Genomic DNA, 72,089 nt, shown 5'->3' on the forward strand with positions numbered 1-72,089 from the left:
GCCTGAAGCAACACACATGTACCAACTTTTAACGCAGTACCCCATGCACCCCTGCTATGTCGACGAAGGGATGTCCCTCAGCTCCTTCATCGCATTTTCTTTGATCTCCTCTATCGACTGAGAGCTCCTTCCACGAAGTGGTCACTTCAGCTTGGGAAACAAAAAGAAGTCGCATGGGACAATATCAGGTGAATACGGTGCTTGCAGGATGTTATTTACTTGGTGTACGGTCAAATAATCCAGCACAATTTGGGCTTGGTGCGATGGTGCGTTATCATCATGCTAAATCCAAGATTTCTTTGCCGTCATTTCCGGCCGTACAAAACAAAAATTCTTTCTTTTCATTGCTATTTATCATTTAACATGTAGGTATTATTTTTGCTTAAACCTAATTTTCCAAACAGATGGCAACCATCTCAAAACTTTTTTTTTCATTTAAAACCTATACTAAACTATTTAATTATTTGTTAGTAATTATTGATTTACATTTTACATATGCCATTACAAAGTATTAGCAAAGTAGAAAACAAAGAATGAATTCGTCTCGTTTCATTCTGGGCTGACCGCTACATGGACACGGCGAAAGAAAAATAAACAAATCAGCTGATATACCGATACCATCTTTTCTAGATTCACCTTGACTTATTCATTCTAAAAATTCAATTCAACAGCTGACAAATTTCAAATATTGACACTATACACACATAAAGAAACAATTTAAACTAAAATTCTTGTAAAGAAATGAAAATTTTAAACAAATTTTGCAGTTGAGGTACTAATATATTCGATATTATTTCGCTGACACTTGCGCTTTTGGCAAACGAAAAGGTTCTATAAATATTTAATGAATGGTTTATCAAAAACTTTCTAAAATAAATTAAAAAATGTTTGTGCAGTGCGTGGTAATGCCAATGGATTGCTACGACACCTCAGCTGCCTCTTTATTATTTTTCTTAGCTAGCACCTGATGCATTCACGGATTTGACGACTCGAGGCCTTGGCTATAAACTATCTGTGGGCAAAACTTAGTGCGAATCCGTTTAGTCGATTTCGCGCGATTGAGTCAAAAATATCTAAACTTACAAATACACGAACTTACAACTTTTCTCATATGTAATGTCAGTAGATTTTTGAGCGTATTTCAGTATGAATTTGTCTCTTCATATTTTCGTTTGTGAGATAGTTATCTGATTTACAAAATGGTCTATCATTTGAGGCTAAACATAAATTTTATGAAACTCACAATCGTTTTTATTATTCAATCCCATAAAAAGTCGAACAAACGTAAGTACTTCCAACACTGTAGAAAAGAACTTGAAAATAGTTCACTCAATTGCAAACTCTTTATCTTGTGATTATCTTGATACCTGGTAGGATACGCGGACGATATAGTGGCGATCATATCAGTGCGAGATACCGAGGATGCCAGGAGGAAGCTGAAGGACCCAATTTTGGCTTGAGGACCATGGCCTGGAGCTCGCCAAACATAAGACGGAAGTAATTCTGATGACACGATTCCACATGCCACTCGAGGTCAGCATGCAACTAGGCGACACATCCCTAGTTACTCAAAAAGCAGTGAAATACATAGATATTAAATTAGATTGTAGGCTTACGTTGTTGGCCAAGACACGGCACGCGGCTGCGAAAGCAGCGAAGATCACAGAAATGTTGAGCAGACTAATGGCGAGCATCGGTGGATCAACCCAGAGTGAAAAAAGGTTGATCATAGCCACCACAAACGCAATACTTCCGTACGGCAGCGAAATATGGGGGGGAGCGCTACATTGCAAAATCAAGCGCAAAGCACTAGAGGCTGCACAACGAACAGCGGCACCTAGAGCTGCTTCAGCCTACCGCACTGTCGCAGGAGCAGCTAAAAGTTTTGTGATCAGTAGGGAGATACCTATCGACCTCATGGAGATAAAGAAAGATACGTCGAATGCATATTACGGAGAAAAACGATAGTCCGCGACATAGTATAACAAAAGTACAGTACAGTACAAGTGAAGCCTCACAGACCGACACATAAGAGAACGAGTCTATAACATGAAGCTGGCTAGAAGCATGGTGGACCCAACCGTGAGTGAATAGAATTAGTCCATTTAATGGCCGTAGTTCTGGGCCCTTCCGAAGTAATGCAGAAAGTGGTTCCAGGAAGGGAGTCTGCTCAGAATAGGAGGAGGGATTGGTTCAGTAGCCACACAACACGACGCAGTAGACGACGGTCGTTATAAGTGCGAAGGCATTTTGAACCCTACCTCACCCACCAAAAAAAAAAAAAAACAATCGTAGTAGAAAATATGTGACTTGGAGCCTTTTCCAAATACAAGATGGGGCAAAATCAATCACCCTATCGGAAGAATTATATCATATATATTTGACAATTGTTCAGTAGACGGCTGCTGTATATAACCAGACAAGTAATGCAAGCTAGACAAGTATGCAAAATAAAGGCTTTCATCACTGAAAAACTCTTTTTTCGTTGAGTAAAAAGTTATTCAAAAACAAAATGGGATCATCAATTTTGCGCCATATGTATATAAACAATTTTCCATTTTCCAGTTTTTCCATTTCAGAGTAAATTTCACTACTCATAATTCCCGCATTATTTCGCATTGGGAAAGTTTATCCATTGGAAAAGCTTAGTCAACTGAAAGTAGTTAGAAAGCAAGCAAATTTTGTGAATGAAATCAATATCTTACATATGGCATTCTTGATCGGCTAGCACGCAGCTACTCACACATTCATAAGCTTACAAAGGCAACTTTACAATTTCCAATTCGTCGAATTGTATCTTGACACACAAATTTCACTCATGCACAAACGTATGCATACATTAATGACAATAAAATAAATAACATGCATTTATGTAGGTACGTGCGGGATTTAGTATGAATTTTGAATATCCAAGAATACAAAGTAGAAGGCAACTGATACCTTAACTAGCATAATAGCAAAAACCATAGGAAAGGTAAAAAATTAAAACCGCTTGTGTTTATAATACATACAAACATATGCATAAACATACATACGTACATGAGTAACAAAGAAGGAATGACAAAAAAAGAAATCTACTATAAATAAAAAGCTTAACGCCGGATACTTATGAGTTCATTAGACAAAAGATGGACAGAACAGATAACGTCTCGTAAACGGAGGAGGTAAAGGAGTACGTAAAATGTGGCGTTAGGGAATTTTGTATGCAAAACATGTGCCGGCATCAGCTAGTCAAATACTCGTAGATTGTTTGGCAGAGCATATACGTGAACACATTTCCCCGTCCAACAAATACCTTAGGGTATATGTACATGTAGGTAATCTATACGAGTACAGCTGTTGTCAACTTACTAAAGACGTTGCGAAAATATCGAACTACTTTATAAAGTTTTGTTATGCTATGTATGCACGCTCCACATGTAACATGGGAATGTTAGATAAACGGTTGTATTAGCGATACAATTTAAAAGTTTTAATTTTTGGTAGGCGGAGTTACATGTTATATTGTATAACATGTTGGAACGTGTATACGCATATTGTACAGTCAATTTTGTCAACATTTTTCTTTTTAGTAACTTACACAAAAAAAAATGAACTTTTTAAAACATAAAAAAAAGGGGGAAAAAATTAATAAAAAATAAATGAAAAAAATAAAATAAATAATAAACAATGAATATAATAAAATTTCATCAATAACAGTGTACTCTCTCCTAACGGACGCCTCGGACGAACATAACATAACATAACATAACATAACATAACATAACATAACATAACATAACATAACATAACATAACATAACATAACATAACATAACATAACATAACATAACATAACATAACATAACATAACATAACATAACATAACATAACATAACATAACATAACATAACATAACATAACATAACATAACATAACATAACATAACATAACATAACACATACATGTATATTATTCTACCGTGGGACCACAAAAGTATAACTTCTGGGTAGAGATGCGTTTATGTCCGAAGACACAACAGGTACCTGCGTCCAGGTATTCTCAATTACTCCCACTGTGTTTATAGGTGGTCCAAAGTAAAGGAGACATCGGAAAACTTGCAGTAGTGTTATCTTAACTCACTACAGTCTTTTTTTCTGTACGACACTGTATTGAGTGTTTCATTCAAACATCTGTGCTTGATATCGGTTCGTCAGAAACAGTCCGCCTTCTCTGTTTCTGCAACTGTTGCTGAAACACACAGGCAACGAAACCATTGATCTTTTACGGGAAAAGTTTTCGGACCGTCTTATCTCTCGAAGAGGTGATCACAATTGGCCACCGAAATCTTGTGGTTTAACACCTTGTGGCTTTTTTCTTTGGGGCCACGTGAAAGAGACGGTCTACGCCAACAGCCCAGGATCGGTTGAAGACCTCAAAGATGGAATTCGTGGGGCTATCGACGACATAGGGCAACCACTTTGCAATTCGGTTATGGAAAATTTCATGAAGAGGTTATTGTCCTGTAAGCGTAGCCGTGGTGGTCATTTGCCTGATGTTATTTTCGGCTATTAACGGCATACCTTCCTCTTTATAATGAAATAAACATCCGATCGAAAATAAGACACCGAACGGCAGAAATTTTTTATGAGGAGCTTTTTCATGGCAGAAATACACTCGGAGGTTTGCCAATGCCTGACGAGGGGCGACCGCTATTAGAAACAACTTTTTCATCATTTTGGTAGTCACGCACCAACCCAGCATAACGTATTTTTAACTTTTTTAAACTTTTCTCATGAGCAGACAAATTGTTCTGTCCCTTAAGTGTGCGCTTAAGAGAGAGTACGCTGTATTATTATTGAACAAATGTCTCTTTATTCCTGCATTTTGCGAAATGTTAAACACCACTAATATGAGAATAATAAAGTTGGACAACGCAATCAACTCATTGCCCAACTTGTTGATACAACGGTTGGACCGTGTATACTCCACATTACAATGCTATTCAGTAAGCTATTTCAGTCACAAATCACTAGATTTGAGATTTTATGTTAGATACTATTTTTGTGACCGCAGATAATTTGGGTATTCAGTTACTTGCAGTTGTAAAAAGTTCACCAAATTAGCCAATAGAGACAGTCAGCTGATAGTGTGCGCTGGTTAGAGATGTATGTAAAAGGACTGCATTAAAATGTATTAATCACTTCCTTAAAATTGAAACTGAAGAAATTTGAGCAAAGGTAATTGCGCACGTCGATGATATTGTAATAGCAAATTCGGATAAACTCCTGCTAAAAAAGATCTCTCAACAGACAATCACTTAGGTGTAGAAGTCAAGGACTAGAGGTGAAATACGGAAAAAATGCGTCTGATACTGTTAAGTAGGAGACATAAATCACCAGCTCTTAAAGAAATATCGCTAGCTTGAAAACCACTTAGAGTAATATATAGAAAGAGCTAAATAGTTAGGCCTTATATTAGATAGGAAGCTAAATTGAGGGGTGAGACCTGATTGCAAATAGAGGGGACTACTGCAGGGGACTAATTGGGAAAAAATGTGGCGGTTGGAACTCAAAATAATACATTGAATTTACACAGCAGTAGTTAGGTAAATTCTCTATTTTCGTATTGTAGTATGATGGAATGCCCTAGAGAAGGGTACGAACATTAAAATTGTTGGTAAGCATTAAGGACCCACATCTGTTCTCATAACCAATGCAATGCCAACCTTTCAATCGAACGCTTTGTGTGCCACATTAAACCTTCTTCCAGTTGAGCTGTAGGCAAAAAATATCGCTCACAGTGCGCCAATAAGGTTGAACACCTCAAGTAAGTGGTCAAACACTGGCTATGGCCACGGAAAGCTACGAGCTTACCAGACTGGGACAACAATTGTCATTACAATGTTCACGACCCTCCTGCTCTCAAGAAAAGAATGGGAATGGGATGCTCTAAGACAGGGTGAGTCAATCCACGTATACAAAGATGGCTCAAAGCTCGAGAATAGGGTGAGCGGAGGTGTATATTCCGAACATCTGGGGATCTTCTTCAGTTTTCGGCTTCCCGACTACTGAAAAATAAGTTTGTATTATAAAACAATTGATTTTATAGTACTTAAGTAAATATTAAACTTCAAAGATAGTTTCTTTTAAAATGTGTGGGGCTCGAAAATGACTTCGAGCAATGCTCTATTGGATTTTTTTCTCAGAATTTCTTATAGAATTCAAAACTGCGAGGCACAAAGTTGAAAAAAAAATTACCCGCTCTAATGAACGAACTTAGTTGTGTGTCGGTGACTACTTAACCGACTCGGATATTTCAATAGCACAACTATGCGTTTGACGTTTTCCTATCACTTGCAAAAGACTGAGCTGACAGCTGGCAGTTGCTAGCTGGTGATTTCTTTTTAATTTTTCTTCAAATTTATTATTGTATATTTATTAATTTTCACATCACATACGATAAGTGTTCATTATTTTATATTATTTATTTTTGTATTATTAATTTTCATTCTTGGCGCACAAATATCAAAGTGTGTCGATTTGTGTGTATGTGAGTGCGGCATGCTAGGGATGCCACTGAAAAAAGTTTGGTAGAATTCAATACAATTTTATTTACGTTTACTCAATTTTTTTTAAATGAGGTCTTTATTTGTGAGCATTTGTGGCTTTTTTCTGCATCACTTAAAATAAAAAAGTTAATTTGTGTGTGACTAAATGCGGCCGCATGCCGAATTGTTGGTGCTTGACTACCATTCGGAAGTGCGCAGGTTCGAATCTCTGAGCATGAATCATCAAATGATAGAAAACAATTTAATAGCGGTCGCCTCTCGGTAGGCAATGGCGAACCTCTGTGTGTATTTCTTCCATGAAAAAGCTCCTCAACAAAAAAAAACAAAAAAAAACATCTGCCTTTCAGAGTCGGTTGAAAATTGTAGGTCCCTCCGTTTGTGGAACAACATCAAGCCGCGAGTCATAAATAGAAGGAGGAGCTCGGACAAACACTCAAAAAGGGTGTGAGCGCCAATTATATAAACTTGATCCCAAAGTTCACGGAATATATTTAGAAAATTCAAAATACAAGTTTTTTCTCAAAATTGATATTATCGCCTTGAAAATACTCCCCATAGGCTGCAACGCACTTATAACAGCGTTTGGTCCAACTCTCGAAACAGTTCTGAAACTCTATTTTCGGTATAGGCTTCAGAGCCGCCTTCGAATTTTCCATTACTTCCTTTCGCCTGTTAAAATACGTTAACCGTAGTGGTTTTGTTGACACGAGCAAGCAGAAAAACCACAAGGAGCCAGATATGTTGAATTCGATGGCTGTTGGATGGTATTCGTTTCGTTTTTTGTCATAAACTCACGGATAATGATGAAACTATGCGACGGTGCGTTATTATATTGCAAAATCCACAAGTTGTTTTCCCAACTTCTTTTGTTTTTTGGCGAATCGCTTCACGCAAACGTCGCAGAACGCCCAAATAATAATCCTTATTAACTATCAGATCTTCTGTAAAAAAATCGTGGTGTACAATACTGTTGTAATCCATAAAAACCGCGAGAATCGCTTTCTTTTTTGACTGAAAACGACGTTTTTGGTCTTTCTGTTTAGTTCTTTCGGAGCTCTCCATTCACTCGCTTGATGTCTGGATTGCGTCTCGTTCTCATAAAGTAGTTTCTCGTCTCCGGCAATGATGAATATTGAGTCCGATTCAGCCTTGAAAATCATGTCTTTCGCGCCAGTCGTTTCTTTCTCGTGCTAACCGGCGCTAATTGGAAGCACCTAGTGAAGCAAAGTCCATTTCACCTGATCGTTCCAACGCAGAGGAGGCCTTCTTCTTCCCTTAATAACACCAGCTGGAACTACATCGAATACTTTCAGATTGTTTCCATTCGGACGACATGTCCCAGCCAACGAAGCCGCTGGATCGCTATTGTCTATGTCGTCGTAAAGCTCATACAGCTGTCCAAAAATCTTCCGCAGAATCTTTCTCTCAAACACTCCAAGCGTCGCTTCATCGGCTGTAGGGATCAGCCAAGCTTTTGCGCCATACGTTGGGATGGGCATGATGAGAGCCTTGTGGAGTGTTAGTTTTGTTCGTCGAGAGAGGACTTTACTATTCAATTGCCTACCTAGTCCAAAGTAGCTTTTGTTGGCAAGAGAGATTCTCCGTTGGTTTATCTTATTTCTCCACCGTTATATCTTAGTAAGTAAAATTCTTCTGATAATTCGCTTTTCGCTCTGCTGTTAATTTAATTGAACATCCCTGCAATTTTTCTACCGCATGGGTAACTCTGCGCACAGCAATTATTCACCTGTTGACACTAGCACGTTGCTTCAACGCGCTTAGCGTATGCATATGTATGTGTGTATGCATGTACATGCCTAAGTTTGTAGCTATACTCACTCAATCAGTCACTCAGTCAGTCAGTCAGGTGATCGTGTTGGAAAATTAGCGTTGTTGAGACAATGCAACAGTGCTTGTTGGAGGCGTTCAATGGTTCAATAACAACTGACATTTGTCACTGACACGCTCGACGGCTTCTGCATTTCATTCTAGGAAATCGCAGCAACACTTCTGTATGTAATAAAATGCATTTATAATTACATATGTATGAGCTGTGTATGTGTGTGTGTATGTCTGTTCGTTTGTGTGGGTGATCTTGTGCAACAAGGAAGTGTACGTGACAACTACTACAGTTTCGTGTTAGCTCTCTATTGTTGTAAGTGTATTTGTGTGCATACGTACGTATGAATGTTAATGCATTTTGCATGGCTTTAATACTCGTACATCAACTTGACAATCGCGACGTTTTCGCTAATTGTTTTGAGTGCTCAGCATTGGAATTTAAATTTAATATAAATAAATATTGGTGAATTATTAAAAGCGCCAGCGTTGTGGCTTTCAACATCGCTTGCTATTTTTTATAAAATTATGCCACCTCATTAAAATACACTTGTCGTTGGTTCGGGATTTTTAAAATCATTATTTCGTATATAGAAAATATTTCGGATTATTTTTAATTATCAATTACACTGCCCAACAGTGGTTAGTCAGCATGGGCAACAACTAATAATTATGTGAGAGGCCAACTTTGCCGAAGACGGTACCAGCTCAGAGGGCGGTTTTCAAAAATTAAAGCAAGAAATATCCAATAAAGCTGACTTCCTATTCATAGATCGGCTAAAAATACGTTCCCACATGCAGTAATTAGCAATAAATCCACAAAAATAAATCTACCCGTTCACATATGGCAGTTTTTTTGCTTATTATTCATTTATTTATTGCGATCTGTATTATAACATTTATCAATATTTACAGAGTCCGGCACTCGAAGTGTAACCAATTAAAAATGCCATAAATTTAGTTTGGAAAATTACTTTTATTCAATTCATGACTTGGTTCAGCTTCCTGCTAGCGTTCTCAGTGTCCCGAGCTGGTATGATCGCCGCTATATCGTCCGCGTATCCCATTAGGTATGTATCTTCTGGGATTTCTATGCTCAATATCTCATCATAGCTCAGATTCCAGAGATCGGGACCGAGAATAGATCCTTGAGCTGCGCCAGACGGTATCGATTTTGTTTTCTGGCCATCTGGTGTGTCGTACAGCAGTTCGCGCTCACTCAGATAGCTCTGGAGAATCCTTAGCAGGTACGCAGGTGGTTTGCGTGATGATGCACGCTTTTTGATTTCTTCAGATACTGTGGGAACTTTGAGATCACGGTGAATTTGGTTATTTGTGATATATTGTGATGCATTTACGATCATTCTGAGAGTTTTCGTTTGGAATCTTTGGAGTATTTCCTAGATATTTTGTAACATTTCTTTGGGGTATGATTGCGTTATTGAGTTTAACGGGTGGGCAAGTATTTCGCTTGAGTTAAAGGTAACTTGAATAGATTTTGTCTCATTTGATTTTATTTTCCAGTCTTTGATACATTGAGTTATTCCATCAAATTCTTCTTGGAGTTTAAGAGAAGTCACATCAGGGAGGGAGTCAATTGGGAGTAAAGCGGTGTCATCTGCGAAAGTACCGACGATAGTTTCCTCAGCAACTGGTCGATTGTGAGTGTAAACCAAGTATAAGATGGGACCGATAATACTGCCTTGGTGTACCCAGCAGAACTTTCGCAGAGCTGATATTGTTCTTTATTTTATTTTGCAAAAAAACTGCCGACTTTTTAGGTAGGATTTGAAAAAGATATACAAATTTGTGGGTACAGTAGCTTTTATTTTATTCTTGCCGAATCGGACCTTTCTAAACTACACACTCTGCGGTACACTAATCACGCACCGTGGGCGGTTAGCAAAAAATCTTTTATCAACGACCTACTTAATTTACGGAAAGATAATACTCCAAACGCCGTTTACAGGGCCAAATTCTCCGAATCTATCGCAGACTATAAATTTAACGGGTGCCAATTGGTTTTTACCGACGGGTCAAAAGGATCCCACACTTCTGACGCATTGGTAAAGAAAAATCAGGAAGTTATCGCGTATCGCCTTCTATTTTCATTCTGCTCTATTTTCACCGCTGAAGCAACCGCCATATTACAAGCCGTTCAATACTGCACTAAAAGTAAGGGTAAACATATAACTTGCTCCGGCAGTTTGTCCTGCTTCCAAGCCATTAAAAACCACAAAAAATCAAGCAAAATAATCGACAGTATCAAAAGCATACTAATAACCCATCGGAGTAGCATCAAAATTATGTGGATACCTTGGCACTCCGGCATCCAGGGTAACACACTGGCAGATACAATTGCCAAAGACATGTCCATTACACCAACAGTCCCATCAAAAGTCATCCTACCTAGCGACATACACCGACTTATTCATGAATAGAGGCAAACTAAGTTACTTCGTGAATGGTCGTATTCTAAACACCATTATTCCAACATTAGCCCCAAGCGTTCAAAACCTGCCTATCCATCATCGGTACCCACCAACCACATTACCCCATATACACGATTCCGTATTGGGCACACCATAATTACTAGCATACACCTATTACAGGGTAATACATCCAACACCTGCCCCTTCTGCCAAGCAACAGTCAGTGTACATCATCTACTGGTATCCTGTCCAGAACTTGCTTCTCAAAGGCATCACCACTTCAGCAACACAGATCCTCTTCTACTTCTACAAGAAACCACTGAAGAAAACATCAAAAATATTTACAAATTTCTGAAGGACACCGACTTACTCCGTCGTATCTGATTCAACATACATCACCAGCCAGCCGAAAACCTCTGCTGCTAGCGCTGCGTTTACTTAGTTTACTTATAATTTTATTATCATGTAAGCTTTTAAAAATAAAAAACAAATAAAATAAAATATTTTACAGGCAGACATGATCGAATGCTTGAAATATGTCGAGTTGAAATGCTTTGAGAATATTATTTACGAGTTTTTGTACTTGCTCGATGGTACCATGCGTTTTTCTGAAGCCGAATTTGTGATTTGGGATTCATTTTCGGTCTTCAATTATGGGCATCATTCTTTTGAGAAACAATGACTCCAAGACTTTTGAGGTAATAGGCAACAAGCTGATGGGTCGATAAGATTCCACTGGGGAGAAACAAAACCAGTTAATATTGAGGCATTGTATATATGCGTGAGGCACGATATTCCTTCTGCTGAGAGTTGCTTGAGTACTTCTCCAGTAATGAGACCAAATTCGATGGCTTTCTCTGTTTTAAGCTGTTTTATTGCTTCTCGCACTTCGTTTTTTGAAATTTTTTTATGGGTGGGTCCATCTGATGGATGAGCTCTTTAGCTTTTTGAGCAGTACTAAGCGAGGGTTCGCTATTATATGGGCTTGATGATTGAGCTTTTTTTATCTCATTTGTTATTTTTTATTTTAATGGTTATGGCTGACCTTTTGAACTTTTTTCCTGCTTTCTAAAGAGTGCAATCTGAGAAAGAGGAGGCATCGAGGTTACTGAGATAGTTTTATAGTTGAGAGTTACGTTCATTTTAGAGAGTTCTTGTGTAAGCGAGTTCGGATTTTTTTCTTGGCTCCAGGGTGTCTGATTTGGTGCCAATGTTTTCTCGCCTGGCGTTTTTCTAATAGGACTATGAATAAGTTCGTGCGGTTTTACAACAGATGGCGTAACTTGATTATTATTCCATCGATCCACATTTCCAAACATTCATTGGAGAGCTACTGTCGTAAGGCACAAACGTCAGTATAAGTTTTTTATTTGAAGCGTAAACAACAATATTTTTACCACACTTGAAAATGTCGAATTTCGTGCCAAATAATGTGTTTTTGCGGGGAATTCTTCTTCATTATTTTAATATGAAGAAAAAAGCAGCCGAAAGTCATCGTATCTTGGTGGAAGTTTATGGTGAGCATGCTCTATCTGAGCGAACGTGCCAGAAGTGGTTTGCACGCTTTAAAAGTGGTGATTTTGGCTTGGAAGACGAAGAACGCGAGGGTGCGCCGCCAAAGTTCATGGATACCGAATTGGAGGAATTGCTCGATCAAGATCCGGCTCAAACGCAAGAAGAGGTTGCAAAAACTTTGGGAGTTGATCAATCAACCATTTCCAAACGTTTAAAAGCCATGGGAATGATCCGAAAGGTAGGCCATTGGGTGCCGTATGAATTGAAGCCAAGAGACGTTGAACGCCGTTTTATGGCATGCGAACAACTGCTTCAACGGCACAAAAGAAAGGGTTTTTTGCATCGAATTGTGACTGGCGATGAAAAGTGGGTCCATTACGACAATCCAAAACGTCGGGCAACGTATGGATACCCTGGCCATGCTTCAACATCGACGTCGGCGCAGAATATTCATGGCCTGAAGGTTATGCTGTGTATCTGGTGGGACCAGCTGGGTGTTGTGTATTATGAGCTACTGAAACCGAATGAAACGATTACGGGGGATGTCTACCGACGACAATTGATGCGTTTGAGCCGAGCACTGCGAGAAAAACGGCCGCAATACGCCGATAGACACGACAAAGTTATTTTGCAACATGACAATGCTCGGCCACATGTTGCACAAGTGGTCAAAACATACTTAGAAACGCTCAAATGGGATGTCCTACCCCACCCGCCGTATAGTCCAGACCTTGCGCCATCCGATTACTATCTCTTCCGATCGATGCAACATGGCCTGGCTGACCAGCACTTCCGTAATTACGATGAAGTCAAAAAATGGATCGATTCGTGGATTGCGGCAAAACCGACCGAATTTTTCACAAAGGGAATCCGTGAATTGCCAGAAAGATGGGAAAAAGTAGTAGTAAGCGATGGACAATATTTTGAATATTAAATTTGTAATCATTTTACGTCAATAAAGTTTCAAATTTCGAAAAAAAACCGCACGAACTTATTCATAGTCCTATTATTAGTTTTGCTTCAACGAGATATCTGTGAAGACTGTTTTTAAAGGAACGTTGTTCATAGAAATTGGTTTGGTGGAATATTTTTTTCTATATAATTATTAACGATAAAGGCACAGAGAAGCGATAGTTAATTTAATTGTGCAGTTGAAGGAAATACGTAAACGATGTCTACTGAGGCTGCAAAAAGCCCAAGACCCAAATATCTATGTACGCACGCTTTTTTCTGTAATATGAATGCATAGTTAATAATATCTAACAAAAGCTCATTAGAATTATGTCTACAAACCTTTTTTTTCCTTGCTGGCGTCCTTTTTAATTAGTTTTTACTTTGGTGTTTCTGTTTACATTCGTCATAATAATTATCGATAATCCAGAAAACACAGAATTGTATGCAATTGGAAAAAAAAACATTTTCATAATTTGCTCTTGCATGCATTTAGTGGGGTTTTGAACACTGGCTCTACCGAATGGTAGTCACACACAAGCCCATTCGACTCTAGCGGCCGCCGTAGCTTAGAAAATAAATAGTGTAGGAAATAGAATGGTTTGCTTTGCCCTGCATCTGTTCAAAAATTATGACACATAATTCAATATCTACGAGAATAAGTGCAGGCAGCAGTTGGTTCCAGCCAGACAGAGACACGCTGTCTCCAATGTTGATGACTTTTAATTCAATTCAATTATAGACATAGTTTGGCGCTTATCAAAATATTTACATACATGAAGAGCAGATATGCGCGCACAAAGCGACGTGTGTACATATCGAAGTGCATTAGGGTGAAGCGATAGTCCATGGAAATTTTTTATATAAGACCTCTTCTCTGCGCCATTCTCCGCTTGCTATCTCTATGCTCGATTAACTTGACGAAAAGTTTGCATGCGAAAACAAACAAACAAAGTTATCGAGTAAGATTCCCCGCTAGCGAATTAGGCCGCACTGCCTTACCATCACATGTAATTTAGGGCAGCTCTCTTCCTGCGTTGCCGACATAAGTTCATTTGCTTCATCCATTCGCCATTTGCTAAGTCCTGGCGAAAAAAAGGGGCCTATAATATATTTAGTTTTGTAATTTCATAGTAATGAAAAGTTGCCTTTATAAGAGTTAACGAAAATCACAAAATATGATCTACTTAGGATAACGTTTTGAGTTGCCTGAGCCTAATCAAATCCGAAAAAGATAAACGAAATTTTACACTGGTACTAATAAACTTCGTACTAGGCTGTTCAATAAGTTTTGCGGCTCGATAAGAAAGAAGACAATTTTAAAGAGAGCATCTGGAAGAGTTGCCACGCATGCATTTTTTTTAGGTCTGGGAAAAGTTAGAAGCTGCTAGGGGCCAAATTTGGGGGAATACGGTGGCTGTTCCAACAATTTGAACCTTAATTCATGGATTTTAGCCCTTGCCAGAACGCTCTTGTGACCTGTGATGAAAACGAAATTTTTTCTTTAGCAAACTGAGTATTTCTTCATGAATTTTTTCCTCCCGGTAGTCTAAAAGGTTACAATAATAATCAGAATTTATTGTTTTAACAGCTTGCAAATAATCCACAAAAAAAATATTTTTCGTATCCGAAAAAATTGATGCTAACCCCTTCTTGGCCGATACCCCGATTTCTGGACGCGAACTCGTGTCGGAGCCGAAGAACGACGCTTACACCACTCTGTACCCTCTTGTTTAGAGTTTAGATCATGGTGATAGCCCCAAGTCTCAGCCATAGTAATGAAACGACGCACAAAATCCACTTTATCCGTTCGAAAACGCTCTAAATGTGGCTGATTAAGTCGCTTACGGATGTGTTTTTGGTTCATTGTTAACGAACGCGGCACCCATTGTGCACACATCTCTCTGAAACCCAATACAGTAGAAGCCCGATAAGTGCAATACCGATAACTGCAATTTCGCGGAAAGTACAATGCGATTTTGAGTCCATAGAAAACTCGAAAAGAGCAATAAAAAATTGCAATTTTCGGGCGCAAAAGAATTCTTATTCCAAGAAATTTTTTACTTAATACGGCAATGTATTTGCGTTCATCACGCGCGAAGACACAGCTTTATAGCTATGCACAGTTATGGTTCTCGGAATTATTGCGACCAAAAACACTGTTCTCACGCTTTGTGATTTTTGATTTTTACAAATAACTGTAAAATTGTTGTAAAATTGACATTCAACACGCGTTAGTTTCAAGCTGGTTCTTGAGAGTAAAACAATCGTTCGGAGTTTGAATAATTTTTTTTTTGCTTTCATCAAATAAAATCATGGGAAAAGTGAAAAAGAATCTACATTTTCTTACATTGAAAGAAAGAGATGAGATTCTCCAAAAAATTGAAAAAGGCGTTAAACAACGAGATCTTGCATTCGAATACAAAGTTGATTGCGCAACGATTTGCCGAATAAAAAAACCATCCCGTTCATTAAAAGAAAATGCATACAATTCATTTTCACTTGGAAATAAACGCAAAACTTTGCGGTTTGGCAATCATCCAGAGCTCGAGAAGCGTTTGTACCAGTTTTTCATGAATCAGCGGCGACGAAATGCTCTTGTTTCTAGCTTGATATTGAAAAGCAAAGCATTAAAAATATTTGATGAAATAAAAAAGGATGGAGAACAATTGAATGCAAGTGATGGATGGTTTTCGCGATTCAAGAAACGCTTCGGACTTCGCTATTTGACTGTGACTGGTGAATCATTATCTTGTGATCCAGAAGCCATTGAGCCATTTAAGGAACAATTGACGGCGAAAATCGCTGAAAAAGGATATGTAACATCACAAATATATAATGCTGATGAAACGGGGCTCTTTTAGAAACTTTTGCCAAATAAAACCTACGTTTCGAAAGATGAAAAGAGTGCTCCAGGCAACAAAGTTTCAAAAGATCGAATCAGTGTTCTTTGGTGTGCAAATGGTGATGGCAGCCTCAAAATAAAACCATTAAGGATCGGCAAATCTATGAATCCGCGTTGTTTCAAAAGTTTTCGTCTACCGGTGAATTATGCTAGCAACAAGACTGCTTGGATGACGCGGGATATTTTCAAAAAAGTGGTTCTTTGATAATTTTGTCGAAGAAGTGAAAAAGTTCGCCAAAGAAAATGATGTTCCACCCAAAGCATTACTCTTGGTGGATCAAGCCCCATCTCATCCGCCCGAAGAAGAATTAGTTTGTGGTGAGATCGAAGTGATGTATTTTCCGGCCAATTGCACAGCGATTTTATAGCCAATGGATCAAGGTGTTATTAACTTGACAAAAATTCAATACAAAACATTACTAATGGAAACCATAATTAGTGAAAAAGATTCTTCATTAAAAGAACTATTGAAGAAAATTGATTTGAAAACCGCCGTGATCATGTTGAGCCAAGCTTGGGGGAAATTGCTCCCTGAAACGATCGGTAAATGCTGGAAAAGCGTATTGGGTACAAGCCCAACAGTTGACGCGATTATTGAATCTAATCCAGACGATATGCCATTGGATATCGAAATTGACGACCCCCTTCTTGTTGGAGGATTACAACGGTTAAATGAGATGGTCGAAAACTATGTGGGTGAAGCAGACACAGATGATAAAATATTTTTCCCTAGGTATTCCTCAATCCACAGGAGAAATTCGCAAAAGTACATTTTTCGCTAAGTGCAATCATTGCTGAAATTTTCCAATTGTACTTATCGGGCTTCTACTGTATATAATATATATAATATATATATAATAGGCGCGTACACCCTTTTTGGGTGTTTGGCCGAGCTCCTCCTCCTATTTGTGGTGTGCGCCTTGATGTTGTTAAACAAATGGAGGGACCTACAGTTTCAAGCCGACTCCGAACGGCAGATATTTTTTATGAGGAGCTTTTTCGTGGCAGAAATACACTCGGAGGTTTGCCTGCCGAGGGGCGACCGCTATTAGAAAAATGTTTTTTAATTTTGGTGTTTTCACCGAGATTCGAACCGACGTTCTTTCTGTGAATTCCGAATGGTAGTCGCGCACCAACCCATTCGGCTACGGCGGCCGCCTGAAACCCAATACCTCAGTCAAAATATTGCTTACACTGCCCAATGAGATGCCCAGAGCTTCTACTATATCCTTTTCAGCACTCGACGATTTTCTCATACGACATCCTGCACTTCTGCTACGATTTCTGGAGTTGTTGCTGTTTTTATACGCCCTTGACGTGGTTCGTCTTCAAAGATTATACGAAATCTCAGTACTAGTACTCCATCGCATTCATTCTCGACTCGTTCGTCGAGTTTGTTTCATTCATTTGGCATATTTGAAAATCGAACGCGCGGGGAAAAAAAATATCTTCGCGTATTATATTATATTTATCATTCTAAATAAAAGGTGGCGCAAAATTAATCACTCTATCGGAAGATTTATTATTTTTTGTAAATGGCGACGTATGCCAGTCATATTCGATACTTGTGAACTTGACAACTACAGTATACAAACGGACAAGCAGTGGAGCGCGTAAAGGAGTAAAATAAAGATTTCCATCACTCAGAATCTTTTATTTATTTAGTACAAAAGTTATTCACAAACATGATTGGCTGATTAATTTTGCACCACTTTTTAAATATTGATACAGGTTGGCAATTATTTCCCTTGTTTAGCTTATATCAGGCTACATAATCAGGCAACGCAAAAAATTAATGCTGCTATGGAAAAAAGAAAATAATGTGAAGTGAACTTCGGCTGCCACGTCACAAGGGAGATTCGCAACCCAATTCTGCTCAGTCGTTGATCGAATGGCAACGAAGTGACATTGTGCCAATTTTTTTCATATATCACTAAGACAATCTCTTCTTATAAACACATCTCAAGTGACGTCAACCTATCAGCTGATTTTGACAAATTCGCTCAGAACCAAATAACGGTCTGTTAAAGAGCACACCTCTAAAAATTTAGGCATATCGAGGCATATAATATTTTGCATGTATTTTCAAAGTGATTTAAAAAACAAAAACAAAAAAAAATCACTCCACCCTACTACACACACATATGTATATAGACACACGTACATATACTGAGCTATATGGATATTTTATGAGCAAAGGAAAGAAATTATGAAGAGGCAATAGTAGATGAATGAAAGAGTAAAGTCATGATGGGTAATAAATTACTGCTAAAAAATATATGCTTACATGTTTATAAGTGGCAACGATTTGTGGTATATTTTACAGAGGACACACTTGAAGTACATAAAAATTGAGGTCTATTGAGTTACGAGCATTTAGAATAGTAAAATTAAGCCAAAGATGTAACCAAAAATTCCAATAACCTTTAATGCTTTATCATCACTATCGTGATTCGGAGAAACCTACTTGACAGCTAAGAATATTGCCAACTACGACAAGCACTTTGAGGCGCAATGATTCTAACTCAGAATGAAAATAAAGGGTGAACAGATGGAGCTACTTTTTCCAATAGTGCCTTTTCACACATCACGCGTGTCTACTAGGAAACTAAATATATAATTTTTTTCAGTATTCATTGACATTTCATCATGGAAAGACTTGCGTGTCTCAACAATGTTTACAAATTGTAGAATTGTACTACGAAAATCGACGCTCTGTGAAAAGTGTTCATTGCGCGCTCAGGTCAACTTATGGTGCGCAGCGATGAGGCCCATTTTTGGCTTAACGGTTATGTAAATAAGCCAAATTGCCGTATTTGGGTTGAAGCCATTCAAGACCACCTATTACATCCATTGAAAGCAAACGTATGGGCCTATGAGCTGGAGGAATCTTACTTACTTACTTAGGTGGCCATAACAACCCGTTACCGAGTTACGGCCGACCTCACTAGCTCTCTTCAGGCTCCTCTGCTCCGCGCGCGCCTTCTCCAATTCTGTACACCAAGCAAGCATAGGGTTTCCTCCACCAGGTCTTTCCACCGAAGCAATGGTTTTTCTCTGCGTCAGCTCCCTTGAACTTCGCCCTCGAACACCTTCTTTGCTGGAGCTTCTTCATCCATACGCACGACATGCCCTAGCCAACGCAGGCCTTGGATGGCGATGCGTTGAACTACGTCAATGTCGACGTAGAGCTCATACAGCTCGTGGTTCATTCTTGAACGGTAGTCTTCGCCAACGCGCACAGGACCGAAGATCTTACGACGAACTGTTCTCTCGAACACCCCAAGAGCGGCTGCATCGCTTTGTGACACTACCCATGCCTCTGCGCCATAAAGCAATACGGGTATGATGAGCGTCTTGTACAGTGTCAGTTTGGTCATGCGAGAGAGGGCTCGACTACTCAATTGCTTACTTAGCTCATAGTAACACTTATTAGCAAGAGTGATTCTCCGTTTGATCTCCAGGCTGATATCGTTCAACACATTTTCGATTGTATGCGGCTGTATTTCAGCTATGACATCGCGTATGTTGGTCTTCAGTGCATCAATTGTTGCTGGTTTGTTGGCATAACACTGGTCTTTGATGGCACCTCAAAGATAATAATCCAACGGCGTCAAATTTCTTAGTTTCTCTTACTTTTTTTGCAAAGTAACGCACATACGCTTCATTCGGTGCTTTTCTTCTTCCCTTTGCCGTACGTAATTTTCGTACACATTCTGCAACATTACCATGATTTTCTAAGTAATTTCGCAATATTTCCCAGCGTTCTTTGAGCGTATACACAACCATTTTCGTTCAGCTGAAGAATAAAACTAATTTTCTGTCAAATCAGATGACAGCTGAGTGTTACCATTCTTCAAATAATGATGATGATGATTCCTTTTCAATAGCAGAAAACGCAGCGGTGACATCTCGCTTATAGCGGCCGATAATGTCAATGTCATCGGCATACGCAAGGAGTTGGACACATTTGTAGAAAATAGTGCCCTTACGATGAACACCTGCTTTTCGGAGCAACCATTCCATCACGAAGTTGAAGAGGTAGCATGACAGTGGATCGCCTTGTCTGAAATCTCGAACGGTACTGAATGGCTCGGAGAGGTTATTTCCTACATTGACGGAGCTGGTTGTGTTGCTCAACGTCATTCTGGAAAGCCGTATGAAGTTGGAGGAATCATCCGCCCATATTTCTTGAAAGACGAGGCTGACACCAATATAACAGTAAATGGTGAATGCTATTGTGCCATAATAAACGACGTTGAGGTGCCAGAATTTAAGGCCCATCATCTACATAACATTAGGTTCCAAAAATACGGCGCTTCTTGCCATAGAGCCCGTGTAACAATGGATTTACTTCGTAGTCGTTTCGGTGAGCAGTTCACCTCTCGTCTCGGGCCAGGAGATTGGCTACCAAAATCGTGTGATATCACACCTTTGGACTTTTATTTGTGGAGGTATATAAAGTCAAAATGCTTTGTGGTTAAACCAACTTGAATTGAGGCAACATTACTAAAGTTATTCCACCGAGTTCCTCCAGCGAGTTAATCAAAATTGGTGTCTATATTTGGCATCCCCATGTCTTCCCAACCTTCGGATTAGATTTTTTACTCCAGAAAGCTCACTTGCAAATACCCATAATTCTTCGTGCTGTTGTCCTAGTCATTTTGAAACAGTTATTTTCAAGTAGTTACTGCAGTGGCAGGCAATCAATATTTTTCATATATCGCTAGGCACTGTCGCTGCCGGCTTGACTTTATCAGACAAGCTGCCATCAGTTAACAGTAGTTGAGTTCAGTTGTTCAGTTCCGTCTAGTGCAGTTGAGCTTGCTGCGAATTCATTGCATTCAATTGATTTAAGTAGAGTTGGGCGCTGGAAATCAATAAGCTAAGATTGCCTGGTAGATGTTTACTTGACGACTCCTTGCCATACTTCCTTTGCCTTTATTGTTGCTGTTGTTATAACGATAATCAAGAAGCTGTCATTGATTATGGCCAGACCAAATGACTGACTGCCACCAGATCGTTCGATGGTGGTGTACTTCTGCGAGCAGTCGCCTGCATGTCTCCTTGGACGCCTGTTTGTTCGCGGGCGCATGACACAGCATAGCTTGACTGTCAGTCAGTCCGTCTGTCTGTCTGTCTGTCTGTCTTTCTGTCGATCCATCTGTCTGCCTATCTAGCTGACTCTATCAGCGTTTGCTTTTAACTTTGTGTCAGTCTATCGCCAAGAGCGGAAAAATCGTTTGGAAAATCTAAATTAAAGCGAGCAGCAGTGGGTTGCCCGCAGCACGATTCGTCAATCACAACTGAAACGGCCTATGTGTGTATTTGTATTGGTATACAAACATACACACGTGCATGTGTGTGTAGTACATTTATTTATTCGTCTGCGGAAAATGCTGAAAAAAATGCTGAAATGCTGAAATGCTTGTCACTTGCTCGTCATCGCCAGTCACATTGGCAGCCAAAAACTAATACAAATCCACATTCCCAACCAACCACCAGATGATGTTGTCGCTGCAATCACTGTGCTCTTGCCAGCTAACCAGTTTTCCTGCTGTCTCTTCGATTTTTCAATATTTTTTTTTCTTTTGGCCACACATTCGTGGAAGTTGACTTTGTTTGGGCGTCAATAAATATATTTATCTAACTATAGCAGTTTGGTTGCCGTTTTGTATCGTTTATTACACTCTTACTGTTAAGCGAAACCTACGTTTGTTCGTGCCAACGGCATTTGTTGAGTCATTTGCGCCTCTTTGCGAAAAATTAGACACTTTGAGTGTAATCATTAGCTTAATTGGCATAAATCGTTGGTACGTTGGCTAGTTGGTGAGAGGTATAAGTTCGTAGTGGTGGCTTTAATGGAATAAATTAATAATTCAAGTGACAGTTGTGCTTTAGTGAATTGATGCAATTACGCGAATTTCACTTTTTGGAATAAAAATTTTAGTTATGTCAGTCGCTAGGTTAGGGAGTTTTAGACTTTTCGATTGTAAAGAGTGGTTAAGTTTCAAGGGCCGTTGTTGATTTTGAATAAAATACAACTTTTTTTGGAAATTATTGTCATTTCTGTTTATTATGATAATATTGGTATGACTCAATTACGTATAGAACAAAATATTGCCGCCAAATGGCCGCCGCGACCTCGTCGGCACACCTCCAAAGACCACCAAATGCAAATAGTTCCTTATCTAAATATTTGGTTGCGGATACTATTTACGAGAGGCCTCGATCTTAATAAATAGTTTCATTTTCTGGCTATAACAAATGAACAAACACAGAAAGAGAACGGCGTAAATCCGCTTGTTAATAATATAAAAAAACCTCAGGGTTAAATTGGGGTTTATCTCCGAAAGTAGTACACTGGTACAGCAGTGGTAGTACCGATTTTACTCGTTACTCAATACGGAGCAGGATGCATGGCTGTCCGACGGTGATGTGGAAATGCGGGTTTCGGATTGTAAAAGGTTCCTGAATGCCTGTGAGAATGAGTAAGTGACAAGACCGTCGGGACAATAGTCTCAAAGACCGTGTGACATATGAGTACATTCGGATTTTGGATTTTCCCTTAGCCTGAGTCGCCTCCTTACAGGGCGTGTGCTGCTTAATGCGTTTTTGATTAAGAAGCGGCTGTCTGTAAGTAAGTAATATGTTTGTGGGTCGCCATGAGAGGACTGGGTGCATGTCCTCTATGAATGACCGATGTACTCAGACATTGTGAATCTTGCCGGTGTGGGAATTAGTTGGACTGATGGACGGTGTAGTCTCCAGCCGTCGGAATGTTGAATTGTTAGGTTGGTAGGCGCCTGAAGTATTCAGATGGCGAAGGAATTTTTAGGCATTCGCTTGATTAGCTGTAGTTTGTATGTGCTGTTGTGAGATTTGGGGTATGGCCAGCAGTCACTCAACTGGTAGTAAGTAGACTTGGCTACGAAGTCTGACCGGAGACTTAAATGTGGTACCACGGGGAACAGAGGCCTTCGAAGCTGGCTACGACCTGTTCTTAAAAACAGCCCCTCAGGGAGTATCGTGGTGGTTGTGATTTAAAACCTAACTGGGGGTGGGGCCATTTTGGTTCGATATGGAGTTATATTGCAACCGAGTGGCGGATCCATGGTATGGCAGCGGTTTAGATAGGGCTCGAACCCCACCAAGGAGGTTAGCGTGCCTATTTGACACTGCCATTTGGTACCGTAAATACTTTTAGCGTTTTTGGGGCCCTGATCAATGCATTCATTTCATACGTTGTGTTTTTGCGAACCGTGGTATCAGAACGTCGCCGGAAGGTACTTACGTTAAAAAACCGGACGCTGTACTACACGGAATGTTAGTATGGCGGGCGGTATTTGATAAAAATATTACTATGAGCAGATTGGCTCGTATTCAAAGAACATCAAGCTCATGTATTAGGTGTGCAACTAAGTGCTCGCTGTTTTTATGATGCAAATACAACTTTATTCTGCAAAAATGGTTACAAGTGAATCATTGAAAGTATTGCCCATCACTGGCTACTTTTTTTTCCATCTTTCTGGTAGATCTCGTATACCGTCGCGGTAAAACTGTTCATCTTTTGAGGCTATCCACGGATCAAGCCATTTTTGGATGTCTTCATATGAATGGAACTGCTGGTCAGCTAGACCATGTGCCATCGATCGGAATAGGTGATAATCGGACGATGAAATATCTGGAGAATCTGGCGGGTGCGGTAGGATTTCCCATTTCAGTGTTTCCAGATAGGTTTTAACGGGTTTGGCAACGTGAGGCCGAGCGTCCCCTGTTTCTGAATCATTCGTAAAGCATGCAATCGTTTGGAAATGAATTGGCGGGTAACTCTTAATACTGAAGCAAGCTCTTCTTGCGTTTGACACGGATCCTCTTTGAGAAATGCCTCCAATTCAGCGTCTTCGTTTTGACCTTCCTTCACGCGGACGGTCGTCAATATTAAAAATAAAATAAAAAAATGGCGCTGAAGTTGACCTTCCCGAAAAATTTTTCCTGGACTGTTGTCCATTTTGGCTCTTCTATTTATCTGAAACACGAAAACCAAAAAAATTATTGTATTAATCACTATGACTGTAGCTATGTCCCGTACTAGAATAAAAAAAGTTAAGAAAATGGCGCGGTTTTGAATTTGACACTCTAAAAATCGGGAGTTTTTGACGTGATAACGTATTATAATTCGATGTAGCTGCTGCACGCACCAAAAAATGCGTCGTTATCTTGCTCATGCGGCGTTACCTTGCTTGAACTGCATGTTATGTTATGTTATGTTATGTTATGTTATGTTATGTTATGTTATGTTATGTTATGTTATGTTATGTTATGTTATGTTATGTTATGTTATGTTATGTTATGTTATGTTATGTTATGTTATGTTATGTTATGTTATGTTATGTTATTTTGTGCGGAATTGTCTGTTTTCAAATGTTGGCTGAGCTCAGTTTTTTTTATCAAAACGAATAAAACTAAGAATTTCGGTAAAATTATTTCAGCTCATAGTTTCATAAAAAAAATGTAAGCGGGTGTCCTCCTATTTGTGGTGCGAATCTTCATGTTTTCCTCAAAAGGAGGGGCTTACAGTTTTAAGCTTACTCCGAACGGCAAATGATTTTTATGAGGAGCTGGCAGAAATACACTCGGAGGTTTGCCATTGCCTACCGAGGGGCGACCGCTATTAGAAACATTTTTTTCTTAATTTTGGTGTTTCACCGAGATTCGAACCAACGCTCTCTCTGTGATTTCCGAATGGTAGTCACGCACCAACCCATTCGGCTACGGCGGCCTTAAATATATGTAAATTAAGAAAAAAGGCGATTTTTTGAAAATTCTAACTGTATATAACCCCATAAAATGTTTAGGTAAATCATTTATAAAAATAGTAAACAGCAATGATCCGCAATGAGTTCCTTGCGGTATACCAGACCATGTATTGACTATGACTTTAGACGCAATGGGTCCAATTATCACTAGTAGTCTCCTAACTTTTAAGAAACTGGCGAAGAACTTTAAGAGATTTCCTCTAATCCATGGTGTTCCAACTTATACAAAACACAATTTTAAAACCATGTACTGGCACGCCTTTTGAAAGGTCCTTTATGTTCCATATGTTTTTAGCGTTCTTTTACGCCAAATACCGCCTAAGCCATCTTAACTTAGCCGTCAATAAACAATTTTATTAAAAAAAGTGTCGGTTTTTTTTACAGAAACATATCCAAAGTATGAGTTCAGTACTGTATGTCTCTTACTCATTCAGCATTATAATTCCATTCAGCTTTATAACTCCATCATTTCACTTTATAATCCCATCATTTCAAATCTGCTAACTCACATTAAACCATTAATTTTAACGCTTTCGAAATTTGAAATACAGCAACACAAATACCGGTAGCGCTACACATTGTCCATCGTCCAGTTGAAAAAATTGATGCCTATCCAAAACAAGTTTAACGTCATTTACAAAATTTAATTAATTAATTGGACACACTTCCCAAAAGAGCTCCGCTAGTCTCACAAATGCCACCAGCTGAGCGCTAACACTCCACTGCTGGCGTGATCGCCATGAACAACACTTGCTGCTTTTTGACACTTTGTTGAATTTCTAATTTCTTCCCACACATTTTTTTGGAATTTAATTTTTTTCGATTGTGTTTTGGATTATCAGCGATTAAAATAACTCTATTAGTCTACCAATAATAAAACAAATTATACAATCATTAGCATTACCGCAATGAATCTCAGACGCGCGTGTAACGTGCAACATTAAAAACAATTTAGGCTATCCCATTTATAAATATAAACTCGTATATGTGCATACATACATACATACATACATACACACACATGCATGCATTCATTAAGTATTTATTGTAGTATTTAAGTAGCTGGCTATAATTTCACGCCACTATATTAATTTGGTGATTTCCAGCGCTGTGGTGAATTGAAGCACTACCATATTTGGGTACACCAACAAAACGCTGTGTCTGGCTTCATTATCGATGGTGGTGTGTGTATATTACCCATAAAATTGTCTGAAAGTCATGTTTACCAGTATATCCGAATGCCAAATGCGATGAAGTAAAATCACGGCTGCACGATCGCGCCGCGCCGGCTTTATAAACTAATTAACGTTCGCTAATGACTGACAAAATGGAGACAGCCGTGCGTGGCCGCAGAAACTCTAAACTACTTATGCATACATGCATACACTCAATCAAGTGCTCTCCGTGTATTTACTTAAGCCGTTTTAACTACAGAGACTCGGGCAATTTTGCAAGTGCCCATATGGATTGCGAGCCACTTGGCGCTATTCGTCCGCTCGGCACGCGCTTGTCGTTTAGATTGACGATTTTTGGCACTCGCACCTTCCGTGGCCAAATTCGACCAATCATTCGCCCGTTTGGGCAATTGACAACCATTACAACGACCACATTTGGTACCGCCATGGTGGTAATTAAAACATTTTGTATTATTAAGCACCCATTATTGTGCGTGCCGGCTGCATTTATTGTGTATATTTTGATAACCAAATATGGCGGGTAGAGGCTTGATTGGTTGTTAGACACTTGCCATGGGAAATATGGAGTGAGAAAAAAATGTACTCGTAGTAGTGATTTTCTCACGCTCTGATGTATTGAAAAAATGTTGTGTTCAATATTTACGTTTCCTCAGGAGTTTGCCAGGGCAGTTACTTTGGATCGATTTCGGTCTTGCTTTTCATTATCGATATTTCCAAGGGTTTAAAATACTCTAAACTTTTAATGTAAATGAATGGCCTGGCACATTGAACAGGTAGTAGCTGTTGAGCAAAACAACAATAGCAATGCAGTTTGCTTTTGCTTTTGGCCACTAGAATCTCAAAATCTATTAACAAACCATTTAGATACCAAACTAATAGAAAAAGAAAAATGAAATCCGCTGTCCTGGCTGATACTTTGAAAATGATATACGCGAACTCAAAGTGCAATCAGATTCATGGAGGTTAACCTCTGGGGGAAATCTCTCGAGGGTCATGGTAGCATTTTTAGCCAGTTAACACCGGATCTCTATGAACTTCGTACAGATCTCTTTATACGCAATATTTCCAAGTAGGCAGGATTGGAACGAGGGGAAATCGGGAGTCGGAGCAGTGGTTTATTTATATCCTTAAAATTGCCGAGTACTGTTAGTGTTTTTCAGGCAGAAGTGTTTGCGATCCCGCAGGCATGCAAATGCTTAGGGAACGTGGTCCGATGGTCAAGCCGTGATCAAGGCTCAGCCGAAGCCATGGTTCAGAACCAAACTAGTAAACTCTCGTAGGGAGGAGATTAAATCTCTTGGTTGTGCAGGTAACATTTCTCTGATTTGGGTTCCAGAACAAAGGAACATAGAAGGAAATGAAATGAGCTTGCCAGGAAGGGGTCGACTGAATTGGTCTCAGAGAACTCCTACCCGGTCATTGACATCCCAGTGACTGTTGTTGCAGTGGAATTATTTCTCAAGCAAGTGCAGAAGAGATGTAGATCCATTTCTTAATGCGTTATTTCGAAAACCTTTTGGCCACAGCACAATATAAATATGTTCCTTATTAACTGCCTGACTTTCTGGCAAAAAGTTGCGGTGTACCGTTTCATTCTGGTGTACCATTGACGTTGTTTTTTAGTCTCGGTTCATTCAGAGCTCTCCACTCACTCGCCTGAAGTCTGGTTTGCACGTCGCGCTCATAAACCCATGCCTTGTCAGTAGTAATGATGAGTTTGATGCTTGTTGAGACGGATTTGATCTTAGAAATCATGCCTTTGCCGATATCAATGCGGCCCCTTTTTTGCATGCAATTCGGGGCCTTTGGGACCAGCTTTGCAGCAACACGGCGGAAGTCCAAATCATTAACTAGAATACCGAACTTTCCATTACATATTGCAGATGCTTCGTCATTCAATGTATTAAGTAATAATCAGCTTAGAAATAAACACCTGGAAATAATCAAAATAAGTAATGACTAATACAAAAGTCTCTCAACATGCCCGTTCTATTGTAGGTGGATGACGCAGCAGCTTGGACGATGGCAACATGCGAGTGTTCAGGAGCAAGATTCCTGCATGAGCTTAACAGCGGCATAGACTTAAAGCAGCGTATAAAGGTACAGAGGCTCCGTTGGCATTCGAATAGAAACAAACGCTTCGGCTCTGAGAGTATTGGATACGGTTCAAGCTGGTGTGTAGCAGAGGAAGAGAAAAGTCTTCTTTGCGTTGGAAATATGAGGTGGGCAAGCACTAGGCCTCACTTGTTGTGTCCAACTGGTCCCGGTTAGCAGGAAAAAGAAACGACTAGCGAGCTTTTTAGACTGGGTTATCACGCCAATCAAGAGAAGAGAGGATGAGGAGAGATGATCTCACACCAAAGCATCAACAAGTCAGACTTAAGAGAGCGAAAGAATGCCTTCGCTTGGCCGAAAGCGGTCAATTTCAGAACATTGTGTTTTCTGATGAGAAAAATTTTAAATTGGGCAATTCGGAACCTGTCAAAACGAGACAGCACCCGCCACAGGTAATGGTTTGGGTCGCTGTAGCCGCAGATGGGCGCTCTCCAATCGTTTTCATCGAGCCTGGCGTCAAGGTAAATGCGAAATATTACAATGTGCAGACAAATATTACGGTGGCAGACCATGGACGTTTCAACAGGACTCGGCATAGTCTCACAAAGCTCGAGTGAACCAAGAATGACTAAAAAACAACGTTTCGAACGTCATAACGACCACACAATGGTTCTCAAATCCACCAGATGCGAATCCGACGGATTATATTCTTTGTGCCATTTTGGAGAGCAAAGTCCGAACTAAAAGATTCACCAGTCTCGAGGCGCTGAAAGAAGCCGTTATCCGCGAGTGGGCCAAAAAATCTGCAAGTCGCATTCGGGCAGCTTGCAACTCATTTCTGGACAGTATCAAGGCCATAGTTAAGGTAAAATGTGGTCATATCGAGCAAAAGTAAATTAATTATTAATTTTTTATTACTTCCACAGAATAAAAGTAATTTTTCAAACTAAACTTATGGCCTTTTTAATTGGTTACACTTCGATTGCCGGACCCTGTATAAGCCAGTAAAATAGAATCAGTGGTATCGCATAGCGCCTCAAATAGGATATTGATTATAGTTTTACAGTCCTGAAAGTATGCTAAATGCTGTCGAACGGTACCAGAGACATGCGCAGGATAACATTTGGAAGGGGTAACTTCGCTTGCACCTGATTGCCGTCAACTTCTCAGAAAGAGAAAAACACTTAGCAGGCTGTTGGGGTACAAGTGGCATGTGCCGGCATCTGACAGAAATGATTTCCAAATCGCTAGAAGCAAGCAAAGACCCGTTTTCGGAAGTGAAATTTCGCGATGAAATTATTGTACGGTAGCAGCACTTGTTGAATGAGAGGATTTTTCTATGACACTCGCAACTTTATGTGGTAGGCTAAGGCTGAAGTATTTAGGTTGGGTTAGGCTAGGTTAGATTAGGTTAGGTTAGGTTAGGTTAGATTAGGTTAGGTTAGGTTAGGTTAGGTTAGGTTAGGTTCTGTGTGGAGCTGCCTGTCTCCCATCGGACGTGTCCCCAGATGCCGGATAGGGGAACGCTCAGCAGATATGCAGGGTAGGTGGGAAATAAAATACCACTCGCGGATCAAAACAGGCAACCCAAAAATTCTAGAAGCGTCTGACTCATATTGAGCGGCTCTCTGGTCAGCGTCTGTTCTCCACGTAAGGAGCGGCTGTACTAATCGCTAAACGCGAGCAACGGCTGGGGCTTTGAATCTCTGTTACCTGAGTATGCGGAGTGAAATATTGCAAAAATGGCTTTCAGAAGGGTTCATAGCCTCCTCCGTGGCTAGATTATTCCACCTCCTGTCTATCCGTAATTTCATGTCCGCAGCGATGTCATTGTACACCGCGTTTGGTAATCTCATCTACAATTTCGTTTCCTACAATGCCCTTTATGTACCGGGTACCCAATAGATGTGTAATCGTCTGTCTGCGGCTAGTCTCTCTATGGCTTTCCTGGTCCTAAGAACGTTTTCATATGAGTTTATTGCCTTTAATTGGAGTTGCTCGATGTCCTTGCTAGTGCTATTTCTGCAGCCTTATAGTAAAGATATTAAGTGTATTGGGGTTAGGTTTCATACCTCTTTTCCACCCCTCTTCTTCTATTGTTGTTCGCCCAATTTTATTTCGGAGCCATATATTTAGTTCGCGTTGGTCCGATAACTGGTTCGAATATTTTACAAGTAAATTCACCCGTTGCGTTAAGTCTTGCGGCAGATCTAGCTGCTAGACCTTCTGCCGCAATGTCAATCGATGATAAGTTGAGTATTCTTTCAAGTGCTGCCGTAGGAGTGGTTTTAATTGCCCCTGTCGTGCAAAGTGCATCAAGACGTTGAATACTTTCCATTGGTGTTTTGTGTGTCGTTTTTCTCAATGCAGTCCATCACACTAGAACACCATAGAGTAATATAATATATTATTGAAGGAGACAGATCTCATGTAACTCCCAGCATTCTTTTACATGCATATACCAGGTGCATACCTATGAAATGAGAATTTTTCTTTCGATTTCAAACGTTTATTAACAAAAAATGGTAACAAATTTAATCTTCAAAATAATTGCCATCGCTAGCGACACATTTTTCCCATCTCTCAGGCTATTTGTGGATGCCGCGCCAAAAAAATTGGCCGTCTTTGGGCGCAAACCAATCATCGAGCCATTTTTTGGCTTCTTCGTGAGAATTGAAGCGCTGCTCGGAAAGTGCGTGGCCAATCGATGCAAACAAATGATAATCGGAAGACGCCAAGTCCGGTGAGTAAGCCGCATGCACCAGCGGTTCCCAATCGTACGTCTCCACCAATTTACGGGTCACTCTTGTTCGATGTGGCGGTGCATTGTCATCAAGAAAAATTACTTTGTGACGCGGATCGGCATATTCTGGGCGTTTTCGGTGTATAGCGCTCTTCAAATCGGCCAATTGTCGTTGGAAGCGTGCACCGTCAACTATTTCACCTGGTTTTAATAGCTCGTACCAAATCATACCACGCTGATCCCAGAACAACACACATCATTGCTTTGCGGCCGAAGCGATTTGGTTTGGCCGTTGTTTTTGGTTTGTGGCCGGGCGGACCATACGATCAGTTACGCTTAGGATTGGATAAACACACCCATTTTTCATCACCCGTAACGATTCGATGCAAAAAATACTTCCTTTTGCACCGGGAGAAGCGTTCTTCTTCAATTGATAACAGAAAATCAACGATTTAGGCAAATCGTAGTTTGAAGGCACGAAGTTTGAGATTTTTAAGAGCGACAAAAATGCATTGCTGTATGAAACGTAGCAAACAATGAACCGAATATTGTTGACAGATGACAGACGAAAAAAAGAAGACATTTGGGAAGGTTTAAAAATACTCCTAGCGACATCTATGGAATAATAGCTGAGAGTCTCACTTCATAGGTATATACGTGGTAGTGCGTTGCTGGTCTTTTTCTTTGCTCCCCAAAATTACTCCAAGGTACTTTGCGTGGTCTTTAGGAGTCAGGGCTAAAGTATTTACTAGTAAAAAATTGCTCTATCACAGATTTCCATATGTCACTCAAACAAATAAAAAGTTTACTTAAGTATCGGCGCGATTTGGAAAGTGGTAAGCGGGTTATTAACCTTTCTGCACAAATACCTACACATTCGTACACAAAACTAAGTATTCTCATCTGTGTCCCATTGATATCCTCAGCCATACTGCCGTCAACCCAACATAAACATAATTATGCCCAGTGAATTGTCAACGAAAACTATTTGGCATTATCGCAAATTACAAATCTTTAATTAAACATTATTCCTCCCAACGGACCAGCTATGGGAAATGAAACAATTGAAAAACCATTGCAATAGTTGCAATTACAATTGTCCATATCAAAGCTTGTAGAAATGCTGCACGTTCACGTAAATGCACACACACACACACACGCTTACATGCACATATTTAGTTACAATAGTTGCATTATTTGCTGACAGCAAGAGAGCGGCACAGTACGTATGTATGTATCGAAAATCGAAAAAAAATATGAAAAAAAAAAATATTTCAATCGTGATATGAATAAAAAATTTCCGATTCATATCTTGTCAGTGCGCGTTAAGCAACAAGGACCTGCTACCGCCGGCCGCTAAGGCTGCCACAATTATTGTTGCCGCCTGTGCATTTATGGCTGCACAGTTAGTGCACCCCCATTGTTGTTGTAGCTGTCGTCGTTGCCATAATGAAGCTTATGCGCAGCATCACCGTTACTGCCGCTGCTGCCAGCGCTGCCGTTATTACCATTACAAATGGTCGCATTTGCGGCGCTACAACTCCTGCCTCGCTAACATTTGTTGCTATATTTGATTGCTGTCGCGGCTACTTCTATTAGCACTGTTGTTGCGGCCCATTCACGGCTGATTGGCGTCGGTTTGTGCTGTGCAACAAACAGTTGAACAGCAGCCACCTTTTCAAGTTGCCGTAAATCGATAAAGCTTTTTTCTTTGGCTGCATTTCATTTTTGCTTGTCGGCAAGTGACGCCAATTGCCTTTTCCAACTGCACACACACACACACACACACACGCAGATACTCTTATTTGTTGAAGGAGAATTGTATGTGAGCGGGTGGCTTCCACTTGTCGCGACTTAGCTATTTGTACGGACATATGTGTCGGGCCTTTCGTTTGTATAAGGAAGTCATATGATTTATGGAGATAGCCCTAAATGCAAGGCAACATTTGATATATGGCTTCAGTAGGTGGGAGGGGGAATAAAGGTGCATGCGAGTGTACTATGAGCACATGAATGAAATGCTGGGCAAACATGATTTGTTGTTAAGATAAATATGTTGCACAGGTGTACTAATATGTTGCAAATACTTGTATGGCTCAGTTCCACTTTTTACCTTATTCTTATTGCATACCTAAATTCATATGTACGTAGGTGGAAGTGACAAATTTAATGAAATGAAATAGCAGTAGTTAAGGGGGCAGCTCCGCCAGCACTTTCAAATTTTCCATTCTTTTTGTTTTGCTTTAAAAATTCATTTACAATCTAATGAATATCTTTTTAAGATTTTAAGCTTTATTGAAAGTCTAAAAAGTCTCTATAAAGTCAGTGACGTGATGAGCTTCGAACGAAAGATGAGTAAGAACGAAATCTTTAATTGCCTTTTTTCTCGAAATACCTCCTTTCCCGCGCTACCGAATATAACTCGAAAAGTAATCAAGATACCAAATTAAAATGTTACAGGGATATTCTTCAACATATTGGCCTTTGCATGTACCTCAAATTGTATATTGATTATCACTAAAAATATTGTGTTGATAAATTTGTGTATGAAAAAAGTGTATTTTTTTCTTTTTCACTTCAAATTTTCATGATTTCTTTTTTTTTTTGTTAAAAATGGGTAAGCACAAAGAGGACAAATTTTTGATTCGTTGATTTCAGTTGATTACAAGAGGCTGTACATTCCACAGCACAAATTAAAGGAGCCGCGTTTGAGCAGGCTTTTGAGCACCAGCTTTTTTTTCAAAAATTTTTTTCTAAAGGGTGGTTAGGCTTTAAGGGCCGGTATTGCTTTTGCATAAAATACAATTTTTTTAGGACATTTTTGTCATTTCTCTTTTTTATGATAATATTGGTACGGTTCAATTACGTGTGGAACAAAATATCGGCCAAATGGCCGCCGCGACCTCGGCGGCACACCTCCATCCGATGGTCCTAATTTTCGAAATGTCGATGACGCTGAGGCATAATTGAGGTTGTATGCCGTTAATGTGCCGAATTATCTCATCCTTTAGATCTTGAATTGTTGCTGGCTTATCTATGCAAACCTTTTCTTTCAAATAACCCCAAAGAAAAAAGTCCAACGGCGTCAAATCACATGATCTTGGCGGCCAATTGACATCGCCGCGACGTGAGATTATTCGGCCATCACATTTTTCGCCCAAAAGAGCCATTGTTTCGTTAGCTGTGTGACAAGTGGCACCGTTCGGTTAAAACCACATATCATCCACATCCATATCTTCCAATTCGGGCCATAAAAAGTTCGTTATCATCTCACGATAGCGAACACTATTCACAGTAACTGCCTGACCGGCCTCATTTTGGAAAAAATACGGCCCGATGATGCCGCCGGCCCATAAACCGCACCAAACAGTCACTCTTTGTGGGTGCATTGGTTTTCGGGAATCACTCTTAGATTATCATTCGCCCAAATGCGGCAATTCTGCTTATTGACGAATCCACTGAGGTGAAAATGTGCCTCATCACTGAAGATGATTTTCTACGAAAATTGGTCATTCACTGTTGCCATTTCCTGCCACCATTCTGACCATTGACGACGCTTGAAATGGTCAAGAGGCTTTAGTTCTTGAGTCAATTGCACCTTGTGAGCGTGTAAATGCAAGTCTTTATGCATAATGTTCATCAACGACGAGCGTGAAAGGTGCAATTGTTGGGCACGACGACGAGTTGAGGTGGACGGCTCTTCAGCCACTCTATCGCGAACAGCAGCAATATTTTCTGCAGTACGAGCTGTACGAGACTGCACTGGTGTTTTCATATCTCCTACAGACCCGGTTTGCTCAAACTTTTGCACAATTTTTCCGATTGTACGCATATTTGGACGATTAAATTGACCGAAAAATCACAAAGTGCGCGATATGCATTTTGATTTGAACGCCCGTTTTGATATTAAGCCTGAATAACTTTAACGCGTTGCTTGATTTTGTGTCTTTCCTTGATTCAAATTAGGTTGGTCTGAAATTTAAAAATGACAAAGAAAATGCGTAAAAAACTTGACGCTTAGGTGTGGTTTACATTCAACATCGGCCCCTAAGATTTAACCACCCTTTCTTTTAAGCGTGAATGTTATTATGTAATTTATTTTCAGATAATAAATGCTCTCATTTTTTTGCAAAAAATGATGGAAAAACTCGTTGTCTAGAGGAGCTGCCCCCCATAAGCTAAATAGTGGATGTAGTTATAAACTACAATTCCTCCAATCAAGCTTTTATTCAGTGCACGCAGTATCATATGTTATTTCATGAACAATATGCGACACTACAGCACGAAAATGGTTTGGGAAGAAAAAAATGGCGAATTTGACGTCGATGACACAAACCGCTGCGGGAGGCGGTGACTTCGATGAAGAGCATCTAAAATCAAACCAGTCCCTAAATCAGTCGTTAATTGGCAGATCAAATGAACTTCGATCATAAAACGATTCTCAATCACTTTCATTCAATGGGAGTTAAAAAAAAATGTGTGTCTCACGAGCTCAACGAAAAAAACAAAACAAGTCGCCTTCGAATTGCTTGTCAGCATCTCGCTCGCCATCGAGCAACGCGCAATCATAAGTGAAGTGGTTTCTATACATCAATGTGAAGAAAAGGAATAAAGCCACCCGGAGATACGCTAAATCCGATGGTCAAGCCTGATCTTCGTCCAAAGAAGATCATGATAAGTGTTTGGTGGGACTGGGAGCGTATGGTGCACTGGCAAATGCTCGAAAAGAACGCCACGGTCAACAAGAAGTTCAACCTTACCAAGCTACACCGCGTGGATGAGGCTGAAAAGACCTGATCGGCATGGTCACACCCTACTCCTTCACGACAACGCCAGGCCCCATGCTGCACAAGTCGTCAAAGTCGCACTCTGAGAACTCAAATGGGAGGTTCTTCAGCATTCGCCGTATTCTCTGGACCGACCGAATAACTGTGAAACTATATGAAGGGCGTTACCTTCGATGACAAAGAGGTCCTTAAAAACTGGCTCAACTGGTGTCAAACACCAGACTAGGTGATTTTTGGTGGAACGGCATCAATAAATTGTTCGAGAGGTGGGAAGAGGTTGTAAACAGTAACGGCAAATATAAAATTGATTAACCTATTGATATACAGTCTGTGTCAGAAAAAAGAACAGCGATTATTCATGAAGTATTAAAGATACACATTTTAATTTTTTTTTACATGAAAGTATGTAGAAAACTATGAGACGCAATTACTCAATAAGTCGAGTAGTCGTCATCGCTTTCAAATATAGCCTGGCATCTTCTCGGCTTTTCTGTGTACCTCGCCGACAAAGAGGACCAGATTTAGCGAACTTGACATACTAGTTACTTTAAATCATGGACTGGCCTCCTGGCAAGATGCATTTTCATAATTCCCATACATTTTGAATGAGGTTGGCGTCTGGGGACTAGGAAGGTTAGTCCATTACTGTGACCCCATTTTCTTGTTTTGTTGTTTCTCAATGTGTTTTTCTGAGAGCAGTGGTTATGACGATGTGGGATGGTAGGACATGTACGCCTCCTTCAGACGTCGTTCGATGGTGTTGATAAGAAGATAAGATGTCTTGGACACGTGTGTACAATGCTCAAGGAGAGAACAACTGGAAAGGCAGTTGAATTGCGCCTGTTGGAGGCTGAAGAAGAAGACGCCCCAGAAAGAGATGGCTCGATGACGTTGAAGATGACCTTGCAAAGCTGAACGTGCGGCGGTTAAGGGAAGTAGCCTTAGATCGAGACGGGTGGCGAAAGGTTGTTTATGAAGCAATGGTTCACCAAGGACTGTGCTGCTAAGAAGAAAGAGAGGGTAAATCGTATGTTTCATATTGTTTGACCTATACACATACATTTTTTGTGTTCATGAGCGTGAGAATTTTCGAAAAACGAGCTCTTCCAGTACATTTAACACAAAATACAATGCATATAACACAATTTTTCAAAGAGTTCAATGAGCTACAAATTTATTTCTTCCATTCCCTTAAAATACTTTGCTGACAAGAAAGGCCTTTTGATTGTTTTTGATGTACGAGTATCTGTAAGTTGATTGCAGTAAAAAATGTTTATTAGACAAGTTAACCTCACAACATCAATAAACTTTCATATAAATACTGCAGCACAGGTTATTACTGCTATATGTGAACTCTTATCTTCTTCTTGTGCTCTTTTTACTAGTTGCATAAAACGCTGTCGCTCATGTAAACAGGCATGCACGTAAATATGTTTGTATAATGAAATGCCAGTGACGCCTACAAATTCTCACCAACGATGTCAGCTTATGGATATGCACAGCAACACATATATACATACCTATACATATCTGTGAATGTTTTTGATGGTTAATTAATTACAAGTAGACTCTTCCTCCTTCATGAGCATTTGTGTTTTAGGAAATCATACCTTTTCCACTCATCACTTCCCAATAAGTGATGCAAGCGTACCATATTTTATTTTCATAAATAACAGTTTAAATTTAACGTACTGCGTTATTTTAATTATACTCTTCCCATGCCTTATATCTTCAACAGCAGTTTCTAATATTTGTTACTCACAAATTGGCCAATCCATTTTATTGCCGTTATAACTTTTTATGAAGAGTGTGGGCAGATTTCTGATATCTGTGGGTTGACGAGACGCTATTGCCAAGGAAAATGAGAAAAAATTACTGAATAGCTTCTTTGCTTCTAATGGACATTTACATATTAGCTGGTTAATAAAATTTCTCGGCAGCCACGCAGGCGCACAGCCAGAGAAGGTAATTAAATCAAAAGAAATGATGAACTGATGGATAGTTTTAATGTAGACGCGTTGCTTTATTCTATGAATCACCACAAGAGTCTATTCATTCAGCTCAGTTTAACATTTATGAGAAAATGAAATGGAAGTTATTAATTGGCCAGGTTTTTTTTTGTGATATTTTTAATGTGATGAAGTATGCATATGACGTTTGCTTGAAGCTCACTCTAAGTTCACAGACTCTTTAGGATGTAGTTGACGTGAGTCAGAACTAGGAAGTGCGTTATTCTAAGCATGAGTGAACTTTTATATATAAAGGGTGGTTAAGTTTCAAGGCCCGGTGTTGATTTTGAATAAAATACAATTTCTTTCAGAAATTATTATCATTTCTCTTTATTATGATAATATTGGTAAAGTTCAATTACGTATAAAATAAAATATTGGCCAAATAGCCGCCACGGCCTCGGCGGCATACCTCCAAAGACCACCAAATGCAAATTGTTCCTTATCTAACGGGTGGTTAAGTTTAAATGGCCGGTATTGATTTTGAATCAAATACAATTTTTTTAAGAAATTATTATCATTTTTCTTTATTATGATAATATTGGTATGACTCAATTACGCATGGAACAAAATATCGGCCAAACGGTCTCCGCGGCCTCGGCGGCACACCTCCATCTGATGGTCCGATTTTTTGATGACGCTGAGGCATAATTGAGGTTCTATGCCGTTAATGTGCCAAATTATCTCATCCTTTAGCTCTTGAATTGTTGCTGGCTTATTGATGTGCACCTTTTCTTTCAAACAACCCCAAAGAAAGAAGTCCAACGGTGTCAAATCACGTGATCTTGGCGACCAATTGACATTGCCGCGACGTGAGATCAAATTTTTCGCGCAAAAGAGCCATTGTTTCGTTAGCTGTGTGACAAGTGGCACCGTCCTGTTGAAACCACATATCGTTCACATCCATATCTTCCAATTCGGGCCATAAAAAGTTCGTTATCATCTCACGATAGCAAACACTATTCACAGTAACTGCCTGACCGGCCTCATTTTGGAAAAAATACGGCCCAATGATGCCACCGGCCTATAAACCGCACCAAACAGTCACTCTTTGTGGGTGCATTGGTTTTTCGGCAATCACTCTTGGATTATCATTCGCCCAAATGCTGCAATTCTGCTTATTGACGAATCCACTGAGGTGAAAATGTGCCTCATCACTGAAGATGATTTTCTTCACGAAGTGCGCGATATGCATTTTGATTTGAACGCCCGTTTTCATAATAAGCCTGAATAACTTAATCGCGTTGCTCGATTGTGTATCTTTCCATGGTGCAAATTGAATGAGTCTGAGATTGAAAAGTCTCAAATGAAAAGCAGAAAAAAACTTGACGTTTAGGTGTGGTTTACAGGCAACATCGGCCCTTAAAATTTAACCACCCTGGCGCTTACACCCTTTTTTGGTTGTTTGGCCCAGTTCCTCCTCCTATTTGTGGCGTGCATCTTGATGATGTTCCACGAATGGAGGGACCTAAAGTTTTAATCCGACTCCGAGCGGCAGATATGTTTTATGAACACCACTTTGATGGCAGAAATACACTCGGAAGTTTATGATTGCCTGCCGAAGGGAGTGAGCTTTGCCACTAGCTAATTCGGTTATGTATCTGAAGTGTCTGAGCTCATTCGTTGAACTTCCGCAAGCATTTCTTCCAAATCCTTGTATAAGTGATTTCAAACCGAATGCTGTGGTGGGTTGAGAGTAAATTTGATATATTTATGATAAAAAAATAGAAGTCTTAGAAAGTCATTCAAGCAAGACCTTCCTGATTAACAGCTACAATATAAATAATTCTAGTTCCTTCCAGTATTCTTGTCTACCTGCATATTTCTGGCCATCAGTTTAAAACCCGATAGCACTGCGGTTGCAGATGACTAAGAGCATTCCGTAAAGTGATATTTTCTTTTCCCTGCTTGTCCGTTGATATTTTCAACGACCTGTTGGAACAACTAGAAATAAGGGACTGCCTGATCATTATTAATGCGAATAATTAGGGACTTATCATAGTAGGAAGTTTTTTTTAACTCTTTATGAGCTGATGAAAAGATATTTCAGCTAGGTTTTTAGTGGTGAGTCTTCTTAAGATGGGTCTCGCTTTTAGTTTGAAGATATACCTGTATAAGAAACTCTGAGCATATTCGCTCTCATTAAAGCGTGAAATAGTTGGGTATGAGGCTGAATCGAGAGCTTTTTTGGACACCTTCTCTTCAAAGAATAAAAAGGCATCAGTAGCCTTGTACAAAAGATGGGGACGGTTAAAAAGCTGAAGTCAAATGCTAAAGTTGTACCCGTTAAAGTCCCTGGTAATTTCGTCATTGCTTTGTCGCGATCAGGCTAAGAAGCACGACAAGTAGCTCTAATTTGAGCTCAGAAACTTGGCATCAATCCACGTGTTAAGTGATCGGTGCACATCTACGTGCACATCCAAAGAGATCCTTTCTCCACGCACATCCGTTCCAGGGAGGAATGGACGTCAGGGAGGAATGACCGGGAGTAGCATATGAAAACAGGCGCGAACGAAACTTCTCAATGTTGGACGGTAAGGTTGGAAAGGGAGACAAGAAGCTCCTTAATAAGCTTAAGCTTAGGCTTGCGAACACTTATCATTAATCGGAGAACATATACGGCTTAAACATTTGCTAAGAACGTATGCAGCCGTAATTCAGAAGAGACCATCTAATTGTAAAACAGGAAATATGCCATTCCGTCAGTGTAGAACCAAATAAAGCGGGTGTATGGTTGAGTTGGTTTGCATGGGAATGTGTCTCTTCATCAATTAATCAATTGTTTGGAGTGAGGTCTTGGTAAGAGCTTATCTTCTGCAATATTCGCATCGAGTCAGAATATATGAAGCTTTTAATCTAAAGCCAAGCCCACTTTTTGTGATCTAAAAGGTGGGTTTCGAATCTATAAAGTGACTCAGCTTAGCGTAAGATCCTGCGGCTATATTCCATGAATTAAATTCCCAATGATGACAAGTTTCGAAGAGGCGCCCCTTGGAGTGCTTGAGAAAAAGATTCTGTGGAAGATTTTTGGGACTTTGCACGTTGGTGATGGCGAGTATTGGAGGCGATGCAACGATGAGCTGTATGAGCTTTACGGCGACATAGACAAAGCGACGCTGCGACTTCGTTTACTGGGTCATGTCGTCCGTATGAATATAAACGCTTCGGCACTAATGCGGTATCAGCTGATGGTAGCAGAGGAAGAGCAAGACCTCCTCTGCATTAGAAAGATCAGGTGGAAAAGAGTACGACCTCCTCTGCATTGGAAAGATCAGGTGTAGTAGGACTTTGGCTTCACTTGGTGTGTCCAACTGGCGCGTTTTGTTAAACTCGTCAAAAATCGTGTAAGCGCCAATTAAAAAGAAAAAAAGTCCAACGTGAACTCCTGTTATATTTTTAACTGGCAGAGCCAACTTTGCGCTGCTTTAATTAAAGATCTGCCAGTGACCTCATAACGATGAGTACTTAAGCCATTACTTTGAATGCAAGATTGTATATTCATTTATGCAAAATCCATCAGCTAACCAATTCCGATGCACTTGCAGTTCCTGGAAACATTGTACTATTCAACATTTCATCCGTTAGCCCCTTTTAACCTTATGCTAACTCTTTGTGCTATCGAAAACTTCGCATCGCAAGCAATCAAAAGCGATTTAGCATCGAGGAAGTACTCGTAATATCTTAAAATCAATAAAAATCAGTTTTCCTTCCACGGCGGTATGAAGGAAGACACTCGTACATTCCACATTGCCTAGACGCTCAATTCAATGCTGAATGCACAACATCGAAAACGATGCAAATGCGGAGGCGGGTGACTGGCACCGATGCCAGCGATGCTGGCGATGCTGCTGATATTGAGCGCTGTGTCTGTGTGCCTGCTGCACCGTTCGAGTGCTTGAATAGGAACAATATGGCAGGCGGTTTGGCAGGCACGTATGGCAAATGAAAATTATTTCTCACCATTCATCTGTAAAATTTCGCATATTAAGTAAGTACAACCCAAAATTATCACAATAGGGCATCAACACTTTGGCGCGCGATGCCAGCGAGCCAGACAAGAGCCAACAACCAAAGAATATTTTCTTCAACAGTCTGTTGTGCGCACGTGTGTGTGTTTTTGCGCCGATGTCGATCGTAATCATTAAATTATATTTTACGTTTGTTTGTTTTTCCATATCATCGTCCATTGAGCATCTCGACAATCTTTGAGAATTGGCGCATCCTTTGGTGATTTGTAAGTTGCAAAGCAAAATGCCGCACTCCTGCGATATATACCTTCGTGCATGCATCGTCGACGACAACTGCAATTGCCATCATTTGCACGCGTGTGTCTTTGTGTGTTCGCCTGTTGGATTATAATAATTTAACATCATCATAATAAAACAATCAACGCATGAATGTGCGCAGGCGCATGCGCATGCACATTTGGGGGCCGTACCAAATGCAATAGGGCCGGCTTGTAGACAGACCGACTGGCCTCGTCGCCAATACGCCAGCGCAGTGATGAGTGCCAAAGCGTTTTTGTTGTTGTTGTTGTTATTATTATTTTTACCAATGCATTTCTTGGGGTATTTACATTGTGAATACGGTTACGGCCTACACTATTGCCACAATTGCTTATGATTGCCGCTCAGCGCCTTTAAGGCTATACGATAAATTGAGAGGTCACTTGTAGCAGTCGCAGACCTAACATAGTATTTATAAGTAAGTGTGTGTGTGCCTGGCTCAGTCGAAACATCAAGTGCCATATGCCCACATGCACGCCAGCCTTCCCTTCTCTTCTCTATGGAATCTTCGTTTTTTTTGTTGTTGCTGGATCTGTTTGTTGAAAGATCGCGAACTTCGGCATCTAGAATCTACCGCCTGTTGTCGGTGGTGGCTGGTGCCCTGGTCATGTTCGTGGCTATGGCTGTAGCCGTTTCTGTAGCGCCAACGTAATTGATGTGCTCGCCTGACCTGTGGGAGTTTTTAAATCACAGATTATCTACACCAGACAATTGCAAACGTATGCAACTCATCGCACAGTTACGCCTATTGAATAGGATTTTTCTGTGGGCAAAAATGTTTATTATTGAATTTTAAGAATCATTTGGATTTAAAAACCGGAAATGGCTACAGATTAGGTAGACAATTTTCAAAATTAATTTCAAAATATTTCCATTTTTGCAATTACGCGAAATGCGACAAAATGAAACGAAAAAATACAAGAATGCGGTTACGAAAAGTAAAAGACGTCCTGCAGAATATTGACGCCTTGTTTTTTGCATAAAAGTCACAATTATTTTACCGGTGTATTCAAGTTTTCGTAACTTGGTCTCAAGTTGATCTAAATTAGAAAAAAAAATCATATAAAACTTCAAATGCTACTAAAATTGTTTTTAAGAGTCTGTAATAATAGTTAATGACATATAATTTTGTGGAATACTGTAATCAAATATTTTTTACCCGCGAGAGCCATTTTGACCTTAATTTTTTTTTAAATCTGAAAAAAATTAAGTTTATGGTATCGATGGCGGCTTAAAATGTGCCAAAAAAATATTAGTTTGGGGAAAAAGAAATCGATCATTTCCTCAGTAGAGGGCTTTAGTGCTCGATATCTCGTAAAGTATAGATCAAACCATTTCAAATTTATGCTCGTTGTCCAGGTGACAGTTCACACTAAAACAATTCTTTTGCTGCTTCTTTTGCGTCTTCCATTCAGTTGTGCGTTACACGGTGTTAACAATGGAGGTCAACAGAGAGATTCTACAGGTTTTATTTGATAAAGGCGGAAATGCATGCTTTATTCTTCTTCCTAATTGGGGCTACAACCGCTTACCCGATTTTGGCCGAATTTAGGAAAGCGCGCCAGTCGTTTGAATAGCTTAGCCGGCAGTCCGTCGGCGCCCGCGGCTTTGTTGTTCTTTAGCCGCGTTATCGCCATTCTCACCTCGTCATGGTCGGGTTGCGGAACAACAGTTCCGTCGTCAACGATTGGGGTATCGGGATCTTCACATATTCTGTGACATGTGCAGCTGTCACTATTTAACAGGTCCGAGAAGTATTCCCTCCATAATTTAAGTATGCCCCGGATGTCAGTCACCTGATCGCCGTATTTGTTCTTACAGGAAAACGCCCCGGTCTTAAAACCTTCTCTAAGCCGCGGGACTTTGTGGTAGAATTTTCGGGCGTTGTTCCTATTGGCCAGCATTTCAAGCTTCTCGCACTCACGTACTTCGGCCTCTCGTTTTTCTGTCTGATAATACGTCTCTCTTACTTTTTTAGCTCCCGGTAGCGATCCCACATGGCTCGCGTTGCGCCCGATCGCAGGGTGGCTCTGTAGGCATCATCCTTTCTTTCTGCGGCAGCATGACATTCCGCGCCGTACCAACTGTTTTTTCGGGCGGAATCCGATTTCTTCTTCGGCGACGGTACGTAGAGAACGAGAAATGTTGCTTCACTGCCCCCGAATGGCAGATTGTTGGGCAGTACTCTCTGAGAGCAGGAGTCGGAGTCGAGTGGCGAATATTCTGGCTGCCTGTTGTGATTGCAGCTTTCCGATGTTGATCATTCTTTGCGTACTTAGATGTACGTGTTTTGCTGCCCAGAGGCGTGTGCGCAGTTTGGCTGCAACGAGATAATGATCCGATGTTTGGTCCTCAGAAGGGTGTCTTCCGTCTATCAGTACATGATCGATTTGGTTTAGCGTTTTCCGAGCAGGAGACTGCCAGGTACCTTGGTATACTGCTTTTGCTGGAATCTGGTGCTGGAGACTACCATGTTTCGGGCCCCGGCGAAGTCGATCAGCCTCTGTCCGTTACCAGATGTCTTGTTGTGTAGGCTGAATTGTCCGACTGTGGGACCAAAACTTCCCTCCTTGTCCACCCTGGCGTTGAAGTCGCCTAGCACGATTTTATGTCGTGGCGGGGAAAGCGCTCATAGGAACGTTCCAGGCGCGCATAGAAAGAATCTTTGGTGGCATCGTTCTGCTCTTCTATCAGGGCATGGGCGCAAATATGCGAGATGTTGAAAAAACAGGCTTTGCTGCAGATTATTGTGAGACGCTGGTCCACCGGAGTGAACGACAGTATCTGGCGACGAAGTCTCTCTCCCACAACAAAAATGCGATACCGAATTTGCGCTTCTTTACATGACAGCTGTAGTTGACGTCACAAGGTCATAAGTTTTTCCTGCCTTGTCCCGTCCATCGTATCTCTTGAATGGCAGTGATGTCAGCCTTTACTCTCACGAGGACATCAACCAACGGGGCAGAAAGAACTTCCCCATTAAAAGACCGAACGTTCCAGGTGCATGTCCTCACATCATAGTCTTTAGTTCATTTGCAGTGGTCGTCATCAGTAAAGGTAGTTTTCAAGGCTTTGGATAGTTTTTCATTCTGGGGGATTTTTAAGTGACAGGTCCCAGACCCAGCGCACAACCAGCTATCCGGGGAGGCTTCGCCTTCTCACGTTGGCTCGCTCTCGAACGGATGTTCGGAAGCTACACAGAGGATTCTTGGGCTAATCCCGAAAATTGTGAGTTGCTTGAACCACATGTAGAAGAATCATCCTGGACACTCCTGCGATCCTGGCGATCAGTAACGTTCCCCGCTTGCGTGGACTTCTACATATGGAACCATCCTCCTGTCATCTAACCGCATTTTACAGCCATAATGTATGCTTAGGTGGAATACCCCATCTTCTTCCAAGCATGTGTTTACAGGCATATAAAGCAATTTCTGCCTTCCTTACCCGTTCTTCGACGTTTAATAGCCAAGTTTGGAGTCCAGAATTACCCTTAAATACTTTGCACTGGGTGCAAGTGAGAGAGTTTGTCCGTTAATATTTGGTAGGGGTAAAAGTTGGTACCTTATAACTGGTGGTGAAAAGCAAAAGTTATTTTTCTAATGCGAACAAATCTAGACAGTAATGTCGAAGCGAATGTAGTTCTTTCGCCAATGACACTCGTTCGCCATTTTGTGGCGAATTCGCTGGCGATTCTCATCTTACAATTCGACACTGCTAAATTTGGCTATATTTTCATTCTCCTCGCAAGTGACAATACTAGCCTTACAAACAAATCATGACCGACGAAATAAGAGAGCGGTTCTACCTTACTATGTTTTTATCATGGAAAACAGTATCGAATATCGAATCCAAGAACAAAAGGTGATCCTAACAATTCCAGTCTGATTATATTTTGTATTTTCTCTTCAAAATATCCCAACACAAAGTATTTGGTTCATTAACTAACCGTAAAATACAAAATTTTCTAACAAACCAGCTCAACGTGAGGGCAAATTTAAAAACATTGCTTGTGGCACCAACAATAGTGTGCGTATATATGTGTGCATTCTTCTACAGATTTACTGTTGTACGCATATGCGATTATCCAAATGGTTATTGAGTCCCTACTAACATCATTTATCTTAAATCTCTATTAACAAATCCAAATGCAAGTCAGTACAGTAAATGCCCTGCAGGAAAAAGCCAAACTAGTACGTCAAAACTTCAGTCATAATGGCTCGATAGCGCTCGCAATTCATCGTAAAGACAGCTCCTTCTTCATTTCGAAATCAATATGGACCCATGATGCCGTCGACGTGTAAGCCGCACGTAAAATGCAGAGTTATTTTTTCTAACGAAGTTTCTAAAATTCGGAAGCAATGATCTGGCGTTAAACGATTCAGATGGCTTCGCAAACTTTATTAAAATGTCAACACAGTTTGCCATTCTCAGCTGTCAAACCATAGTTATCGATATCGATGCATGCGGCTAAAAAACATCCGATAAAAACAATCGCATTGGTTCGCAAATTAGTTGAATTTTTTAGATCGAAAGGATCGTGAGAGGATATTGGTTCGGCAAGATTCTACGACTGGCTGAACACAAAATACTTAATTAAGATGAGTACATTTTATCCAAACTGGTCTTACAGTGTAGAGAAAAGCTGAATTCGCTTAGTCATTGGCTTGAAATTACTCTGATATGGATTCCCGGTCATAGGAACATACGGGGTAATGAGATAGCGGATGAGCTAGCAAGAAAAGGTTCGACATTAGACTTAGCAGAGGCGGTGGCAGTCTCCACCCCACTGAACATATTAAAAGCATCCATTGCCTCACACTATCATGCTTTAGCCGAAAGAAGAAGGAAGCGACTAACTACATGAAGTACAACAAAAACACATGGCCGTCACACAAAATCCAAAGGACGAATCACCTGTTAGCATGTTCTCGGCCATTGGAAAGTAGAGGATCATGCAGCTAGACTCAATCTACCCTTCAATCCTATCTACAGAAGCTGTCAAGCAGAATGAGCAAAGGAAAGTCTTTTCCACTATTTATGTGAATGTCCGGGGCTAGCTAGGGCACGACTCCGCTCCTTCGCTAAGCCTTTCCTACAGCAAATCAAGGAGATCTCTGACATCGGCAACCACTTCAACAGAAAGGAGTTTCATTTAAAATAATAAAGGATATTTTAAAACATTGGGATGAATATTTTTTTATATTTCGACTGGTCTAAAACTGGTTACTTTAGAAACATATAGGACTAGCTTTTTTTTTTGAGCTGGCACGAACTGGTATTTTAGCTGATATTTTGCTGATGCGTAACCGAACAATTGACATTTCATAGGGCCTCGCTTCTTCTTCTTCTGCACTTTGTACAGATTTCTCCATCCGCCAAATAGGTTTAGAAGGTTATGCCATCTACCCAAGCAGGCTGGATTGGAAGGAGGGGAGAGTCTGCACATACATAGGTTCCTCAGTTTTCACCGACGGATCCAAGAATCTGGAGTTGGAGCGCGGGTTTTCTTTAAATAAGCCAATATTTCAATCTCCCTCAAACTGCCGAAAACTAGTTGTGCTTTACAAGAAGAGGTCGTCGCTATCTTGCAGACATGCAAAATGTTTAAGGATCGCTGATGAATATCTCTTTCAGTAGTCAAGCTGCCATCGAGGCCCTATTGTCACCATATTACAGCTCTCTTCTGGCCAACTCCTGTAAGGAGGAGATCAACGTGTCTGGGTTCCAGAGCAAGGGACCATGGAGGAAAATGAGATTGCTGATAAGCTTTCCAGGAAGAGGGCGACAGAATCGGTGTCAGTTGACCTCTTCTCCGTCATCGGTATCCTCTTGACCGGTGTTAAAGGGAAACTGCACAATTTCGCTTTTAAAAAAGCGCAGGACAGATGGATGTCTATCTCATCTTGTGCTATCTCATTAAGTATTTGGCCTCAGTACGGCAGAAGCAGTGTGCTACTTAATGTGCTGCGGATCCCTCGCCATTCAATTTCCAAATTCATAGCGATGTTCACCGGTCACTGGGTGATCGGAGCTTATACGCAGAAGCTTGGACTTGTGTGCAAAACCCCTTTGCGGAAGCCAGGGGATCTTGCAGAGAAAGAGACACTTTCTTTGCAAATGTCCGGTTTAGCGGCTAGCCGCTTGAAGTTCCTTAGTATGCCTTTTAGGGATAGTCTGTGGAAGTTCTCCAGATATCCCTTTTTTCGTCGCAGGTTGACTGTAAAAGGTTTTTATTCTTTTAAGTTTTGAAATTTTTTGCTGGCAGTGGTCTAGATTATGGCATTAAAACGGTTGCCATCTAACCTACCTACCTACCTAAGACATCGCTGTGCTTGTGAAAATACCACTTGCTAACATAGGAGAATAAGAGAAGACGAACTGGTTGCGCTGAGATGGTGGTACTATTCTAGTTCACCATTAGTATTTTTTCCTGCAGGGCAGGTATATGCACGTAGACACTCATACGAGTACACACATACATGTATATGTAATAATGTATAAAAACGATACCAAATAAACAAAATCCTTGACATAATGCCCCCTTTAAACAGCGAATGAGTGGAGAGATAGCGGCAACAAAAATAGCCGTTGCAAGTAGATGTGCGCACACATTAAAGTAAGTTTGTTTGTATGTAGTAAAAGCGATGTTAGGTCGTTCGATTGGTCGAATACATTGGACCCATGTTCAGACGTAAGTTGATAAGTACATGAGCGCACGCGTGCCTGCATATTGTGGCACAAAGGTGCTGAAGTGGCTTATAAGCTGATGAAGTGTATTGTTGGTGCTGCTGTTGTTGTTATAGTGGTGCCTGTGTAACCCAAGAGGCGCACCAAAAAGTCTAAATTCGTATGTATGAACGTTCGAAAAACGACGGCACCATGACGTCTAATTAGTATTTTAAAGCTTCCAGTTACACCATGCAACAGAGGACGCAAAAAAACAGCAGCAACAAGAAAATAAGCAACGATAGGAGTACTATGTTGACTGGTAACACGTTTCAATTTCGTGCTGGCAGCTCAAAAAGTGCCTAAATGAAAGTCTATGGCAAGTAAGTTGAGGCAAATTACGCACATACAGATGCACCAAGCCAAACGGAACATGGAGCAACCAAATACATAGTAGCTTTGTCGTCTGTCGCATGCGAGTAGTTTGGCAGCAGTACAACAACAATGGTATTGATACTGAAATTGGTCGTAGCAAAGCTGAAGGTGGCATTCATGTTGGTTTGCACGTGGCGTTCGGTGGCCGGATATTGGGTTGGGGCGCCACTTAAGTGTACTTACATATACTTATATATGTTGTATATTATTTTAAGTATGCGTCTTTACAGAGGTAGAGTAGTTAGAAGTCAACTTTTCTAAAGCTACGAGATTTAATCAAAGCAAAATAATTTCAAGAAGTCCCTCGAATAAAAACTGAAAGGCACTTCAAACATATCAAAAGAAGATATTATTTGCTAAACGTATCACATATATATATAGGGTGGGCCATGTAATTATTTTGAAGATTGAACAATGCCATTTATGAATGAAAAATAATATAGTTCAAATGACTGCCATGACTGGCTTTACAGTAGGCCATTCGATCAACTAAATTTTTAAGCACATTTTCGGTTGTTTGGGCTCCAATTTCATGAATGGCAACTTGATTTCGTGTTTTAAAGCATCAATCGTCTCCGGATGGTTCGCTTAGCATTTGCCCTTAACGACTCCCCACAAAAAATAGTCCAACGGGCTTAAATCACAGCTCCGAGGCGGCCAATTGATATCGGAATTCAAAAACGGTAGCCAAAAGTTCGAGTATAACTTTGGCAGTGTGACAAGTTGCACCGTCCTGTTGAAACCAAATGTCGTCCATGTCATCCTCTTCAATTTTTGGAAACAAAAACTCGTTCAGCATATCACGGTAACACTCGCAATTTACTGTAACCGCGGAAGAAGAAGAAGACTCACCACTTTGGAAATAGGTTTTCAATATTTCCCAATTTTGTTCAAGCGTATAGCGTCCCATTTCGTAAATGTCAAACCTTTAAGTAAATTATGAATACATTTGACATGTCATTTGTGTTACCATTCTCAAAAAAATTGGTGGTTCAAAAAGTAAACGCTATATGGCCCACCCATTACTTATGACCAGAAAGTACCGGGAATGTTTGAATAAAACAAAACACAGTTAAATTTGAGGCAAAGTTATTCTATCTCCTTCGAAATATGACCCGTCTGAAGCAACACACATGTGCCAACGTTTAACCCAGTCCCCCACGCACCCCTACTAGGCCGGCGAAGGGATAGCCTTCAGCTCCTTCGTTGCATTCTCTTTGATCTCCTCTACCGACTGAGAGCTCCTTCCACGAAGTGGTAACTTCAACTTGGGAAACAAAAAGAAGTTGCACGGGGCCATATCAGGTGAATACGGTGCTTGCACGATGGTATTTACTTGGAGTATGCAAAATCATCATGCAAAATCCAAGAATTGTTTGCCAACATTTCCGGCCGTCTGCGACGTACAGCATCTCTCAAACGCATCAAAACGGATAAATAATATTCTTTATTGACTGGTATTGAAGGTACTCATGGTGCACTACCCCTTGTCAATCGCAGAAAACAGTCAACATCATCTTCCCGGTACTTTTTTTCATAGGGTATATAAATATAATTGAGTTTTTGGTCGAACTCTTCCTCCCATTTGTGGCGTGCGTCTTGTTGTTGTTCTACAAATGCCGTTTTAAGCCGACTCCCCACGGCAAATAGTTTTTATGAGGAGCTTTTTCATGGCAGAAATACACTCGGAGGTTTGCCATTGCCTGCCGAGGGGCGACCGCTATTAGGAAAAACGTTTTTCCTCATTTTGGGGTTTCACGAAGATTCGAACCTACGTACTCCGAATTCCAAATGGTAGATTCGCACCAACCCATTTGGCGACGGCGGCCTTTGTAATAGCACACAAAATATTCAGTTATCGAATCAGCTCGCCATAAACGCCAAAATAATCTATCTGAGTAGTCCGAGGCGGAAATACGTGAGTGCGAGTAGCTTGAGATGGTGGCATGTAGGAAGAAAGTTTGGCGTCTTATAGAAGGTTTCAAGACCAGGGCGTTTTTCTATAAAAACCAGACCGCGATCTGGTTACTGAATAAACTTAAACTATGGAGGGAACACTTCTCGAACTTGCTGAATAATGATAAATGTGGATGTCACAGAGAATGTGAAAATTAGGATTTCTCAATTGTTGACGATTGAATTGTCGTTCCGCTACCCGGCCATTATGAGATGAGAAATGAGATAGCGCGGCTAAAGAGCGACAAAGCCGCGGGAGCCAACGGTCTGACGGCTGAGCTATTCAAACTCAGTGGCGAGGATTTGAAAGCATGTCCCGGCCGTTGTAATAGATTGTGCTTGCGCTTGGGATATTGCCATTAACCGATGAGTTCGAGACCTATTCCATACCAGAAAGCAGATCTAGTTTCTTATGCAATAGCGATTGTACCTTGACAGACAATGAAAGCCCTCCTGGCGTATATCTTCCATTAGTATTCTAGTTATTCATAAAATCGTTAGCAGTTCGAGTAAAGCTTGACCCATCATTTACAAGTACGAGAACTGTACTGTAAATGAAATGAAATATCCGGGAGTTTACTTTTGTCATCCAAGGAAATCTGTCTTGCATATCGTTGACGTCATTCATGGCTTTTATGTCAGCGAACAACTTTTGTAGTCTCACTCTTTCAATATTCGCTCAGTAAGTCCTCTGCCAGTCTTTTTTTGACGGTTTAAGCCGTTTAGCTGGTTGTTGCTAGAAAGAAAGTGTTTTTTATGCTATATAAATGTCGGAATGGTTGGTTAATTGGCTGATTGCTGTACTCAGGAACCTGTTAGTGCTGGGAGGGGCAGACAGCCATACAATAGAGGCCAAAATAGTTCATGCTTGGTGTGGCAGGCCTACCCCTCTTGTGGATGGGAATGTGAAATGTTTTCTGATTTGATGGGTTCGGTTTTATGTACATAGAAAAATATAAACTTGAAAGTTCGTATAGATCGGCCCACTACCACGCTTAATGAGACCAATTCGTAGTGAAGCTTAAACTGCTCGAACTACTGATCGTATAAAGTAAAGGAGCAAATATGTGCAAAAAAAGTTTTTGGTTGACAATATACAGAGAAAATGCTGAAAATAAAATACAGGCATATTGGGTCGTCAATGATTCACATGGTAGCCATATGCTAACCACAGACGTTGTGCCCTGTGATTACGCCTACCCCTACTCTCAGGCCCTTTCTGCTAAGTTTTAGGATAAATTTCGGTAATTTCCTGCTGGGTTCTTTCACAAAGCACTTAGCTACTCTGCAGAAGTTCAACTCAGACCAACGCCTTCTATGGGTAGACCTCAAGAAGTCGTCAATCCGTCGTTGAATCGATGCAGAATTGACTCCTAGGTAGGGTTCAGGGCCCAGTGGTGTGCTTGCAGACCCTTCATTAGCCAGTTCGCAGTGTCCGGGCACCCAAATAAGACAAACTTTGTTGTGCTTTGCAACACTGTTCAGTTTTGTCTTACATGCACCGACTAATTTCGAAGAGCAGCGTGGGTTAACAAGGGTTCTTAGTGCAGCTTGACTGTCACTACAAATTCCAGTACTACTACCCCGCCAATTTTTTTTAATTACCCAGACTTCCGTTAAGAATTTCGTAGCCATCTGTCCTGTAGTTTGGTGTTTTCGTCTAAATACCATCTAGATTCGCTACCATCGCTTGTTTTGGATACGTCGGAGTAGAAAGAGTGCTGAAATCGCGTTAATAGGCTCTCCGGACTAAGCATTGATCTTTATCTGGGAGTAACACGTCACACGTCAAACCGAAGCTAACGTAAGGTCCGCTGGCATCGAGAACAGTATGCACCACTCCGACAACTGGTGGCAAATCCCACAGTGGTCAGTGTTTTCTTCACTTCCCCAGACTCCGTTTGATTTGAGTTTATACCGCGCCTTCATTGCTTCCTTCCGGATTGGAAGATCTAGAAGTTGCAAGTTTAGGATGGCATTAAGGGAATCGCCAGATGTCGTACTCATAGCACCTGTGTTACCTAAGCACACACATCTCTGTAGCCTGGTTAGGGGTTTTATTCTGGAGTTAACCATAATAGCCTTCCACCAGACTGCGGAGGCATATGTGACAATGGGTCTAATCAGGGTGATGTACAACCAGTGTACTATCGCTGTACTGTGTACTATAAACCCGGTTAATTGTCCCAGTATGACAACTAAATGCTTCGGAGTGAACTAAATGTTTAATAACTGGGCTCTTCTGTTGCGAAAATGTGCATAGACTTTGAAGGTGATTGTTTCGAAGAACAAAATAAACAGTGTTTCGATAAAATATGAATTTTTCTGTTTTCACAAAACGTTTAGTGCTACCCTCGTATACACAAGGAACAGAAGATGATAAAAAATAACTGTTTTTTAAATAAAATATTATATAAAACACTTAAACAATAATCAAGTCTATCTCAATAACTATACTAATAGGACTATGAATAAGTTCGTGCGGTTTTTTTTCGAAATTTGAAACTTTATTGACGTAAAATGGTTACAAATTTAATATTCAAAATATTGTCCATCGCTTACTACTACTTTTTCCCATCTTTCTGGCAATTCACGGATTCCCTTTGTGAAAAATTCGGTCGGTTTTGCCGCAATCCACGAATCGATCCATTTTTTGACTTCATCGTAATTACGGAAGTGCTGGTCAGCCAGGCCATGTTGCATCGATCGGAAGAGATAGTAATCGGATGGCGCAAGGTCTGGACTATACGGCGGGTGGGGTAGGACATCCCATTTGAGCGTTTCTAAGTATGTTTTGACCACTTGTGCAACATGTGGCCGAGCATTGTCATGTTGCAAAATAACTTTGTCGTGTCTATCGGCGTATTGCGGCCGTTTTTCTCGCAGTGCTCGGCTCAAACGCATCAATTGTCGTCGGTAGACATCCCCCGTAATCGTTTCATTCGGTTTCAGTAGCTCATAATACACAACACCCAGCTGGTCCCACCAGATACACAGCATAACCTTCAGGCCATGAATATTCTGCGCCGACGTCGATGTTGAAGCATGGCCAGGGTATCCATACGTTGCCCGACGTTTTGGATTGTCGTAATGGACCCACTTTTCATCGCCAGTCACAATTCGATGCAAAAAACCCTTTCTTTTGTGCCGTTGAAGCAGTTGTTCGCATGCCATAAAACGGCGTTCAACGTCTCTTGGCTTCAATTCATACGGCACCCAATGGCCTACCTTTCGGATCATTCCCATGGCTTTTAAACGTTTGGAAATGGTTGATTGATCAACTCCCAAAGTTTTTGCAACCTCTTCTTGCGTTTGAGCCGGATCTTGATCGAGCAATTCCTCCAATTCGGTATCCATGAACTTTGGCGGCGCACCCTCGCGTTCTTCGTCTTCCAAGCCAAAATCACCACTTTTAAAGCGTGCAAACCACTTCTGGCACGTTCGCTCAGATAGAGCATGCTCACCATAAACTTCCACCAAGATACGATGACTTTCGGCTGCTTTTTTCTTCATATTAAAATAATGAAGAAGAATTCCCCGCAAAAACACATTATTTGGCACGAAATTCGACATTTTCAAGTGTGGTAAAAATATTGTTGTTTACGCTTCAAATAAAAAACTTATACTGACGTTTGTGCCTTACGACAGTAGCTCTCCAATGAATGTTTGGAAATGTGGATCGATGGAATAATAATCAAGTTACGCCATCTGTTGTAAAACCGCACGAACTTATAAATAGACCTATTATTTTAAGGGGAGCAAAACCAGGAGCAACAACAACAACTATGCAAGTCATCCAGTACAATAAAATCAGCAGCTAAACTACTAAAATCCCAACGCAAACCTGCAACAGTAGCCGTTTCCAATTGGCAAACGCTAACGAACATGACGCGGCGAGCTCACCTTTTTTAAGGTCAACAACGCAAAATGTGTTGCTGTCGACGATTGGCATCACCAGCAACAAAAGTGGTACGAAGCGCAGCAATAACAGTAATAGATAAAATAAAGAGACGAGAAGACAGTAGCAGCTCTCCACACCGACTTTGTTGGTATTATAAAAAATCATTAGATTTTTAGCCACTTTCTGTTAAAAGGAAACAAAAAAGGCTCCATATTTGGTTGAGTGTGCTCGCAACTGTTGCAGTGTTATGTGCCACAACATGTGGCGCTTGAGATAGTGACTTCCATTATTTTTTACCCTCGTTTCTCTTTTTTAAATCTATGGCTATGCGTTTTTTTTTTTGCTACACTTGATTGCTGTTGAGTGGGAGGGCGTGTAGGAATGCTTTTTGTGCTGTGTGGCTGGTAGTGGGCAGCCGTTAGTGCCCCATAATATTACGCGCACGCTTAATACACTTGTGTATGTGAGCTAGTTAATTAGACTGAAAAGTGATGTATGAAGTGTTTGTTGTTGCGGTATGTCTGAAAAATTTTAAAAGCATTCTTGTGCGTAGCTGCTGTTGTTGCATACTTACTGTGCATGTCTGTGTGTGCGCAGATATTTCTTTTATTTCTTGAATGGCGATCAATGGGCTAACTGTGCATTATTTTTTTCAGTTCATTTTTCATATCGAATATCGCAAAAATCATCCTATTTATGAATAACCATTTGATTTTTTGCTTATAAAGGGTGGTTAAGTTTCACGGGCCGGTGTTGATTTTGAATACAATACAATTTTTTTAAGAAATTATTGCCACTTTTCTTTATTATCATAATATGGGTATGGCTCAACTACGTATAAAACAAAATATGGACAAATGGCCCCCGCAGCCTCGGCGGCAGACCTCCATCCTATGGTCCAAATTTTCGATGACGCTGAGGCATAATTGAGGTTCTATGCCGTTAATATGCCGAATTATCTCATCCTTTAGCTTTTGAATTGTTGCTGGCTTATCGACGTTCACCTTTTCTTTCAAATAACCCCAAAGAAAGAAGTTCAACGGTGTCAAATCACATGATCTTGGCGGCCAATTGACATCGCCGCGACGTGAGATTATTCGGCCATCAAATTTTTCGCGCAAAAGAGCCATTGTTTCGTTAGCTGTGTGACAAGTGGCACCGTCCTGTTGAAACCACATGTCGTTCACATCCATATCTTCCAATTCGGGCCATAAAAAGTTCGTTATCATCTCACGATAGCGAACACTATTCACAGTAACTGCCTGACCGGCCTCAGTTTGGAAAAAATACGGCCCAATGATGCCGCCGGCCCATAAACCGCACCAAACAGTCACTCTTCTTGGGTGCATTGGCTTTTCGGCAATCACTCTTGGATTATCATTCGCGCAAATGCGGAAATTCTGCTTATTGACGAATCCACTGAGGTGAAATCACGAAGTGCGCGATGTGCATTTTGATTTGAACGCCCGTTTTCATAATAAGCCTGAATAACTTTAAGGCGTTGCTCAATTGTGTATCGATGGTTTAAATTGAATTAGTCTGAAATTGAAAAGTGTCGAATAAAATGCAGAAAAAGCTTGACGTTTAGGTGTGGTTTGCATTCAATATCGGCCTTTAAAATTTAACCACCCTTTATAGTCCGGTCCGCTTGATTAGAGGCAATAATTTTTATGGAAGAAAATGGTTTTAAAGCATCCGTATTTGAGCAGTAATCCAAGGTTTTCTGGTAGTTCAAGTGTATTGTACTTTGCTCAAAAATGAACATCTGTAAAAATATTATCCCATCTTGCGGTATTTCGCAGCGGTTAAACTTCAGTTGTAATACTGTGCTTGATCTATTTTCCAATTTTCGCATACAATTTCAAAATTGGATTTATAAAGGTTTTGTTAGACAATGACCGTTACTTTTGTAAGAACTTATGAACATAAAAACTACAAAAAAAAAAAAATAGTAAGAGCAATTGGTCAATGTGTTGATGTGGTGCCATTGCACAGATGGAAGCGAGGAGCCGATTAAGCCACGCCGGCGCATGCCTATAACAACTTGAGCAAAAATGAATGTACTTCAATGAAGTCTGGTGTGCATAATATACCTTGTCCAAGGTAGCTTGGTATGTAAAATGGACGAAATTGGAAAATAGACATGCCCACTTGCGACTTAATAGTAATTTTCAAAAAAAGATCGTAACACTCATTTTCTATGCGGTAGACAAATTTTTTAATGATTTGCAAGATCTCAGTAGTGTGGAAATCAGGGATTTTCTAATGTTTTTTTGGATATTTCATATTCGTTTTGGGGAGTTGATGATCCATTTAAGCAGCTGCTACAACCTAGCCTAAACTTAATGCAAACCTTGGAAATTCCCAAGGTTCTAACTTCTATTTTTTTTTCTTGTTTTTTTTTTTGTCGGGAAAAACTGGCAAGTACAGCATTCAGATCACATTAAGTCCACTGCACTGCACTTCTTTTTTAATTTTCTTTAAATCTACCTAAACTTCGAAAAAATCTGAGTAGATTTTGTGGTGCCACGGTGTTCGCTGCTGAACGTATCAGTGCCAAAGACCTCAAGCCTGATTCGAGCGAAGGCCGGGAAGATGCACAGAAAGTGGTCCGCCATCTCATCTTCTTCTCCACACGCTGGGCAGAGCGCACTGTCTGAGATGCGCAACCTTTCCATGTGCTTCACCTATAGAAAATGGCTCGTCATTAGTCCAACCAGCTGCCTACAGTCCCTTCTGTTTAATGACAGGAAGATCTGCGACAGTCAGTCAGATTGGACAGGTAATATATGTAAGTTTTGTCCATCTGCAGCCTCTTTCAGTCTGCCAAGCTCGCTTGTGGGTTAGAGTAATCCGTTTGCTAATCATGGCTTTGATGGCTGCAGAAAGGCGTGACAGAATGGGCTCCGAGTCATAGAAGTTGGCTTCAGAACGCAACCTAGGTAAAGGTACACCCGAGATACATACGTGTCCCGTTACCCAAGTTAGCATGAGGATATTATGTCTACCGACAGGATTTACAGGACTCCACTACCCTTAAAAGGTTGGATGGCTGCCTAAGGCCATGAGCTCAACTTTTCTGTCACTGCAGGTACATAGAGATCTGCCTCTCCATTTGTTTTCCACAACACAGTTCAGTGCTTCTTGAATAGCGCACATCTCCGCTTAAAACACAGATGCATACATTCCAGGAGCAAAGTGAAGTTTTGTAGCTGGTTTCCACGCAGACAGCAGAACCGAACCGTGTTCGGTCCTGAAGCCATCTGTGAAAATACGAAAACAGTGTTTGCAGGAGTCATTTTCAGAGTTTGTTCACAATTGAGCCTCTGGCAGTACGTCACTGTATCTCTTTTCAAGCAACTCTTGATGGCATGGAGTCAAGGGGCATGGAGAAGATCATTGGATCGAAGCCCATGCCTACTCTGTTGACCAATGCCGGACAGGGGCTGTACAAATTCGCATTGTGTTTCATCCAGCAGATGGCATTCTAGATCTCTCCTGGGATGAAAACATCAAGTGGAAGCCAACTATCTGATACCGGGCCTGAAGTAGTCGGAAAAGCTCCGGGTCAGCAGATGGCCAAAGGGCCTTGTAGTCTCGATAATGTCCTCCTGACTTCCACGAGAGAGAGTTTACTCATCCAGACCACTGATGCCTTTGGATGTTTTTGTTTCAACGTGTGACTTCCAAAGGAGTTTACTATCGAGGACTACTCCAAGATATTTAATTTCTTTGGATAGCTGGATTGTGACTCCTTTTAGTTTAGGCAGAACCAGTCCATCAAGCTTCCTCCTTCTAGTGAAGAGGGCAATGCTAGTATTGGTGGTTTTTGCCGAGAGCTCATTCACACAGCACCAAGTGTCAATCATATCCAGTGTTTTCTATACTTTTCTACAGATATTCATAAGCGAAGGGCCTGTTAACAAAGAGGGCACGTCATCCGCATATGCTTGTGCGTGGAGTTCCGAATCGTTTAAGGTGGTGAGCAGGGGATCGATCACCATATACCAGAGCAATGGAGACAGCACATCACCTTGGGGGCAACTTCGCATCATTGAATCCATTTTTAACATAAAATGTAATACATACTCGTTGTTGCGAATTCAATTCCATTTTTAAAATTGAAAAAATCGAAGGCAAGTGCAGAGACAAATTTACCCAAGTGGTTTACAAATTTCAAGTAAGCAAGCGATACAATTTTGATAGAAATTTTAATCACAGATGTGGCAACCTAACAAAAAAAAAAAAACAGAACCCATTGAAGAACTGATTTAGAGCATCACCTGATTGAAGAACTGACTAAGAGCATCATCCGGGAACTTTTTTGGTGAAGGTGGCGTGTAATGATTTGATCTGCAACCCTTCGATTACCAGCCTTTATGCCATGCCAAAGCACACTTCACTGCAGTGAACCGCAACCGAAGCTGTCAAACCCGTACTTGTATTGCATAAAATCTTTGAAAATGTGTATCACTAAAAATAAAAATATCAATTTTATCAAAATATTAAAAATGCTCATACGTGCAACACATACACACACTTACTCGTATAGCACCGACCCAATGAAATTGCAATTCCCTTATCTTACCAGCGTATGCAAAACACCTGCATTTGCAAGCCGCTCCGGCTTATATTTAAATTTTTCTAAACTTCAGCATTGCACTTAGGCATTAACTTTGTACACTGCAATCCTCCCCTGCTACCCGCGCTCACCTGTTCTAACCCATTTACAGCGCATATCCTGCTGTTTCCATTCGAATGAATATGCATTTTCAAGTGATACTGGTGGCTGCTTGGCTGCCTTTTCTCACGGATTTAGTCTTATCTCGTCACCCATTCACCGATACGTTTGCTTCTTGGTTCGAAGGCAATCGCTTGGCTGTGGTGGTGGTCAACGGTGCCAGCGGGTATACATGCGAGTAATGTTGATAAAAATGGGTTTGAATAATGCCCATGCCCGTAGTCATGCGGCCACAATAAAATCAGTAAAGCTCACAAACAATAACATTAATTTAAATAAATTCCATTAAAGCAAACCATTATTAAATAATTTGCTATTATAATAAAATATATGCTCAATGGCTTTGGTGGTTTGTTTACATAAAAATATTAGATAAATATTACAAGAAATAATGGTAACAATAATAATAAAATTGGCATAAATAGATAGAAAAAGAGAAAAAAGAGGTGTGGCAAGAACAGATAACCAATACTTAAACACATTTGTTGCGCGATTTGAATACCCGATATATGGTTTGAAAGATTTGAAAAGTAAAAAAAAAAATCTCAATTAAGGAAATTCATAATTTTATTGAGTTTTTACTTTTCACAGTTATGTCACTAACAGAAAACTGGAAAGCAGATAACGCAAGGAAGCATAAACCTCATGCACCACATCAGGACAGGTAATTGACGTTGTTGAGCGTAGTGCTCCAATTGCCTACCGATGAAATATTCGACATGAGTAAGAGTGGATATTCCAGGTGCTTGCCTTCAAACCATAGTCCTCATCCGAGGCTTTGTAATTGAAATTTGAATAGGTCGAGCCAAGTAGCACCAAGAGATTTGGCGGCTCCTAAAACACTCAGTAAAATACGCAGTGTGTTCCAAGCACAGGTGACCGCAATTAAGGAAGCAGCTGACTGGCTACTAACTAGCGTAATAACTGTTAAGAAGGTAAATATTTACTCCGATAGCCAAACGGCAATTAGGGCCCTAGGCTCTATTATGGTGCACTCGAAACTGGTCAGGGAATGCCTGGGCTCTCTCTCGAATGCATCGGAATTCTTCGATATAAAGATAATTTGAGTACCTGGTCACAGTGACATTGCTGGAAACTGCGAAGCCGACGAGCTGGCCAGACAAGGGACCTGTGAGGCGGTGTGCCCGCGAGAGTAGAGAATCGGGATCCCCTTGACAACCTGCGCTCTACTTCTGGAAGGATGGGCTTTGCACCAACTCAGCGAGCGCTGGGTAAGTACACGAGCGTGGAGGGTCGCGGAGTCCTTCTGGCCACGTTTGGATAGGAGGCGTTCGAGGGATATTCTGAGGATTTCGTGGGCATTCTCACGGGGCACTGCCCGCGGGGTACACATGCCGTGAGACCCGGAATCACTTCGAGTCCTTTTTGCGTCAGCTGTATGGAGGATGAGGTAGGATCATCTTAGCACCTGCTCCTCAGCTGCCCAGCTCTCGCGGGACCAAGATTCAAGCATCTTAGTTCTCACTTCTTTTCTGCGCCTGCTGATATAGCGGGTCTTGATAACAAAAATCTGATGAACTTCGTCAGCAGCATAAAGAGGCTAACACAACCGCAGACCAGTCACCGTTCATAGTTCACAAACCCTCAACCCTCTCCACCCCTTTCCCTTTCGTCCTTTTCCTTCACCTCTTTTTCCCCTCTTGCAATGATATCACAATGGATGAACCAAACTTTTTCGTCCAAGTGGGCCCACTCTCTGGGCAACCATCACTACCTCACCTAACCTAACCTAAAACACTCAGGCTAAACAACCCATTGTATTTAGAGCTCTGGAAGGAGGGTAGATAGCCGAGGAGGAAAGGAGAAAAGTATGAGAGAAAGAAATAGGAAAGAATAAAGACGCAGACAAAGGTAGTTAGTCCTGTGAGAATTTTCCATATTCTTAGGCAAATCTGTAAATATCCTCCAGTTCAAGAAAACGATTATTACTCATCACTCAGGACATCGGAACCCAAAACTCGTAGCCTTGCTTTGGCAAAGACAGGACACTCACAGAGAAAGTGCTCAGCGCTATCCGCCTCCAATAAGCAAGACAGGCACACTGGGTCCTTAATGATTCCAATGGTGGTCATATGCTGACCCCATGGGCTGTGTCATGTAACCGACCATCAACCGAACGTCATTCCTTCCAAGTTTCCTAGTAGAAAGTTTGACAGTTTGTGGTTCGGACTTGTCACAAAACACTTTGCAGTTCTGCAGCGTTCTAGTGTGGACCAATTGGTCTTTTTGTAAATTGCCTACATAATCGCAGATTGAATTCATGAAACCTGTAGAACTGATTTGGATTATTGGCTCTGGTCTTTGTGGGGTAGCCGCTGATCCACGTTTGGCCAATTAATCGGCAACTTCGTTTCCTTGAAGGCCGGAGTGTCCTGGAACTCATATAAGTAGGAGCCTGTTCTGTCTTGCGGCTGAATTAAGTTTCTTCTTACATTCTTGAACAAGCTTTGAGGTTTTCTTCGAGTTCTCCAGGGCTTTTAATGCAGCTTGACTGCCCCTGAAAACTCCAATCTGTTTCTCGCTCCATTTCCTCTCGATTATCCATTCGGCTATTTTCAGGATGGCAAAACCTTCTGTTTGGAAAACAGTTGCCATTTCCCCCATAGCATAGCTATGTGTGATACTTATTACTATCGTTTAATAGTGATACTTATTACTATCGTTTAAGTACCATCCGGCTCCAGACCCTTTTTCATTGTTGGATCCATCGGTAAAGAAAATATCCGTCAAACCTCCCTGCATGCATTCTGGATTGCTCCTTTGCTCACGCAATGAAAATCTGACATCAAATTTCCTTCCAAATGAAACTGTGGGTATCAGGTCGTCTTTAGGTGCCAAAAACAGTGGATACTGCTCAGATAGCATCTTAAAGATTTCTCTGTGTCCCGAAGTTCCATTAGTTCGCTCCCACACGAATGTTCGGGAGCTACCTAGAGGATACTTGTTGTGAGCTTCTTTGACCGTATGCAGAAGAATCGTCCTGGCCACTCCCATGTGAATGACAATCAGGGACCCCACTTGCGTGGACTTCTACACACGGAACCAAAGCGAATGGTTAAATGTTTTGGAAATTGGGGCTCATGTCCTCAACAGGTGTATTTATTCATATCGTAGGCCATATTTAACTGATTATGTTCATAAATATGCCAATAGATCATCATTATCATCATCATCTTTTGGCGCTACAGCTCTTTGTGAGCTTTGGCCTGCTGCACGTGGGATCTCCGTACAGAGAAACCCCTCAGGGAGGAGTCTTATCCCCTCTGCTGTGGTTACTAGTCGCTAGCAACATCCTTACTAAATTCAACCGAAGGAGAATTAAAGTAGTGGCGTACACGGACGACATAGTGCTTATGGTTTCAGGAATGTTTCCAACCACAATCAGTGAGATTATGGAAGGAGCTCTGGTATTACTCCGCAATTGGGCCACAGACTGTGGTTTAAGTGTAAACCCGAGAAAAACTGAACTGATGCGATTCACCAAGAAAACTAAGGTACCAAACTTTAATCTCCCAAAACTAAACGGCGTCAGTCTCACGCTAACCCAACAGGCAAAATACCTAGGTGTTATCTTAGACCCCAAGCTCAGCTGGAAGTCCAACGTAGAATACAGGGAAAAGAAAGCGTATATAGCACTTTACACGTGTAAAAGAAGGTTGGATAAAAAATGGGGTCTCCAACCAAAACTATCCAATTGGTCCTATACAGCCATTGTAAGGCCAATACTAACATATGCGGCACTAGTGTAGTGGCCTACAACAGAAAAGAAATACAACAAAACTTAGCTGAACAAGATACAAAGCACAGCCTGTAACTTAACTACAAGAGCGCTTAGCAGCAGTCCTACTGAAGCGCTCAATGTACTAACTCATCTGCTATTGTTAGAGTTACACATTAAAACAATAGCTACTTGCAGTGCGGTGAGACTCAGAGACATAGGAAGCTGGACAACAAGGTCGTACGGTCACAGTAAGATCCTCCTACAGGGACCCTCGCTGCACAAAAACAGATCAGACTACACTGTCCCCGACCTTAATTTCAAGAAAGGCTTTACGTTTTTCACCGAGAGCCGAATGGAGCAAAGGGAAGGTGATCGGAAGATGCGATATCGAAATTTATACCGATGGTTCTAAGATGAACTGTGGTGTGGGAGCTGGCTTCCATTCAGAGCCGCTCAGCCTATCTCAGTCAATTCGTCTTCCTGACTATGCCAACGTGTTCCAGGCAGAACTGTTAGGGATCAGAGAAGCATGCAAATCACTACAACTCTACAAGGAATTTGTTGCAAGAGTAGCTATCTTCTCAGACAGTCAAGCAGCTATAAAGGCCATAGACTCCAACTCCATTTCATCCAAACTAGTCTTACAGTGTAGAGAGGAGCTGGAAAGGCTTAGTCATTGACTTGAAATCACTCTGATATGGGTTCCCGGTCACAGGAACATACGGGGTAATGAGAGATGAGCTAGCAAGAAAACGTTCGACACTAGACTTAGTAGAGGTGGTGGCAGTCTCCTCCCCTCTCAACACATTAAAAGCATCCATGCTATAGTCGAAAGAAGATAGAAGCAACTAATTACGTGTATTGCAACAAAAAACACATGGCCGTCATACAAAATCCAAAGGACGAATGATCTGTTAGGATGCTCTCGGCCAAACATCTTACGCATCACTGTAACCCTTACAGGTCATTGGAAAGTAGGAGATCATGCAGCTCAATCTACCCTTCAATCCTATCTGCAGAAGCTGTCTAGCGGAAGGAGCGAAGAAAAGTTTTTCCACTACTTATGTGAATGTCCAGGGCTAGCTAGGGCACGACTCTGCTCTTTCGGTAAGCATTTCCTGCAGCAAATTAATGAGATCTCAGACATCGAGATAAAGAATTTGCTGCTTTACTTGGACCTCACTAAATGGATTTGACTCAGAACAACAAAAAAAAGCTTCGCTTCCACTTCAACAACAACAACAACAAGTACAGCGACGTTTGCAGGGCTATTTGGGCATCGCGCTATATTTTGGTTAAAATACTAATAGTTTTTGAGTTGACTGAGAAAAAACAAAAAAAATTCAAAAAAAATATTTTGAGTGCAAACACTATGTAATTACAAACCCAATCAAGGGTTAATCGAATGACTAGCTGAAATAGCGACGAAATTGTGATTAAAAAGTAGCTGTACATGATTTAAATCTCACCCTTTTAACATCCTTAAACCAAGCCACCTCAACTCTCCGAAAAAAATACACAATTAAAACAATTTATAATCAATGAATTGTTGCAAAAATTTTCAAAACGTGTTGAACGCATAAATACACGAGACCAAATATATATTGGCGTATCTAATTCTATACATGTGTGTGTGTATATCTGATGTATCTACGTATGTATATATGTGGCCATTTGAGCAAGTAGTGAGTGAAATATGCAAATTGTGAGCACCATTTGCAATAGCAATTTACAATTTGCAATTCATAATTGAAAGCATTAAATTAGTTTGCATTGTGTGTTGCAAAATGGCAAAATGCGATGCAAATGATAAAAAGGAACGAAAACAAAAAGAAAAACAAAAACACAAATGGAAAATAGAAAATGGCAATTGGAAATAAAACCAAAAACGTGTACTCGACACATTAAACAGCCATCATTTGCAGTGCGCATGCGCAGCCAATATGTATGCTCACCATGATTTTTGTTATTGTTGCAAAAGCTATTCGATATTGCACGTAATTGTTTGCTTTTTATTGCTGCAGCTATTGTTGCTACTGTTGTTTCCATAGCTGTTGGTATTATTATTTTTGTTGTTGTTGTTGGCACTGCTGGTGTTTTTTATTGTTGTTGTAGCATTAATAGTAGCAGCACATGTTGTTCTTGTTGTTGTTATATGTACTGTTGTTGTTGTTTTATATAATGTTGCTGTTGCTGTTGTTGTTCTTGTTGATGATGATGTAATTGTTGTTGTTATATATACTGTTGTTGTTATATATACTGTTGTTGTTGTTATATATGCTGTTGCTGGTGTTGTAGTTGCAGTTGCTGTTATATATACTGCTGCTGTTGTTGTTGTCGTCGTCGTCGCTGTTGTTGTTGTTGTCATATACCGTTGTTGTTGTAGTTGTTCCTATATGCTGTTATTGTTGTTATACACTGTTGTTTTTGTTTTTGTGTTTGTTGTAGACACTGTTGTGATTGTTGTCGTTGCCGCTGCTACTGTTGTTGCTATTATTATTATTATTATTGCTGCTGTTGTTGTAGCTACCGCTACTTCTTTTGTTATTGCTGTTTCTGTTGCGTTTATTACTGTTTAGTTATCGACTTTCGTCCATAATACAAAATAATTAACCAACTTAATGGCAGCAATCAACATGCACCAATAACCGCAAACACTAATTACGCCAGCAATGAATAGCTGTACGTGTACTTATACATATGTATGTATGTGTGTCTATTGTGTACCCACGTGTGTATGTGTAGTTTGGGGGGTATAAGCAAACAATTGTGCATCTCGTAGCTAGTTGTTATGCAGGGTGGATGGATGAAAGGGAGTTGGTTACATGTTTGTATGCATGTATGTGGCCTTATTTAGTAGGCATGGCATTGCTGCTGATTGGCTAGCGAAATTTATATTACACATACATGGGTATATCGACACTTTGTGCAATAATAAAAACATTATTGAATGAGATGAAAACTAGAGTCACAGTTGGATATCTTTATTTGCGCTGAAATCCAAATGAATTGAGTGAGTGATCAATTGAGCTGCAGCAATAAGAGCAAGCTTTTCGCTTGGATATATTTACATATACAAACATACAAATCTATGCACATAAGTGGTTATTGTTTAATTAAAATGAAGTAAAATTAAAAAAAGGCAATTCCACTAGTTCAAAGTAAACTATGAAAATACAAGTATTTGTCGAGGAAGGTGGTTCTGCATGCATACAAACATACATACAAATTGAGGTGCTTTTCAACGCCTCCTGCTTAACATTTGTTGCTCGCTACAATACATTTGCATACTCATAAACATTTCCAGTGCTCATTTGCATATGCGCGCCACTCTTTAGCTGCGCTCCACTATGCCCATAACCACAGGCACGTACTTACATACATAGACATTTGTCCATGTGCACATGTAAGTATGTGTGCCTATAAATGTATGCAAATGATAAACCATTTTATAGTTGAGTAATGATATATTAAATTATATGAAATACTGGCGCGTTGAGTGCTGCCGCAGTTTAGATTGATCGATATGTAGGTAAAAAGATTGACATTCAAATTGCCAAACTAGACACATCGAATGCAGGCGGATAGACTGGTAGGTTTTTATTTATCGCAGATGGTTTTTTTGTTGCTTGTTTTTTGGTTTTTTGCTTGGTTGGCAGCGTGGTTTGATTATCTGTGTTGATTGGCGTTCGGTGATAAAGCAACTAATGTGCCATAATTGATTTGCAGAAATTAATGATTTCTACTGTACAGTCAACTGTGAAACGATAAAATTTATGAAATATTTTCAAAGTGATTTTGCGTGGTGCACAGCCAAAATTGTGCAGAAAAATTTTTGAATTAATTACGAATTATGTAATTAACGGAAACTAAAACAAACTTTCTTGACAAAGTTGAGACGCCAGTTGGCAAAAAAAAAAATGTGTTTATTTAAGATTTAAACAAAAAACGCGCGATATACAAGGTTTGATTGAAAAGTAATGAGCCTTCCCGCGCGGAGCGTCTGCCAAACGATCAACCGAATCGGCTGGTGGGGAAAAATGATCGTTGTACTTTCCCCTTCCACTAGAAACCGGTCCCAGTTCGCTGGCAACAGTGGTGCAGTCAACATCGCTCCGCGCGAGAAAGCTGTTTTAAAAGCGTGTTAGGATTTTGCAGTGGCGAAAATGCAGCGATCGTTGGAGCAACTTTACTCGATCAAATTTTGTGTAAAGCTAAACAAAACGAGTACCGAAACCATTGGGCTCAAGGAGGCTTACGGGGGCCAATACCTGTCCAATGCCGGGTTCGACCCGACCTCGTCAACAATTTGACCCTTCATCACGACAATGCGCCGGCGTACACTGCCTTCCTCTGCACCTCTGCATTGGTCAAGAAGGGGGTTCCGGTGCTTCCCCACCCTCCCTACAGCCCAGACCTGTCCCCTCCGGACTTCTTCTTGTTCCCGCGCCTGAAAATAAAGCTGAAGGGGAGGCGTTTCGATTCCATCGAGGCGATCCAAAAAACTGTGACAGCCGAATTGAACGCGATTCTGGCGGATGAGTTTAAAAAATGTTTCCTGCAGTGGACGAACCGCTGCCAGCGGTGTATTGACGCTCAAGAGTCCTATTTTGAAGAATATTAGGTGTATATGTTAAGTCAAAAGGTTTAATAAAACTGCTTAAAAAAAATAAGGCGTATTACTTTTTAATCAAACCCTGTAAAGCGTTTTTCAATAGGTGCGCTTCAACTTTTTTCCGATAGGGAGGGCGAACGACGCAATATTTTTTATTTTTCGCTTGTCATTTGTAAACTTCATTAGTATACATTTCATCATGGAACGCTACACACTTGAGCAACAATTGCAAATCGTGCAAATTTCTTATGAAAATAATCGTTCTGTTGCTGCTACTTTAAGAGCATTTTTTCCAAAAAATCATCTTCAGTGATGAAGCTCACTTTTGGCTCAATGGCTTTGTCAACAAGCAAAATATGCGTTACTGGGCAGAAAGCAATCCACACATGATTCATGAGGCACCGTTGCATCCCGAAAAAATCACTGTTTGGTGCGGTTTACATGCCGGCGGCGTAATTGGCCCATATTTTTTCGTTGACGAGAACGATCGCCACGTTACTGTGAATGGAAATCGATACCGCGACATGATAAACGATTATTTTTGGCCGCGATTGGATGGTATGGACTTAGACGACATGTGGTTTGAACAGGACGGGGCCTCAAGTTACACAGCACACGCTACAATTGATTTGTTGAAGAGTAAGTTCGATGAGCGCATTATTTCCAGAAATGGACCGGTCGAATGGCCGCCGCGCTCGTGTGATTTGACGCCTCTAGACTATTTTCTTTGGAGTTATGTGAAGTCATTGGTCTACAGTAACAAGCCGGCGACGATTTGTGAGCTCAGAGCCAATATTGAACGCGAAATTGCTGGAATTTCGGCCGATTTATGCAAAAGAGTGGTCGAAAATTGGGTTCAACGATTGGACTTCGTAAAACGTGCACGCGGTGGTCATGCAAAAGAAATCGAATTCCATACTTAAATGTATATGTTCAAACTCGATAATAAAAAAAAATTAGTTAAAAAAGTCAAACCGTTTGTGTTTTATTCAAAAAAAAAGTTGAAGCGCTCTTACTGAAAAACGCTTTATAAGGCCTCTTTGGCGGCCGCCGTAGCCGAATGGGTTGGTGCGGGACTACAGCTCGCGAGTGCGCAGACTGAAATTTTCGTGCATGAAACACCAAATGATAGAAACATTTTTTTCTAATAGCGGTCACCCTTCGGCAAGCAAACGTAAGCCTCTGAGTGTATTTCGGCCATGAAAAAGCTCCTTATGAAATAATTATTTGGTTGGAGAATAAGTTCGCAACGTTCTTACCGAAGACTTTTACTTAAACAAAAAACAGTAATTATATCAATAAGTAAATAAATTTTATATTCACCTTTGCCGTTCACAACCTCTTCCCAACCCTCGACTAATTTAATAATGCCGTTCCCCAAAAATCGCCTGATCGTGTGTCAAAGAAGAAGTTGAGCCATTTTTAAGGACCTCTTTCTTATCGAAGGTAGCACCCTTCATATGGTTTGACAGTGAGGGGAAAAGATGGTAATCGGTAATCGGTGTAAGGTGCGGAGAATACGGCGGATGCTGACGGACCTACCATTCGAGCTCTTGGAGCAACATGGGGCCTGGCGTTTTCGTGAAAGAGTTTGGTTCGGCGATGTCGATCAGGTCGTTGCAGTCGAATAGCCGCAATCACGCGTTGTAGCTGGACAAAGTAGAGCTCCTTGTTGTGTTTGACATTCTCTTCGAGCATTTCCCAGTGCACCATGCCCTCTCAGTCTCACCAAATACATATCATGATCGGCTTTGGATTAAGATCCGGCTTGACTCTTGGCTGTGGCGTATCTTCTGGCGCAACTCATTCCTTTCTTTGCTTCACATTGATGTATAGCCACCATTTCTCATCTAACCTGATGATTCAATACAAAAAGCTCTGCTTACAACTGCGAGTTGCTCGATGGCAAGTGAGATGCTGAGAAACAGTTTGAAGGTGACTTTCTTTGGTTTTTTCGTTGAGCTCGTGAAGAACCCAGACTTCCAAATTTTGGGTAAATCCCATTGAATGAAAGTGATTGATAATCGTTTTATGATCGCTGTTCATTTTTTCCGCCAACAACTTTTTTTTTAACTGGTTTGGCGCCCGTTCTCCTTCAAAATTTATTTGAGACGTTCTTCATCTAATTCAGAAGGCCTTCCGCTGCGGGACGTGACATCCTCTTGAACTTTGCAAACCTTTTCCGTGCTGTAGACTCGCCTATGACACATTCTCCGTTGCAAATGTCCAAGGCTGCTTCGGCAGCTTTTTGACCTCGATGAAAAGCGAAGAAGGGCAGATGTCTAAATTGTTGATTTTTGCCTCTTGGGTATTCCATTCTAAGCCTCAAAACTAAAAAATTAAATAACTCAAAAATACAATTAACACAGTTTTGTAGAACAGAAAGTGTACTAAGGAATGAATACTTACCCTTTGCCAAATAGCAAACGGATCGTTGTAAAATAAAAGAAAATATAAAAACGCTGTGAACTTATTCCCCAACTTAATAGCTTTAAGCAAAAATATTGCTTAATGTTGAAAAACAGATCGCAATAAAGTAATCGATTAAAAAACAAAAAAAAAAAAACAGTCAAATGAGGAGCACCCTGACGTACATACCTTTCTACATATAAGAAAATCTGTCATCGCCAACAATACCATTAGCAAAATGTCGCACAAAGAAAGCACGAAGTATTCACTATGCGCCACTTATCGGCCGTAATCGGTACGGAATGTGCGCTCAGTCGCTTCATTAGCAGTTGCCGAAAGAGTTGCTATTGAGTTTGTTTTGTTTGCTGTTGTTGTTCCAGCAAGTGACGGAACGGCACTAAGCAGCATCAAGTGCCAGTTGTATGATAGTTACCGCAACTACAACTCATAATAGAAATCAGCAGCAGCAGCAGTCAAACAATTTACACGCTACCAGCCGTGACTTTAATTTTATTTCTTTCATCAACTGATTTTGTGTAGACGAATTCCCGTTTGCTACTCAACCATCGCACGTATGCACATTTGTGTGCTGCTACAGCGCAGAGGTACTTTACATTTACATACCTACAAGTAAGTATTTTATGTGCATAAGTATTATTAATTCTTTGCATAGAAATATTTACCAGTCTGCTCATGCGACTGACTTACCAAATGTCTATCAGGCGCAGCAGCAGCAGCAGAGGTAGCTAAAGCATCCTCGTCACTCTACGCTGGCCTATTGTTGCATTTTCATCTGCAATCACTTGTTGTTATTGCTGTAACTAAAACTATTTTTGTTATTCTTGTTGTGGATACCGGCTGCTTTATCAACAGCACTTGCCACTTGGTGCTCTATTGCCCCTCAACCGGTGGGTATAGGTTTGCCATGATGCTGCTGTAATTGCCTTTATTGCCATCACCGCAGTCAAAAGCTCTGTTGTGGTGTCATTATTTCTATCTCTGCCGCTCGCCACGTTGCACTGGTACTTGTTGCTGTTGTTGTTGTCGCGTTTCACTTGTCGTGTTTTTATATAATTTAACATTTTTTTCAGCGCACAAACATAAATGCAAAATCTAGATTGGTTTTTATTTTCGTTGGCCGCACACCGTCCACCGCTCACCGCAGCCCACAGCACCAAGCGAAATACAGCAAAAGCCTGTCGAATTAAGTAGCTGTGCAGCAACGCTAGTCCATGTTAGCCAGCACCAACGCCACACTTTTCCTAATTTGTTGTTGTATTTATTATGTCAGCACACAAATCGATTACCGTACGATGCCAAAAAATTGAACATTTTAAATAAATTTGCTAGCGTTGCATGCCTCCAATGTGCAACACCAAAAAAAAAAAACAAAACCAAACAAGAAAAACACAAAAAAAAATTTTCATGTGAATATACCTACATATTTATGTTATTTCACTAAATTTTCTGCAATGTGATTAAAATTTTCTATTATTTTCGTAATTTATGGCATTTCGGCGGACTTTGCAATGTTATTA

The sequence above is a fragment of the Anastrepha ludens genome, chromosome 4 (assembly GCF_028408465.1).
Source record: "Anastrepha ludens isolate Willacy chromosome 4, idAnaLude1.1, whole genome shotgun sequence".
In the NCBI taxonomy this organism is placed as follows: domain Eukaryota; kingdom Metazoa; phylum Arthropoda; class Insecta; order Diptera; family Tephritidae; genus Anastrepha; species Anastrepha ludens.